This window comes from Molossus molossus, unplaced genomic scaffold, assembly GCF_014108415.1.
Source record: "Molossus molossus isolate mMolMol1 unplaced genomic scaffold, mMolMol1.p scaffold_m16_p_13, whole genome shotgun sequence".
Lineage (NCBI taxonomy): Eukaryota > Metazoa > Chordata > Mammalia > Chiroptera > Molossidae > Molossus > Molossus molossus.
In genome coordinates, this window is record NW_023425348.1 from 86,443,668 (window position 1) to 86,515,756 (window position 72,089).

The 72,089-nt window shown below is 39.3% G+C and overlaps 2 protein-coding genes across 2 annotated transcripts; both read right to left on the minus strand.

Annotated features, from left to right (window-relative positions):
* Nucleotides 1–1,054: 1,054 nt before the first annotated feature.
* On the minus strand, nucleotides 1,055–12,056 carry LOC118628379 (glycine N-phenylacetyltransferase-like). The gene is made up of 5 exons (XM_036259289.1): nucleotides 11,979–12,056; nucleotides 9,286–9,393; nucleotides 4,438–4,564; nucleotides 3,384–3,555; nucleotides 1,055–1,457 (listed from the first exon to the last, which is right to left on the minus strand). Exons 1-5 carry the CDS (start codon nucleotides 12,054–12,056, stop codon nucleotides 1,055–1,057), a joined length of 888 nt encoding a protein of 295 aa, XP_036115182.1.
* Nucleotides 12,057–28,848: 16,792 nt separating this feature from the next.
* On the minus strand, nucleotides 28,849–47,324 carry LOC118628415 (glycine N-phenylacetyltransferase-like). Its single transcript, XM_036259381.1, has 5 exons — nucleotides 47,247–47,324; nucleotides 45,216–45,323; nucleotides 38,832–38,958; nucleotides 37,824–37,995; nucleotides 28,849–29,251 (listed from the first exon to the last, which is right to left on the minus strand). Exons 1-5 carry the CDS (start codon nucleotides 47,322–47,324, stop codon nucleotides 28,849–28,851), a joined length of 888 nt encoding a protein of 295 aa, XP_036115274.1.
* Between the last annotated feature and the right edge of the window lie 24,765 nt (nucleotides 47,325–72,089).

Sequence of the window (72,089 nt, forward strand, 5' to 3'; positions counted from 1 at the left end):
CACCGGCTGGGCGGTACTTACATTCTTTTGTTCTGTATTCCAAGGACACACTCTAAATAAAGCTAAAAATGCAACTAGAAAGAAAAATAAATGGCACTACTTGAGTAGTGGGTCGCAGGTATTCTTTATTGATTATGAATATTTTTCTTACTAACCATATGCAGTAAAAGATATTGGTAAACCAGTGAAATAAACCACACAGAAAACTCGAATGCTACATGGTATCACTTATAAGTGGAATCTAAAAAGAAAAAAAAACTCAAACTCAAGGAAACAAGAGTAGAATGGTGGTTGCCAGGGTGGGATATGGAGCAAATAGAGGGAGGTTTGGGGGTTTGGGGACAGGGAACACACTTTCTGTTCTAAGATGAATATGTTCTGAGGATCTGATGGAGAGATCATGGTGCTATCGTCGATAACACTGTATTGTATCCTTGAAATTTGCTAAGAGAGTAGTTCATAAGCATTCTTACAAAAAATATAGGTAAGTATGTTAGGTGATGGATGTATTAATAAACTTAATTGTGGGAATTCTTTCACAACGTACTCATACGTCAAGTATCTCATTGCTCACTTCAAACATGTTACAACTTTGTATTTAAATGTCAGTAAAACTGGGGTGAGAAAAAGAAAAAGTAATGAAAAGAGAGGGGTGGAATTATACTATCCATAATACCACGTCTTGGCAAAACTGGCAAACTATGCCCTTGGCAACAATCCAGTGTGAGATAGGAGTCCAGCAGAGGCGTTAGGGCAGCATGCAGCTGAGTAAAGAGTATCACTGAGATCCAGACGTGCAGGAAAGAGGACAAGTCGGGGTTCAGCACAGGAGGGGCTGCGCATGCCAGCACTGCTGGACACAAAGGGAGATCCAGGAGTGATCTGGGAGCAGGGACTGTCTGTCCTGTTCACCATTCACACTGCTTCCCCAGAGCCCAAATAACATGAATTGCTTCTCTGCTGGTCATCATTTATTTTTCTCTCTCCATCCATTCACAAGTTCCTCCCGCTCTATGACAAACCTACCCAAAACTGTCTCGTATTCAGGACTGCTTCACAGAGGGACACATTGCCACTGGTTCCAGTCACAGGGCATGGGAATGAAATGCAGATTGTGACTGATTTTCTGCATGATATTGTTGGTTTGATTTATACTGATATATGTAGGAAAGCCAAGTTTCTCCAGAGCCTGTGTAGTGACTAACAAGAGATGGGGTGCGAGACCCTGGCCCCGGTACTCAGGCAGGGTGCACCCCATGCGCAACTCTCCTGTCTGTTCCAGCAGATTCCAGCACACAGGGGTCCCTTCTGGTCCCAGCAGACAGAAGGAGTGGAAGCTTTGGATACAGCGCTCAATGTACCTCTGGCTTCGCTCATTGCCACCAAAATGCCAGAATTTATTCACCAAGGCAGCGTGGGTAACATCAAGGGAGGAGAGTTTAAACAGCTCTTGGTTCCTGTTAGAAACAAGAGAGAACAACACATATATCACACCCACTGCGGAATAACAAATTTGTTTATCCCTAAATTATCTTTAGACAATGCAAATAAGAGCAGGGGAAGAGGTATAGACACTGTAGCCAAAAGGCCTGGTGCATAATCTCACGAGCTGTGTGACCTTGAGCAGGCAACATGCTGTCTCTCTGCCTTCATTTTCTTCCTTCATAAAATAGGGATAATAAGAGCATCCTTGCCAAGATACATATTATGAATATTATATGAGTTATTGCATAAGAATAAACCTTGTACCACACAAACAATAAGAATTACATAAAAATTAGTTTAATTAATAATTAAATTACCCACTGAAGATGGGATCATTGCTATTTCCCATGTTTTACGGATATGAAAAGCAGAGAAACGGAAAATAAACAAGTGCCCCGAAGCACATGCTCGTTAGCTGTATGTAGAACCAGAGCTGAGAGTCATGGACTCTTAGAATACGGGCGGCAGAGGGCCCCTGGCCACCGTGGGAAAGCTCAGGTTCAGAGAGGGGCAGTGATTGGAGTGTGGGCGGCCGGCGCCCGAGGAACAGAGCGCAGAAGTCTGAAGGCTTCAGCTGCGGGGTGAGGGGCTTGAGCAGGTGTCCTGGGACAGGCCCACATGTAGAACTAGAAGATGGAGACTCCAGCCCCAGTTATGCCTTGACCTTCACGTGACCTTAACAAGCTCTTTCTTCATCTGAGCCTATTTTCTGGCAGGAAAAGGGGAATATCTCCTATCTTGTCTATTTCATGAGATGGACAAAAATATCAAGTGAGATGATGGGTTTGAGAGTATCTTTCAGGTGGACTGTGTGATGCAATGTGAATGGAACTTTCCCCTGCACATGAACACACACAGGGCCAGGGGGTTGGGCGTCTCTATCAAGTCTCCAGCATCACGGCTCAGTTACATTCAGTGTTAGACGGGAAATCAATGGTGGGGTCAGAAAATAATAATTTGTGTAAATTCTTATTACTGGAAATATTTGCTATGTGAATTCATTACATGAGTATTTATCAAGCATCTAGTACATGTTCTGTTTGGGCTGTTGAGGCTGTATCAGTGAACAACCTTGAGAGGCCTCCAGCTCTTAGGAATTTAGAAATATCATAGGAGAAGATCAAACAACAAACAGGTATATAAATACACAAATAAGGTGATTTCAGATCATGAGGAGTGCCATAAAAAAATTAAAATTGGGTTTTGTGATGAAGAATTATATGAGAGTGTAGTTTTAGACACTATGCTCTGAAAAGGCTTTCTAAGGAGATGACATTTGAGAGTATGAATATCAAGAAACAGACAAATATGTGAAGATCAGAGGGACTGGCAGCTAGGTAGACAAAGAACAAATGCAATGGCTCAAATACATGTGAGAATATACGAGATCAAGTTGCAGAAAGTTGATCTGAGCCACCGATGGCAGTAAGCAAGACAGACAGGATGATGTCCAAGAGGTGATGAATGCTAGGTCTTACAAGGCTTTGAAGGTCCATAAAGGGCTTTAGCTTTTGTTCAAGGTGAGCTGAGAAACACGAATTGCTTTAAATGGGTGAACTCACATGATCCATGTTACAAACAAAAGAATCACCCTGGCCTGGCCGGTGTGGCTCAGTGGATGAGCATTGACCCAGGCACCTTCAATTCCCGGTCAGCGCGCATGCTCAGGTGTTTGGCCTGATTGGCAGTGGGGGGCACACAGGAGGTGGCCAATCAATGTTCTCTCTCATCGATGTTCCTATCTCTCACTCTCCCTCTCTCTCTAAAATCAATAAACAGATGTTTTAAAAAAGAAAGAAAGAATCATGCTGGAAATGGATTGTAGGGAGGCAAGAGTGAATGTAGGAAGGCAAGGAGTGAAAGATGTGAGAAGTGAGAGCATCTTTTTTCAAACTCACATGGCTTTGGGTCTGCCGATTTCAAGAGGTATATTGTTTGCCTCTGGCAGTGAAGGGAGCAGTCTTCTTGCTGTCTTAGGCATCATATAGAGGAAGCATTGTGTTTGCTTGACCTTGACCTGTTTAATGGCTGCAAGATTTTGTATTACCTCGTCCAGGCTGAATTGTGAACCTAGAAAGGAGTAAAGTAAAAAGAAAAGTGAGAAGCTACAACAAGCTTCCCAAAGGAATTTTGCAGGATTAAAAGTCAGGCTATGTTGCTTCTGGTGTTGCCAATGACCATGTGACCTTGGCCATGTCACTGCCTGAGCATGTTTTCTCTTATGCAAAACAGAGGTTTTACTAGAAATCCTGAATCTATTACTGTGAAATCAAAGGAAAAGTGATATTTAAAAACAGTAGTCAACCTTGCATGGGCACAAACACCATGCCCAGGTATTGGTCTAATATCACATGTGATCCTACATTGACCCTATGTTTTACATACTTTTATTATCCCCATTTTTTATAGGCAAGGAAACTGAATAGTGGATAAGTTACATCACTTGCTCAAGATCACAAAGCAAGTAACCTGAAGAGGAAGGATGCCACTAGGGAGTCTCACTCTGGAGGGCATGCTCATAACCAGGGCAGTTGTCCTTGTGCCCTGGAGGTGCGTTAGGGCACAAGGAACTCTCATCCTTATTTTAGAAATGGGAGGCCATGGGGATTGGGGGGGGGGGGAGCTCTACTCTTACACCTAATCATCCTGAAGAAGTCTGAAGGGGACTGCAAAACATATCCTCAGCCAACAAGAAATTGCCTTACTCGCAGTTCCTTGTTCTCACTCCATGATTTGCAATGTTTGAATTCTACTCCTCTGAAGAAAGAGGTAGTGGCAGCATATCACACACATGTGATATGCTATACAAGGAATGAACATCAAGTTGAGTGTCTGGGGTTTGGTAGAAGGAAGAAAAAGCAGTAGGGGAATGTGTTCTGATGAAAAGGGACCAGGCAGATATAGACATCAGCTGTCCCAGCAACCAACACACATCCCAGATTTGTTACTTACTTTGGATCAGTAAATGCTGTTTCCAATTGATGACGTGTGATGTGCCAAGGAATTCTCGACAGTTCTTGGGGTCCTTGGAATAGATTTGGTAGGTGTTGGCGTAGTAATCAAAGTCATCTGTCATCTCCTGTTTGGTTGAGTAATGTGGGATAAATCAAATTGATTATACCAAATGACTGGAGTATGTGACTTTAAAAATTTCACTATACTTTACTATTTTAAAACTTAAATATTTAGATATTTCTTAACATACTATCATTATCTCTGACCCATTTACATCATGAGACCATGTCATGGTTTTACTCAACTACTCAATTGGTGATGAAGAAAAGCTTGCTAAACCAATTATTTATATTTTGTTTTACACTTTCAAATCAACCAAAAATGCACCTGTTTAGAAAGCATTCTTCTGTAATTCTGGAATCCTCAGGAGAAAGAAAGAAGGTATTCTTGCCTGGACAGTGTGGCTCAGTGGTTGAGCATTGACCCATGCACCAAGAGGTCACCAGTTCGATTGCGGTAAGGGCACATACCCAGTTTGTGGGCCAAATCCCCAGTGGGGCATGCAGGAGGCGGCCGATCAATGTTCTCTCTCATCGATATTTCTATCTCTCTCTTCCTCTCTCTCTAAAATCAATAAAGAAAAAATTTTTTTTTAAAGAAAAAGAAAGAAGGTATTCTTATCAAAGGCAAGCTCCCATTGCGAGAATAAATCTATTTCAAAGTCTCATAACAAATGGATTATGAGCATGACAATATTGAAATTGACACAGGTATCCTTATATTCGAATTTTCACACAAATACGATATACTATACAAAATGAAGACACTTAATACCTTTGAAATGTAAACCACAATGCACTGTTATTTTAGAATAATTTGCAATTCAACAAAATTGAAATACAAAATTTATTCAAGAATATCTTCTCAAAGTTAATATAAAAGATGGGATTATTGGAAAACGAAGGAAGGAGTTAGAGAACAACCCAACAAGGGTAGAATTCAGAAAAGTATTGCACAGAACTAAACTAAACTCAGTTTTAATATCACTGACAATCTTTTAAGATCAATTCAAAGAGCAAAAATTTTTGACCAGCTGGTGTTGCTCAGTGGTTGAGTGTCAGCCTATGCACCAAGAGGTTGCAGGTTCGATTCTTGGTCAGGGCACATGCCCAGGTTGTAGGCCAGATCCCCAGTAGGGGGCATGCATGAGGTGGCCGATTTATGTTCTTTCTCATCGATGTTTCTATCTCTTTCCCTCTCCCTCTAAAATCAATAAAGAAAAATTTTTTTTAAAAAAAGCAAGAATGTTTTTATTTTTAAATTTCAATAATTAAGTTAAATATCCTTATTTTGTATTCTGTTTGGTTTCGTTATTTTCTAAAAAGCACTACAGCTCTGGCTGGTTTGGCTCAGCAGTTAGAGCATTGACTTGCGGTCGGGGAGATCGGGGTTTGGTTCCCACTAAGGGCACGTACCTCAGCTGCAGTTTGTCCCCGGCCCTGGCTGGGTTGTGCGGGAGGCAGCCACCTGATATATCCTTTCATGTAGATGTTTCTCTCTCTCTCTCTCTCTCTCTCTCTCTCTCTCTCTCTCTTTATCTCTCTCCCTCCCACTCAATCTGAACAAAAAATGGAAAAATGTCCTCGGGTGAGGATAAAAATAAAATAAATAAATAAATAAATAAATGAAAAATAAAAAGCACTATACATTAAAATTTTATTTTTAAATATTTTATATTAAAATGATATCATAGCCCTGGCTGGTTTGGCTCAGCAGTTAGAGTGTCGACCTGGGACCAATGAGTCACAGGTTCGATTCCAGTCAAGGGCATGTGCCTTGGTTGGGGTTTGTCCCCTGCCCTGGTCAGAGTCTTGTGGGAGGCAACCAATCAATGTGTCTCTTTTATGTCGATTTTTCTCTCTCTCTCCCTTTCTCTCCTTCCCACTCTATCTGAAGATAAACAGAAAAATATCCTTGAGTGAGAATTTTTAAAATGATGTTATATGTCTACATATTATTACATGCATAACTTTTTGCTTTATATTGTCCAATATGCTTATATGCTTATAACATACTTGTATTTGAAAAGTATGAACCACTTAGCTTGGGTAATTTTACTTTTTTTAATCTTATTTTTTATTGACAGTTTACATTCAATGTTACTTTGTATCAATTTCAGGTGTACAACATAGTGGTTAGACAGTCATATACTTTACAGTGGTCCTCTGATAATTTCAGTACCCACCTGGCAACAGACATAGTTACTACAATATTATTGACTATATTCTCTATGCTGTACTTTAGATCCTGGTGAATATTTTGCGAGTACTAATCTGTACTTTTCAATTCCTTCATCTTTTCACCCAGTCCCTACTCGTCCCTCACCTTTGGCAATCATCAGTCTGTTCTCTGTATCTAAGAGTCTGTTTCTATATTGTCTATTTATCTGTTTTTCTCTTTAGATTCCACATGTAAGTGAAATCATTGGTATTTGTCTTTCTCTGAGTGACTTATTTTACTTAGCATAGTACCCTCTAGGTCCACCCATGCTGTCACAGATAGTAAGAGTTCATTCTTTTTTTTTCATTTTAAACTTTTTTTTTTTTTTGTCTTTTTTGTTGTTGTTGCAATTTTTATTAATTAATATTTGTTACAGATGTTTTTCTCCCCCCGCCCTTAAAGGTAAGATTTCATTCTTTCTTATGGCTGAGAAATATTCTATTGTATATATGTACCACCACTTTTATATCCACTCATCTGTTGATGGGCACTTAGATTGATTCCATAGCTTGGCTATTGTAAATAACACTGCAATAAATATAGGGGTGCATATATATTGTGTCAAATTAGTATTTTGAGTTTCTTAGGATATATGCCCAGAAATGGAATTGCTGAGCTATGAGGCAGTTCCATTTTTAATTATTTGAAGAAATTCCGTACGGTTTTCCATAATGGCTGCACCAATTTGCATTCCCACCAAAGGGTTATCTTTACTCCACATACTCACCAACACTTGTTATTTGTTGATTTATTGATAATATATATTCTGACAGGTGTGAGGTGATATGTTACTGTAGTTATAACTTGCATTTCTCTGATGATTAGTCACGTTGAGCAGTTTTTTATATGCCTATTGATAATCTGTATGTTCTCTTTGGAGAAGTGTCTATTCAGGTCCTCAGCCCATTTTTCAATTGGATTGTTCTTTGTGTGTGTGTGTGTATGGAGTTTTTAAAGTTCGTTATAAATTTTGGACATTAGCCCAGCCGGTGTGGTTCAGTGGTTGAGTGTTGACTCATGCACCAAGAGGTCGCCAGTTCAATTCTGGGTCAGGGCACATGCCCAGGTTGTGGGCCCAATCTCCAGTGGGGGGCATGCAGGAGGCAGCTGATCGATGTTCTCTCTCATCTATGTTTCTATTTCTTTCTCCTTCTCCCTTCTTCTTTCTCTCAAATCAATAAAGAAAAAAAATTTAGGACATCAACCCTTTATCAGATGTATCATTAGCAAATATGTTCTTCCATTAAGTAACTTGTCTTCTAGTTTAGTTGGTGGTTTTCTTTGCTGTGCAGGAAGTTTTTGTTTGATTTAGTCCCATTTGTATATTTTTTCTTTTGTTTTACTTGCCCAAGGAGGTATATTAAAGAAGTATTGTTAAGAGAAATGTCAGAGACTTTGCTGCCTATGTTTTCTTCTAGGAGTTTCATCATTTTGAGTCTTAGATTTGTCTTTAATACATTTTGAGTTAATTCACATATATGGTATAAGAAGATGGTCTAATTTTATTTTTATTTATTTTTTGCATGTATCTGTCTAATTTTCCCAATACCATTTACTGAATAGACTGTCTTTATTCCATTGTATGCTCTTGGCTCCTTTGTCACATATGAATTGACCACAGAGGCATGGGTTTATTTCTGGCCTCTGTTCTGTTCCATTGATCCATGCCAGCACCATGCTGTTTTTGTTTTCATTGTATTTATTATTTATTTTTAATCCTCATCCAAGGATATTTTTAAAAATTTTTAGAGAGAGAGAGAGAGAGAGAGTTCTAGTAGGGTATTTTTGTTGTTGTTGTTGTTGCTGTTTTTTTCTGTGAAATCTTTAGTTTTTTCTATATAAAGTATAACATTATCTGCAAATAATGACAATTTTACTTCTTTTCCAATTTGGATGCCATTTATTTCTCCTTTTTGCCTGATTGCTGTGGCTAGGAGTTCCAATGCTCTGTTGACTAAGAGTGGTGAAAGTGGACATTTCTGTCCTGTTTCTGATCTTAAGGGAAAGGCTTTCGGCTTCTCCCTGTTTAGTATGATATCAGCTGTGGGTTGGTCATAGATGAGTTTGAGCGATTTTTAAAAGTCTGGTACTTAAAATACACTCCCAAATGCAAGCATTGGAATCTGTTCTTTATATTTTTCAAACATTGTTCATATCTAACTTTCCATATTTTTAGGTGTTATTTTCTGTGCTTAAAATGCACCCTCTGCTCTTGTCAGAGTGTCAAAAACCTATTTACCTTCAAAATTCAGTGTGGCTGAAATGTTAACCAGGAAAGCCCTCTGATCCTCTCCCTGCACACCGTGACATCTGTAGCTTTAATCATATCCTGGCCAGTGCTACTTCTGTTGCTTGTAGGTTCTTGAATGTTTTCATGCATTTTCATACCGTGTTGTAATTTACTTGCTCATCTACCTTTTCCTCCAGGCTGTGAGCTCCTTGAGGACAAGGACTTGTTCACCATCACTGAGATTTACTTCTGTGTCCCCTGGGTCTACACTGCCAGATACAAGGTAGGCACATATAGCAAATAGAAAGGTATGCATTCCACACCTGGCACCTTACCTGCTCCTGGGGACGGACAACCACTGTGTTAAAATCAGGCCACTTATCCACCAGGGCCTTTAGCTTGAACGGGTTTCCCTGGTTCATGTGGAAGACGGTCCCATACACCTGTAGCATCCCGAGAAAGTGAGAAGGTCAACTTATTAGGAAGGGATGTCCAAGTGCCCTGTTTGATCAGGATAAAATTATTTCTATGAAATCAGGGTGACTGGTAGGGCACGTATTTCAAAGAGTCTTTCATTCCTACTTTATTACTTCAGTGGAAATAGATTTTGGGGTTAAACCATGCGAATATTATATAAATATAGTCAAATATCCAGGTCTATAAAATAAATAAATAAAAATCATTTACTATCACATTGTAGAGTTTAGTAACATATCTTTCCATTTCACTCCACTTATTTACATAGTCACACAATTTTTAAATGATAAATTATCTAATATATATTTGTTCAACATCTTTCCCCCTCCACACACACATACACACATATACACACAATACAAAGGTCATATTTTATTTTATTTTTTAATCCTCACTCAAGGATATGTTATTTTTTTAATTTTAGAGGGACAGAAAGGGAGAGAGAGAGGGAGAGAGAGAAATATTGATAGGCTGCCTCCCATATGCACCCAACTGGAGATCGAACCCAAAACCTGGGTATATGCCCTGGTGGGGTATTGACCCAAAACTTTTGGTGTATGAGACAATGCTCCAGTCAACTGAGCCACCCAGCCAGGGTATAGTGGTCATATTTTTGTAGTGTAGTGATTCTTCCTCAAGGGTACCCATTCTTCCCTTCATTCAAGTGCTCTGGGCCTGTAATCCCTGTAATCTGGCTCAAGTATGGGAATTAACTGAGAGGCAGTGATTCTCTGTTTGTATGAGTCAAGTAAGACCTTCAAGTCTGTGTCAAGTATTGGTGTAATTGCTGATACTTAGTAACTGTACAAGAAGTATTTGATATTGCCCTGGTCGGTTTGGCTCAGCAGTTGGAGTATCAGCCAGTGGGCTAGAGAGTCCCGGGTTCAGTTCCTGCTAAGGGCTGAACAAGTACCTCAGTTGCAGTTTGTCCCCGGCCCTGGTTGAGGTTGTGTGGGTGGCAGCCAGTCATTGTGTTGCTTTCACATCGATGTTTCTCTCTTTCTTCCTCCCTCTCTCCCTCCTGCTGTATCTGAAGATAAATGCAAAAATATCCTCAGGTGAGGATAAAAAAAAACAAAAGTGTTTGATATTAATCTTATCACATCATTTTATTTGCTAACGAAGATAAATGCAAAAATATCCTCAGGTGATGATAAAAAAACAAAACAAAAGTGTTTGATATTAATCTTATCACATCATTTTATTTGCTAACCCTGATAAAGGTTGAGAAACGTCTTTCCCCACACTACTTTTGCTCTGTTTAAGGTGAAAACTTAAAGCATGGATTTGAGACCATTGTTCTTTTATAGTATAAGCACTTAATAATATATATTTCCCACTTATCATTGCTTTAGTTCATCCCAAAGCTTTTCATATGTTGTACTTCCATTTTCATTCAACTAAAATGTTTTCTAATTTGTGTGTCATTTTCAAGCATGGTCTATTTGGAAGAGTGTTGTATACTTTCTAAATATGTGGGTATTTTCCAGATACTTCTCAAGTTTTTTAAAATTTGAAGTTTAATTCCATATTGTCTAAGGACATATTTGATATTATTTCAATTTTTAAAAAAATTAAAATTATGATCTATCTTGGTAAATCGATCAATGTGCATTTAAAAATAATACGTAATCTGCTGTTGTTGAGGAAAGTATTATATATTATCCATTGGTTCAAGTTGGCTCATAGTATTGCTCAGCTCTTCTATGTCCTTACAGGTTTATGCCTATTCTTTAAATTATTGAAAGAGGAGTGTTGAAGTCTTTAATTATATCTGTAGTTTATCTATTTCTTCTTTCATTTTCATCAGTTTTTACTTCATGTATTTTGTGTATACATTTTAGTTTTTTTTTTTTTTTTGGTCTTTTTGGTGAATTGATATCTTGATCATAATGCAATGCCATATTTTATCCCTGGTAATATTGTACTCTCTTTGCAACATATGTTATTGCAAAACAAACAAACAAAACAAAATTGAAAAACAAACAAACAAAAACTCTATGGTACAAGATCATTGATCCATTTCTGAAACTAAATTTCTGTCTCATCCCAAATTAAATACAATTTATTGGGGTTTGACAGAATAGAAATTGAACTGTTAGTAATTTCAAAGTAGAATCATAATGGTTAACCTTTCATCAGTCACTTGATTGTTTAGAAAGAATAATTTAAATATTAATGTGTTAGTTTCAGTCAGCTTTGCAATTCTGAGAAACTTCCATTGTTGTCTGACATAATTCTTAGAAGGGCACAACGGACCAGTTTTGGGTCATCACACAGCAACGATGACAATGGGTTCAAATCATAGCATTGCCACTCACTACTGGAGTGATCACTGGAAGATCAGACAACTGAGCTTCCAGTTCCTCTTTGGTTACCTGGATACAATACTCCTGCCTTGCAGTGAGATGATACTAACTAAATGAGATGCAAGATGAGTGAGTGCCTGGCACAGAACAGGTGTTCAGGAGAGAGAATGCTAATTCTCTCTCCCACCTTTTTCACAGGCACTTGCTAGTCCTTTTTTCCCCTAAGAAGGTTACAATCTCACCTTTATGGACTCAGGGAGGAACTTCCTCAAAGATTTCTCTAGCATCTGCAGCATTTGTGGACCTTGTAATTGGAACATCTTGGAAGGTACCTGAGCCTAAAGAGGGAATCAAGAAGCATCAAGAAATGAGAAGTTCTGGAAGACATACAGTGACACAAAACAGACTCAGTAGGGAGTTGTGGCTAATGTGGCCTTTGTCCCAACCCCAGTCACGAAACTCCTTACTAACTCCAAGGAAGGATGAGTCTGGCAGAAAGCACAGGTGTCTCTTTCTGAAGTTATTTTTAATATTTTATAAACTTTAAAAAATATTTCTCAAATTTTCAATTTGATTTTTACATCATCCAGAGTTCCAATAACTAGGGTTTTATAGGGATTAACAAATGTATTCTTTAAGCATGAATGAGCATTCTTTGAGATTAAGTTTCCATTTGTGACAAACCTGGCTTTGACAGTTAGAAGCTACATGACATTGGAAAAGTTACTGAACTCCTCCGTGCCCTGGTTTTCTCCTCTATAAATGACAATGACCATGGTACCTGTCCCATAGCGTAGTTGAACAATTAAATAAACCAATGCATGTAAGGTTCATAGAAGAGTGTCTGGAACACAGTAAGTGCTCGATAAATGATTATAATCATTATTAACCTTTTTATTATTATCATTAGTAGAAGCAACAGTTAACCACACTGTCATCCAAAAAGTCCATTGGGTGATTCTTCTTATGCACAAGAATTTGTGGTGAGGATTAAATGGGGGAGAATCCATGGAATCTGGCACATAGTAAATGAATAATTGTATGTCTTTACAGAGTGCCTGGTGTGGAGTAATACTCAGTACATTCCAGCCATTGGTATTATTGTTATCCCTTTAACTTAAGTAAAGGACATCTTTTCTTGCTTCTAGCCAAAAATAGCCCTGGCCATTGAAGCTCAGTGGTTAGAGAGTTGCCATGCACAGAAGAGACTTGGGTTCCATAACTGGTCAAGGACAGGTACCAGGATTGCAGGTTCAATCCCCAGCCCCAGTCAGGGGTGTGTACAGGAGGCAAAATATGTCTGTCTCAGATCTACATTTCTCTCTCACTTTCTCTCTCTCCCCCTCCCCTTCTTTCCCCCTCTCTCCCCTTCACCGCGTTCCTTCAACTCTCTTTAAAAAAGTCAATGAAATAATATCCTCAAGTTAGAATTAATAGAAAAGAAAAGAAAAGAAAAGGAAAAATGTCTTTTTCTATGAGCCCTTGTGTAGGATACAAATAAGTGATGTAGTGAAACATTTTCCACACTTGACACTGTGTTAGACCTGCTGAAATATATTTGAGGTTATTTAATTTTCCTTCTGGTATGTATTTTTAAAAAGCTCTCTAGACTTTTTTTTATTATTATTGTTCAGCTAAATTAACTTATAATTTACATACAATTTATTAACATTAAGTGGACTTTTGATGAGTTATGAAAAATAACGTATTTCTCTAACTAGCACCATTATGATATAATGGAAGATTTAAATACCCCCCCCCCCCAAATAAATGGAACGATTTAGGGCATATCTTTTTTGAGACTATAGTTCTTTTGAAAGCAAAACGCCTTTGAGACTAGTTCAAATTGTTGCATATATCAACACTTGAATTCTTTTTATTGCTGAATAATATTCCATTGCAAGGGTCTACCAGAGTTTGCTTACCTAGTCACCTGTTGAAATACATTTGGGTTGTTTCTAGTGTTTGATGATTATGACTACAGCTGCTGTGAACATTTATGTACAAATATTTGAACACTTGGGGGCCAGGGAACTCGGAGGTGGGAAGTTGCTGCTAAAGCCTCCGCTGCGACCCCGCCGGAGTCCTGCGAACTCTGCTGCCTGCTAAGCCCTCGGATGGTGCTGCACGGGCTGGCACAGACTGGCTCCAACCAGGGGACTCAACTGGACACTGCTACCCAGGCTGACTCCTGTGAACTCTGTGTGCTAAGCCCTCGGCTGGTGCCGCACAGACTCGCGGGGACCAGGGGACTCTGCTGGAAACTGCTGCCACCCCGGCAGTGTCCCGCTACCGCGGCTCAGTCCTGGGGCTTCTGCTGAGTGCAAAACCCTCTGCTGGTACCACAGCTGTGGCCGCCCTTGGCAGGAAGCAGCGCTCTCGGGTTAAAAGTCCCAGGCAGCTCCACGACGCAGAGTCTAGACAGAGGCTAAATTGGCAGCAGCCACTCACCTTGAGCTTCAGCAGAGGGAAGGCAGACTGGACTGGAACTGTGTGGGGACACTCGGGGCTTGGAGGGTGCTAAGAGCTTTAGCTGAGCGCAGCCATGGAGGACTGTGGTCATTTTACTCCTTCTCAGGGCCCTGGGGAGAGGCGAGGCGGAGGCCCCTCCCTCAGAGATTCAATCCCACCTGGTGGCCATTGAAATGCTAATTGAGGCCCATTAACAACCAGCACCTGCCCCAACCTCTTACACTGAGCACCTGAGCACCTGAGGGAGTTTTTCAGGCAACTCAGAAACCAAGGGTCTTCAGGTAACCTCTACTAATAGCCTCCAGGCAAAAAAAAAAAAAAAAAGCTAGAGGATAACTACCATTCCCTGGGCCAGCAACACTAACCAGAAAAACTAAGACTTGAAGGTGGTGTTTAAAGAGGGTCCTCCCTGGCTCATCCAAACCCAGGAGAGGGAACCACAAACAGCAGAACACCAACACCCACAGGGAAAATTTGGCAGACTCCAAAGCCCACTGTGATAGCCAAAATGGTGAAAAACAGAAACAAAAGCCAAGTGAAAGAACATGAGACCTCTACAGAAGATGAGATAAATGAGGTGCAGTTAAGCAAGTTAACAGAACTAGAATTCAGAGCCATGAGGTTGCGGAAGCTCAACAGCATGTGTAAGGATATGAGCACCATGAGTAAAGACATAGAAATGTTGAAAATCAACCAGATGAAAATTAAAAACCAACAGGAGGAAATGAAGAATGACATATCAGAAATGAAAAACACATTGGAAGGTCTAAAAAGCAAAGTAGGGGAAGCTGAGGACCAGATCAGTGAATTAGAAGACAGGCTAGAAAAAATCAACCAATCAGAAAACCAAAAGGAAAAATGATTAAAAAACAGGAAGACAGCTTAAGAGAACTGTGGGACAACTGGAAACGGAATAATATTCGAATCATAGGAGTCCCTGAAGAAGAAGAAAATAAGCAAGGGTTAGAGAATATATTCAAAGAAATAGTGACAGAAAACTTCCCTAATTTGGTGAAGGAAGGAGGCATTCAAGTTCAAGAAGCACAGAGAGCCCCAAGTAAGAAGAACCCAAACAGGCCCACACCAAGACACATAGTAATCAAACTGCCAAAAATTAAAGACAAAGAGAGAATCCTAAAAGCAGCAAGAGATAAGCAACAGGTTACCTACAAAGGAAACTCCATAAGGCTCTCAGCTGACTTCTCACAAGAAACACTACAGGCAAGAAGGGAATGGCATGAAGTAATCAAAGTCATGAAAAACAAAGATCTGAATCCAAGACTACTCTACCCAGCAAGGCTATCATTCAAAATAGAAGGTCAAATAAAGAGCTTCCCAGACAAAAAAAGGCTAAGGGAATACACTAGCACCAAACCAGCACTGCAAGAAATGTTAAAAGGACTGCTGTAACTAGCAGTAGAAATGGGAAGAAAAATAGAACCACACTAAACAAAAATGGCAATAAATAAGTACATATCAATAATCACCTTAAATGTAAATGGACTGAATGCTCCCATAAAAAGACACAGAGTAGCTGATTGGATAAGAAAGCATGACTCATCTATATGTTGTTTACAAGAGACCCACCTCACAACAAAAGACTCACATAGATTGAAAGTGAAGGGATGGGAAAAAATCTTCCAAGCAAACGGAAAAAAAAAAGCTGGGGTAGCAATACTCATATCTGATAAAATAGATTTCAGAATGAAGGCCATAATTAGAGACAAAGAAGGGCACTACATAATATTGAAAGGATCTATCCAACAGGAAGATATAACCTTGATTAACATATATGCATCCAATATAGGAGCACCAAAATATATTAAAAAACTTCTGGAGGACTTCAAAGGAGAAATCGATAGCAATACAATCATAGCAGGGGACTTCAACACCCCACTGACATCACTGGATAGACCCTCTAGACAAAAAATTAGCAAGGAAACACAGACTCTAAATGAAGCACTAGACCAAATGGATTTAATAGATATCTACAGAGAACTACACCCAAAAACTACAGAATACACATTCTTCTCAAGTGCAAATGGGACATTCTCAAAGATAGACCACATGTTAAGGCACAAACTAAGTCTCTACAAGTTCAAGAAGATTAAAATTATATCAAGCATCTTCTCAGATCACAATGGCATGAAACTAGAAATCAATTGCAAGAAGAACATACAAAAACATTTGAACACATGGAAGCTAAATAGCATGTTATTGAACAATGAATGGGTCACCGAGGAGATCAAGGAAGAAATCAAAAACTTCCTGGAAACCAATGAAAATAAAGACACAACAACACAAAATCTATGGGATGCAGCAAAAGCAGTTCTGAGAGGGAAGTTCATAGCACTACAGGCCTACCTCAAAAAAGAAGAAAAATCTCTAATAGACTATCTAACCTCACAACTTAAAGAACTAGAGAGCAAACAAAAAGAAAACACCAGAGCAAGTAGAAGGAAGGAATTAGTAAAGATCAGAGCAGAAATAAATGACATAGAGACCAAAAAAAAAAAAAAAAAAATTTCAAAGGATCATTAAAACAAAGAGCTGGTTTTTTGAAAAGATAAACCAGATTGATGGACCCTTAGCTAGACTCACCAAGAAACAAAGAGAGAGAACCCAAATACACAGAATCAGAAATGAACACTTGCTTTTATTCCTCATAGATAAATGTGTAGAAGTGCACTTGCGTGGCCACATAGTAAGTGTATATTGAGATTCATGAGAAACAGCCAAAGTTTTTACCCAAAGTGGCTGCACTAGTTTCTGTCCCATCGCAGTGGAGGAGCGTTCCATGTGCTCCACATCCTCCCAGCCTTCTCCAGGACATTCTCTCCTGCAGCCATGTTCAGAATCATTGTACAGTAGTCAAAATCCTCAAAAATACCCTTCAAATCAGTAAAGCAAGACAACTGGTAGAGCTGATTCTCAAAGCAGGTCAAAAGGCTGAGGTCAACGTGTATTTCACTAGATGCCATTCTCTGGTGGAAGGACAATGTTGGATTTTACCCAAGTCCTGTCATCCTGGAAAACGTGCATGGTTATAGAAATTCTTCCACCGACTTTGCAACCCTGAAATGACTCACTGTAGAGAACCAACCTGCCCCCATCTGTCTTAAGCCACACGGTGTCCTTGTTTACCTCTGAAAAAGCCAACTGCTGACACTTGGAATTCCTACACTTCATCTAATGATCAACTAAACTGTGAATCCCCACTGACATTTCAAAACAAACTGCTTGTTACCCAACCTTGACTGAACTTTCTTTCCTTCCCCTGGATTGAGTCAGTTTATTCCTCCTTCTTAGTCCCTGCAAGAAGAGCCTGAACTCAGGGTAAAACATTCTCTGAGCTGTGTCCTTCCTGCCTCTCTATCAATGCACTTCTCTCTTCCCACCACGGGACTCTCTAGCCCTGTTTACTCTTCCTTCATAAATGGTTAGCTTGAATGTTAACACCACTGACCCACCAGATCCAAGTTCTGATGTGTTAACAAACTGTTAGTGCTGCTCTCCTCTACACAAGATTGAACTTGACCTACACTCAGCATGGACCAACATTGGCAGAGGAAGACTAACCTGGGCAGTAAGATACTGCATGTACTTTGCTTACTCCCCTTTAAAAAAGAATAATCATCTCTTCCTGGACTTTCAGATGGTTGAAATAGTCCCCCTCTCCCTATTATAAAAGTCTCCTTCCCCCTCCCCCAGCAAAAATCTTTTCAAATAAAGTCTCTCCTTCCCTAAGCCTGGACTATTTTCTATTCAGCATTACTTCATTATAAGTAAATGGACTTTGACACTAACCTGGAACTCTAAGTATCAATCTATTTGTTTATTCATTCACTTAATAAATATTGATTGAAAACTTTTTTTTAAATCCTCACCTGAGGACATTTTTGCATTTATCTTCAGATAGAGCAGGAGAAAGAAAGGAAAGAAGAGACAAGAGAAACATCAATGTGAGAGAGACACATCAACTGGTTGCCACCCACACGACTCCAACCAGGGACGGGGACAAACTGCAACTGAGGTACGTGCCCTTAGCGGGAACTGAACCTGGGATTCTTTGGTCTACAGGTCGATGCTCTAACCACTAAGCAAAAACGGCCAAGACTGACTGAAAACTTTTAATTGAATTTATTTGGTTTACATTAGTCAATAAAGTTATATAGGTTTCAAGTGTACATTTCTTTTTTTTTTTTTTATCCTCACCAGAGGATATTTTTCCATTTTTTGTACAGATAGAGTGGGAGGGAGAGAGAGGAAGGGAGAGAGAGAGAGAAACATTGACGTGAAAGGACACATCAAGTGGCTGCCACCCGCACAACCAACCAGGGCCGGGGACAAACTGCAACCGAGGTACGTGCCCTTAGCGGGAACCGAACCCGGGTCTCTCTGGACTGCAGGCCGACGCTCTAACCGCTGAGCCAAACTGGCCAGGGCTCAAGTGTACATTTCTGAAGGACATCATCTGCACATTGCATTGTGCTCTCACCATCCAAAGTCCAGCCTCCTTCTGTCACCGTGTATTCCCTGTTCACCCTCCTCCACCAGCCCTCTGGTAATCACCACACTGTTGATTGAGAACCTAACTGTTGTGGCTTTCTAAGGTGTCAGCTCAGGTCGAATGTACTACCTTCCTGGAGTTCCTTCCCTACATATCTCCTGTTAGGGTGCCCTGTGGGGTTCTAAGGGAGATCTGGAGGGCAGGGTGGAGCAGCAGGCTTTGTGACATGAGGCAGTGGCTGGGCTGGCAAGGGTTGCACTGCCAAGGGTTTAGGGGTTTGCCTTCAGTTTCACTGCCATCTGGGCCGGGGTGTTTAGCTCCTAATGAAGGAACCTGGCTTCTGCAGGGCACCCATTCTCCCAAGGTCAAAGTCAGCAAGAATCGACAAGGTTTCTGTTGCTGGGAGGGCCACCTTCTGCTGTGGGTTTCAGCGTGTCCTGGCTCTCTCCCACTTCAAATTCATTTCCTTTCCCAGCTGCCTCTCCAGGGAGCTCTATCTTCAGTGTCAGATTTATACACAGTGCTCACCTGGCACACAGAAGGGCAGAAGGCTGAATCCTGTGACACACCTACCTCTGCTTCTCATTCGGACCCTGACTACACACTCAACCCCTATCAATCATCTGAGCAACTGTGAGCTTAGAAGAAACTAGAATAGAGACATTTCCTGTTAAGAACATATAATCTAATAAAGGAAATTAAACATGTCCAAAACTGAAGATAATCTCCCATAGAAAGAACTAAGTCACTTCATGTGTTTACTGTGGATTTTACAATTTGAAGCTTCTGCTTTTATGGGGGACATTTTAATGGTCTAAATCAGAAATCATTTTTCTGTTCATTATTATTGTTAAGTAATATTGAAAACAGATTCACTTGCTGTATCCCCAATCCTCGCCTCGTCTTGAGCAGTATCCCATCCTTAAACCTAAGGGCCTGGTGTGTACAGAGTATATTACCACACAGTGTACAGAGCATTTCTACATTTTCACTGACTGCATCGAACGGAGATTCTCGAAATGATTGGACCATAGCACGCTGACTAAACCTGGTGGACAAGGGAAAGGAAGAGTTCTGCCCGAACTCTGTGAGATTTCACAAGAGGGAGGTACTGCTTCTAAGTGGAAGCTGATATGGTTCTCACAGGAGGCTGCACTGGAACTGGCTGCGGCGGGGAGGATGGTGTGAGTTGCCATAGCCCTAGGAAGCACTGGTTAACTCCTTCTGGTAGGAACTATGAGACTCGGACTGTGTTAAACTTGGATTTGCAAACCCCTGAGAATATGAGGAGAAAGTCACTGCTGCCTGACTTCATTTACCGACCTACCTTCCTGCCCGCTCTTTACAGGTTCACCCTTGGTCTACTTCCGGTGTCCATGAACTTTTGTGATGCAATATTAATAGATGGGAAGTACTGGACACAATCTGTTTCTCTTTATGAAGATAATTTACATAAGTAATAACCTATCATTACTACTCTAAGACGCATTCACATGGAAGTCATGATCTCTATGGGGCCATATGGGAGAGCCTTAAAATAAACATGAAAAGGGTAGGGGAAAAAACACAGTTCAGCTGAGAGTATTGAATCACAATTCTTTTCTGGAGTTTGAAGTTAATAATTAATCTCATCTGTATTGTAGTTCTTGTAATAGACTCTACCTTGTCCTTTTGAAGAGTTAAGCAGGGAACTTAGTTTTCCTAATCATTTTTTATGAAAGGAAAAAAAATCTGACTACCTTTAAAGGTTACTAAGGATTAAATGAGATAATGTTTGCATAGTGTCTACAAACTGTGCTATATAAATGTCACCTGAGCCAGCAATTTTCTCCCATGGGCCGTTACATATTTTGTTACCTATCTATGGATGGCAAGCTGCCAATTCCTGTCACATTAGTTTATCAGTTCAAAGCAAAAGCCTGCGTTTAGTCAGTCAGGAGTTTCTCCCAGACGAGGGTACTCTGCTGTACACTGTGGGTTCCTGATGCATGTTTCTCAAATGGAAGAGCTTCCTTTTCCCCGGGAAAGATTCTCATTACCAATGAGCTGAGAAATTTAATCCATCCAACAGTAGCATTCTGATTCTTTCTTTCTTTTTCCTTATCCTCACCCGAGGACAATTATTTTTGATATTTTGTTTAGATAGAGTTGGAGAAAGAGAGAGAAACATCGACGTGAAAGGGACACATCAAGTGGTTGCCCCCTGCACGACCCAACCAGAGCTGGGGACAAACCGCAACCGAGGTACGCCCTTAGCAGGAACTGAACCCGGGACTCTTCGGACTGCAGGCTGATGCTCTCACCGCTGAGCCAAACCGACCAGGGCACATTCTGACTCTTTCTACTACAGTGAGGAAGGAAGAGGAGATGAGGGGTCCAGAGCAGTGATTCTCCGTTGTTCTCACCTGCAAAGCTGTTCACTCGGTCTCTGTAGAGATCCTCAGGTAAAGGCAAGAAGCAGCAGATGATTCCAGAAGGTGAAATCTACCATCTGAGTAGCGTGATCTTGAAGAGTGTACTTTGATCTGTTTTCTCTCCTAATCGGTGAGCGAAGGTTCTTTTTTATTTTTATTTGGTGTTACGTGCCGGGAACCGAACCCGGGACTCTCTGGACCGCAGGCCGACGCTCTAACCACTGAGCCAAACTGGCCAGGGCGAGCTGAGGTTCTTAATAGAACCGGTGGGGCATGCTGTGGAAACCTCCTACAGTGGAGTGTGAGATGGAGAACCTCCCCCGGGTCACATGTTCAAGGACGTGGCTCTGTCACCAGGTTGTGCCACCACTTAATTGACCTTTAAACTTTTACACAAAATGTTTATAATATAACCGGAAGGATTAAATACGGTCATGTTTGCAGTGTCCCCCACATTAAGTGCTCTATTCACCCTCCTGCTTCCAGAAACTGTCCAAATCTCTCCTCATTCATTTATCAGTTCAGACTAGAATCCTGCAAGAAATTTTTCATAGTGCCTAGTCCGTCGCCCTTTACAGAGTAGGTGCTGGATGTGTGTTTCTGAAGTTGAAATTACTACTGTTCACTCAGTACATAGTCTTGCTGGACATAACACATTATGAGCATATTCATTTGTGTCACTTAAGTGGAGAGGAAGTCACAAAGCAATGATTATCTTTTCAAGAGGAGGAGAGGAGCATGAGTCCTTACCTGGGGGGGAGACTCCACACCAGTCTTCACAGGTGTCCCCAAGAACAAATTCATTTAAATATGTCTCCTTCAGAAATTGCTGAGCTGAGGCTTGTAAGGTGGACCTTGCACAGAGCAAAAACTTCAGGTTTTAGCTCTTACGAAATCCAGCCCTTCCTCTCTGGGTTCGCGGTGAAGGAGCTGTCTCTGCATGGTTCAGAGGTTGACAGTGTGCCATCTGAGCTTCCCCCCTCAAATTCCATGCTGCTCTTTACCCCCACAGGCTCTGCTATTACTCTTCAGTTTGTGTGATACTGGATACAGGCCAGACACTGGAAGGAAAGTCAGGTTGTGTGGACAATCCCTTTTTTTAATCCCTCCCAAGTCTCAGGTACCTGCAATCAGAGCAAGGTGGTGTGAAAGGGATGGATGAGATCTGATTTGCAGAATGTGATCTCTTTCCTTACACCTGTGAGGAACAGAGTATCACTTGTATGGCATAACTATAGCTGTTAGAATCCTCCTTTTTAGTATAACCTGTGCCCTCCCTGCTGCCCATTCTGAGGCTGCAGCTAAGCATCCCAAATGACTCAGTGTGGGCCCTTCTCAGTCTCATTTTTATGGAGCAGGAGACCGAGGCTCAGTGTGGCTGTCAGATAGGATTCACGCCCAGCGCTGCTTCATCCTGTGTGCTCACTGCCCTGTGTTAACATGCTCCATCATACTCAGAAAAGAATGTGGGCTCACAGGAGGGTGTTCTGAATATCAACACCACCATGTGGAACAACCAAGGAGGGAAGTCTGACGTCATCTGCAGCTTGTCCTCGTCACCTTTCCCTTGTGGACCCCGCAGTGGATGGTTTCATTGTGGAGGGGAGAGAAGTGCACAACTCAGAACAGAGGGGACAGGGTGGCTGGTGTCTGGAGAGAAAATAGAAAGAGCTTGTGTGTCCTTCAGTCCATGGACCAGCACAGCACAGGTCTGCACATATTTTTCTCTGCCTTTTAGGAGTTTTGTCCCTCCTAGAGTATTAATTTCAGTCTCATCTGCTGGGGTTAAAGTCATTGCAATCATTCATTACTCTTTCTCCAAGGTCAAAGGGCAATGAAACTATTCTGCCACTATCAACAGAGTGCACCCCTTGGCATCAGGAGGTTTTATGCCTCACAAAAGTTGATTACAATGAAAGATTGGGATCCTCCTGTGCCCAGTGCCAGAAATCAGAGCCCTGTTCCTCTGTCTCCTTCAGCCAACACCCTCACTCAGTCACTCAAGATTCCAGGGCCTCTACCCCCATCCCTTGTATCTTATGTTAGTTTCTTAACCTGTCTGGGTTGTTTCCCAATGGTCAAGGATGCTTTTGTACCAGGTTACCGAGCATTTCTCTGCTCTGTCCTGACTCTGTGGTAATTCTCCTGGCTGTGTCCATGAGGTCGTGGTCATGCCTTTCCTCACACACTCTGGCACCAGACACGAGCACAGGGGTTCAGGGCTCCGGCGTCAGCCCTCACCACGTGCTTTTCCCTGAGTGATGACTGAGGTGCTGGCAGTGAGGATGGGGGCGGCCGAGCTTCGTGGCTCAGAGGGAGGAAGACGGGACTAAACAACAGGGTTGCGACCTGACTGCACCACTTACCTACTGTGTGTCCTTGGACAGACTATTTCATCCTTCATCCTCTGTTTCTGTTTTTAGAATGAGCAGTAAATAATAGTACTTACTTGGTAGGGATTTGTGTTCTTCCTGTGCTCAGTATTTTGGGGGACAAAAAATAACAGGTGTTGGCTAGGATGTGGAGAAAGTGAAGCTTTTGTGCACAGGAGATTAGAATATAAAGCACACAAAAACACACCTACCATATGACACAGCAATGCCACTTCTGGGAACATGTCCTCAGGAATTGAAATCGGGGTCTTGAATAGCTTTCTGCACTCCCGTGTTCATTGCATCCAAAGTGTGGAAACAAACAAAGTGTCTATCAACAGATGAACTGATCAAGGAAATGTGGTCTATACAGATGATGGAATATTATTCCTTCATTAAAAAATAGAAAAATTGGCCCTCGCTGGTTTGGCTCAGCAGTTGCAGCGTCGGCCTGCAGTCCAGAGAGATCCGGGTTTGGTTTCCGCTAAGGGCGTGTACCTCGGTTGCAGTTTGTACCGGCCCTGGTGGTCATGCAGGTGGCAGCCACTCGATGTGTCCCTTTCATGTCGATGTTCTTCTCTCTCTCTCTCCCTCCCACTCTATCTGAGCCAAACTGGCCAGGGCTTTAAATGAATTATTGGGTTTACATTGGTTAATAAAATTCTATAGGTTTCTGGTGTACAATTCTATAATATATCATTTGTGTGTTCACCACCTCAAGTTATATACCCTTTGTCTCTCCATCATCATTTATTCCCCCTTTATCCTTTCCAGCCTCCCTCGAATCCCATATCCTTCTGGTAATGATACTGTTGTCCGTCTATGAGGATATTTTTTTTGCCTAATTCTTTACCTTTTTTTACCCAGTTTCCCTACCCCCTCTCCTCTGACAGCTATGAGTCTGTTTCTATTTTGTTTGTTAGTATATTTTGTTCATTAAATTCCACATATAAGTGAAATCTTATGGTATTTGTTTATCTCTGGTTGACTTATTTCACTTAGAATAATATTCTCCAGGTCCATCCAAGCTGTCACAAAAGGGAAGATTTCCTTCTTTTTTATGGCTGAGTAGTATTCCATTGTGTATATGTACCATAGCTTTATTTATTTATTTTTTTATTCCTCACCCAAGGATATTTTTCTACTTATTATCAGATAGAGTGGGAGGGAAGGAGAGAGTGAGATAGAGAGAAACATTGATGTGATAGAGCCACATCGACTGGTTATCTCCTGCACGACCCGACCAGAGCTGGGGACGAACCACAACTGAGGTACATGCCCAGACTGGAATTGAACCCCTGACTCATTGGTCCTCAGGCTGATGCTCTAATCACTGAGCTAAACTGGCCAGGTCTTTACCATAGCCTTTTTATACACTCAACTACTGATGAGCACTCAGGTTGCTTCCAAATCTCGGCTATTGAAAATAACACTGAAATTAACATAAAGGTGCATATAGTTTTTCGAATCAGTGTGTTGGGTTTCTTCTGATAAATTCACAAAAGTAGAATCTTGGGTCATAAGGCAGTTCCATTTTTAATTTTTGAGGTAACTCCATACTGTGTATTTCCACCAACAGTGCATGAGGGTTCCCTTTTCTCCACATACTTACCAAAATTTGTTGTTTGTTGATTTATTGATGACAGCCATTCTGATAAGAGTGAGGTAATATCTCATTGTGGTTTTAATTTGAATTTCTCTAATAACTACTGACCTTTCATAGGTCTATTGACTATATGTCTGTCCTCTGGAGAAGTATCTATTTGGTTCCTTTGCCCTTTTGTTTTTTTTCCATTATCATTTATCCCATGTCCTCTTCCACCTAGGCTAGTGGTTTTTTAAAAACTTTTTTTTCTTTAATGATTTTAGAGAGAGAGAAAGTGAAAGGAGAGAGAGATAGAAACATTGATGAAAGAGAACATTGATTGGCCGACTCCTGCATGCCCTACAGTGGGGATCAGTTCCACAGCCTGGGCGTGAGCCCTGACCGGGAATTGAACCAGTGACCTCTTGGCGCATACATGGGTCGAGCTCAACTACTGAGCCACACTGGCCTGGCTGGGCTAGTGGTTTTTATTTTTATTTATCTATTTTATCTTTCTCCATTTTTAAATTGGATTGTTTGATTTTTGGTGTTCAGTTTTATAAGTTCTTTATAAATTTTGGATATTAACCCCTTATCAGATATATCAAAGAATACGTTATCTTGTTCAGTGGGTTTTTTCATTTTGTTGATGTTTTTCTTTGCTGTGCAAAAATTTCTAAGTATAATATAGTCTCATTTGTTTATTTTTCTTTTGTTTCCCTTGACCGAGGAGATATATCAGGAAATGTATTGCTATAAAAAATGTCTGAGATATTACTCCCTATTTTCTCTAGGATTTTTGTGGTTTCGATTCTTACATTTAAGTCTTTAATCCATTTTTAGTTATTCTTATGTATGGTGTAAGAATGTAGTCTAGTTTCATTTTTGTTGTATGTATCGGTCCCATTTCCCCAACACAATTTATTGAATAGACTATATTTACCCCATCGTACCCCATTGTATGTTTTTGCTTCCTTTGTCAAATATTAATTTACCATAAAGATATGGGTTTATTTTTTTTGCTCTCTATTCTGTTCCACAGAAGATTTTCATTATGTTTTTAAATCACAATAGTCTGGCCGGTGTGGCTCTGTGGTTGAGCGTCAACCCATGCACCAAGAGGTCGCTGGTACGATTCCTGGTCAGGGCACATGCCCAGGTTGTGGGCCTGATCCCCAGGGTGGGGCATGCAGGAGGCAGCCAATCCGATGTTTCTATCTCTCTCTCCCTCTCCCTTTCTCTCTCTGTAAAGTCAATAAAGGAAAAAAAAATTTTTTTTAATCACAATAAATAAATATTAATTAATTAAATATTAAAAAACAGTGAGAAACAAAAGGAATACATTTTGTATGGGGACCACTGATAAAAATTATGGTTGCCCTGGCCGGTTTGGCTCAGCTTGGTGCTTCAGCCTGCAGATCAAAGAGTCACGAGTTCAATTCTGGTCAAGGGCATGTACCTTGGTTGCAGTTTGGTCCCTGGCCCTGGTCGGGGTAATGCGGGAAGCCGCCAATCGATGTGTCTCTCTCACCTCTCTCTCTCTCTCTCCCTCTCTCTCTCTCTCTCTCTCTCTCTCTTCCCCTTCTTCACCTTCCACTCTGTCTGAAGATAAATGGGGGAAAAAATCCTAGGGTGAGGATTAAAAAGAAAAAGAAATTATGGTTGACCTGTTATCACTGCAAGTTAGGGTACACTGGAACATTGTGAAAAGTGTGTAAAGGAAAACCATTCCTAAAATTTTATATCCAGTGAACATATTCTTCAAAAGTTTAGGTAAAATAAAAAAACATTTTCAGATAAAGATAAATCACTAATATAACATCACTAGAAGCTGGAGTGTTTTATGTCTTCAGTGTTCAGAAAATTCCAGTGTTGTTATGATGAGCACAGATGTCACACAAAAGTGCTTAGATCAGCACCGAGCCTCTTGCTTTTAATGTGATGCATCAGCTTGGATAATTCTGTGTTTTCCTACTATTGGTGCATCCCCAGGGTCTACCTTCCCTGATAATTAATATCTGTGTTACACCAGTTCATGAATGATGTGAAAATTTTGTTGTTTAGCTTTATTATGATGTTAATAAATTAACACACTATTCTATTCTCAATTTTCTGTTCGAGGAAGACCAAAAGTTCATTACCTTAGCTATACATTGGATAGCAATGCAAAATCCTTTCCTCTCACTTTCTGAATGCTTAGGACAGTGCAGTGTATTACAAGAGAAAACTGCGTGTGAAGTCATCCTCCTGAACATTTCTGAAGTTCTAATTTTCTGGAACTGCACAAAACATTAGTACATACCATCCATTGTCAGTGGGAGGGTGATTTTCAATATGTTATATCCTTCATTAAATTGCATAAAATGTCCTATAATTTGGTATAAGGAAAATACCTGCTATTAACAATAACATCCTCCTCACACACTATAGAAAATTATCCAGAGTAGTCTTGTCTAAGTTGTGTTCTTACTACAACCTGAAAGAAGTCAATGGCATGATTTTGTCCATTTAGAAAAAAGTTATTTTCAATATGTATAACTTTAATCTAGTTTACAGAACGTAAATGTTATGTGTGATAAAATTTCATAAATTATATAAATTTTGCAGATTTTTCCCTGATTGACCTAAGGTTAAACTGTTTTTGCCATATAGACTAATAACTATTTTTTTTCTGATTATCATGGTGTTAAATTCTCTTACTATTGTAATATGACAAGGTACTTATTAAATTCTCTTGCTCTGTATTCAATGGACACAGTTTAAATAAGGATGAATATATGACTAGAAAAAAATAAATGGCACGACTTGAATAGTGGGTAGCAGGTATTCTTTATTTTTATGAATATTTCCTCACTAACCATATACAGTAAAATATATTGATGAGCCAATGAAATAAGCTACACAAAGAAACTCAAGTGCTACCTGGTATCCCTTACATGTGGAATAAAAAAAATAAAAAAAGGTCAAACTCAAGGAAACAAGAGTAGAATGGTGGTTGCCAGGGTGGGATGTGGAGCAAACAGAGGGAAGTTTGGGGGTTTGGGGACAGGGAACAAACTTTCCGTTCTAAGATGAATATGTTCTGAGGATCTAATGGAGATCATGGTGACTATTGTCGATAACACTGTATTGTATCCTTGAAATTTGCTAAGAGAGTAGTTCATAAGCATTCTAACAAAAAATATAGGTAAGTATGTTAGGTGAAGGATATGTTGATTAACTTGATTGTGGGAATTCTTTCACAATGTACTCATATAATCAAGTATCGCATTGCACACTTGATATATGTTACAACTTTGTAAATTAAAATTTGGTAAACCTGGAGTGACAAAAGGAAGGGTAATAAAAAAAGAGGAAAAAAAATTATAGTGCCCATAATACCACGTGTTGGCAAAACTGGCAAACTATGCCCTTGGCAACAATCCAGTGTGAGATAGGAGTCCAGCAGAGGCGTCAGGGCAGCATGCAGCTGAGTAAAGAGTATCACTGAGATCCAGACGTGCAGGAAAGAGGACAAGTCGGGGTTCAGCACAGGAGGGGCTGCGCATGCCAGCACTGCTGGACACAAAGGGAGATCCAGGAGTGATCTGGGAGCAGGGACTGTCTGTCCTGTTCACCATTCACACTGCTTCCCCAGAGCCCAAATAACATGAATTGCTTCTCTGCTGGTCATCATTTATTTTTCTCTCTCCATCCATTCACAAGTTCCTCCCGCTCTATGACAAACCTACCCAAAACTGTCTCGTATTCAGGACTGCTTCACAGAGGGACACATTGCCACTGGTTCCAGTCACAGGGCATGGGAATGAAATGCAGATTGTGACTGGTTTTCTGTATGATGTTGTTGGCTTTGTCTGTATGGTTATATAAGGGAAAGTTGAATTTCTCCAGAGCCTGAGTAGAGGCAAACAAGATAATAGATATGAAACCGTGGCCCCTGTATTTAGGTAAAGTGGCCCCCATTCGCATCTCTCCTGTCTGGTCCAGCAGGCCCCAACTCACAGGGGTCCCCTCGGGCCCCAGGATGCAGAAGGAGTAGAAGTTTTGGATACAGCGCTCAATGTACCTCTGGCTTCTCTCATTGCCACCAAAATGCCAGAACTTATTCACCAGGGCAGCATGGGTAACATCGAGAGAGGAGAGTTTAAACAGCTCTTGGTTCCTGTTAGAAGCAAGAAAGAACAACACATAATACCACACACACTGTGGAGTATCATATTTGTTCACCCTTAAATTATCTTTAGACAATGCTTATAAGAGCAGGGATAGCGGTACAGACACTGCAGCCAGAACACCTGGGTGCATAATCTGACTATGTTGTGAGACCTTGAACAGGTAATGTACTGTCTCTCTTTCTCCATTTTTTCTTAAGAGCACACTTGGACAGATGAAGATGGTGGTGGAGTGAATGGAAGCTACCCAGACTGTCTCCCAGGACCAAACTGGAATTGCAACTGAAATGAAGACAAATCATCAGGAAAAAACAGCTGAAGAGCAGCTGGAGATAGCCGGTACAACCAGGGACAGAGAGAGGACACCAAAATCAAGCCTGGTAGTAACTGCAGAGGCACGTGGGGGCAGCCTGGGAGCCCACGGACAGCAGCAGACAGCTGTATTAGCAGTGTGTGCTTTCCTCTGAGAATGCGGGGTTTTTAAAAAGCACCAAATCAGCTACAGCCATTCACCTTGGGCTCCAGCAAAGGGTGGGCAGACTGGACTGGAACTGTGTGGAGAGAATCTGGGGCTCCTGACTCAGGAGAGAGGTGCAGGGTTGGACACGTTGAGTACTGTACTGAATCAGTCCTTACAGGACTGAAGCCATATTATTCAAAGAGCCCCTTCCCAGAGCCACAGGGAGAAGCAATGTCCCCTCCCACAGAAATTCAACACCACCAGGCCAGGCCAGAGAAATGAAAATTGAGGCTTATTAACATCTAGAGTCTGATAGCAAGCAAGTACCCCACCCGCTGGAAATCCTTACAGCTGAGAAATTTATTATTCATTTGAGGGCTACAATTGAGGCTCATCAAATAACTGAGACTAACAGCCTCCAGGAAAAAAACTAGAGGATAACTGAACCTTTCCTGGGCTTGCAAATCTACCCAGGAAAGTAAGACTTGACAGTGGTGTTTAACGTGGGTCCTGCCACACTCATCCAAGTCCAGTAGAGGGAGCCACAACCAATGGAACACCAACACCCACAGAGAAAAATTTTGCAGGCTCCAAAAGCCATTGAGACAGGCAAAATGGTGAAACAAAGTAAAAATTCCCAAATAAAAGAACAAGATAATTTGACAGAAGAAATAAATGAAATGAAATTGAGTAAGATATCAGAGGGAGAGTTCAGAGTAATAATCATGAGGAAGCTAAACAACATGAGTAAAGTCATAGAAACATTGAAAACTAAACAATTAGAAATGAATGACATAGCAAAAATAAAGAACACATTGGAAAAATAACCAGCAGAGTAGAGGAAGCCAAGGACCAGATTAGTGAATTAGAAGACAGGGTAGAAAAAAATCACGCAATCAGAGAACCAGGAATAAAAAACAGGAAGACAGCCTAAGAAAACTGTGGGACAACATGTATAACAACATCCACATAATAAAAGTGCCAGAAAAAAAAAAAAATGAACAGGGGTTAGACAATATATATGAAGACATACTGACAGCCCGGCTGGTGTGGCTCATTGGTTGAGTGTCGACCCATGCACCAAGAGGTCACTGGTTCGATTCCAGGTCAGGGGATATGCCCAGGTTGTAAGCCAAGTCCCCAGTGGGGGGCATGCAGGAGGCGGCCAATCAATGTTCTCTCTCACTGATGTTTCTATCTCTTTCTCCCTCTCCCTTCCTCTCTCTCTAAAAATCAATGAAGAAAAAAAATTTAAAAAAAAATAGTGACAGAAAACTTTCCTAGCTGGTGCAGAAAAAAGGCATACAAGTTCAAGAAGCACTGAAAGCCCCAAGTAAGAAGAACCCAAACAGGTCCACACCCAGCCACATAATTAAAATGTCAAAAAATAAAGACAAAGAGAGAATCCTAAAGGCAGCAGAGATAAGCAACAGGCTACCTACAAAGGAACCCACATAAAGCTATCAGCTGACTTTTAAACAGAAACACTACAGGCCAGAAGAAGATGGCATGAAATAGTCAAGTAAATGAAAAACAAAGATTTGAATCCATTACTACTCTATCCAGCAAGGCTATCATTCAAAATAGAAGGTGAAATAAAGAGCTTCCCAGACAAAAAAAAAGGCTAAGGGACTATATTAGCACCAAACCAGCCCTCCAAGAAATGTTCAAAGGACTGCTGTAATAAGCAGAAGAAATATAGAAAGAAACATACCATAATAAATAAAAATGGCAATAAATAGGTACATATCAATAATAACCTTAAGTGTAAATGGATTAAATGTTCCAATCAAAAGATACAGAGTAGCTGAATGAATAAGAAAGCATGACTCATATATATGTTGTTTACAAGAGACTCACCTCAAAACAAAAGACTCACATAGGTTAAAAGTGAAGGGATGGGAAAAAATTTTTTCCAAGCAAACGGAAATGAAAAGAAAGCTGAGGTAGCAATACTCATATCTGATGAACTAGACGTCAAAATGAAGGCCATAAAAAGAGACAAAAAAGGCCACTACATAATATTGAAAGGATCTATCCAACAGGAAGATATGACCTTGGTAAACATATATGCACCTAACATAGGAGCACCAAAATACATTTTAAAACTTCTGGAGGACTTCAATGAAGAAATTGACAACAATACAATCATAGCAGGGGACTTTGACACCCCGCTGACATCACTGGATAGATCCTCTAGACAAAAAATTAACAAGGAAACAGAGACTCCAAATGACATACCAGATCAAATGGATTTAATAGATATCTACAGAAAATTACACCCCAAAACTGCAGGATTCACATTCTTCTCAACTGCACATGGGACATTCTCAAAGATAGACTACAAACTTAGTTTTTAGGACACAAATTAAGTCTCTACAAGTTGAAGAAGATTGAAATCATATCAAGCATCTTCTCAGAGTGCAATGGCATGAAACTAGAAATCAATTACAATAAAACACTCAAAAACAGTCAAACATATGGAGACTGAATAGCATGTTATTAAACAACAAATGGGTTACCAAGCATCTTCTCAGATTGCAATGGCATGAAACTAGAAATCATTTACAATGAAACACTCAAAAACAGTCAAACATATGGAGACTGAATAGCATGTTATTAAACAACAAATGGGTTACCAAGGAGATCAAGGAAGAAATTAAAAACTTTTTGGAAACCAATGAAAATGAACACACAACAACATAAAATCTATGGGATGCAGTAAAAGCAGTCCTGAGAGGAAAGTTCATAGCACTACAGGCCTACCTCAAGAAATAGGAAAAATTTCAAATTGACTTTCTAAGCTCACAATTTGAAGAACTAGAAAGTAAACAAAAAGAAAAACCCAGAGCAAGTAGAAGGAAAGAAATAGTAAAGGTCAGAGCAAAAATAAATGACATAGAAACTAAAAAAAAAAAAAAAAAAAAATTCAAAAGATCAATGAAACAAAGATCTGGTTCTTTAAAAAGATAAACAAGATCAATGGACCCTTAGACAGACTCACCAAGAAACAAAAAGAGAGGACCCAAATAAAATCAGAAACGTAAAAGGAGAAGTAACAACTGACACCACAGAAATACAAAGGATCATTAAAAAATACTGTGAAAAATTATTCACCAACAAACTGAACAATCTAGGACAAATGGGCAAATTTCTAGAAACACACAGTCTCCCAAAACTGAACCAGAAAGAGATAGAAAACTTCAATAGACCAGTAACAACTAAGGAAATTGAATATGTAATCAAGAAACTCCCAGCAAACAAAAGCCCAGGCCCAGATGGCTTCAAGGGGGAGTTTTACTGAACATTCAAAAATATTCAAAGATGATCTAACACGCATTCTCCTCAAATTATTCCAAAAAATTCAAGAAGAAGAAAGACTTCCAAACTTATTTTATGAGGCCAGCATAATTATAATTCCAAAACCAGATAAAGACACTACAAAGAAAGAAAACGACACGCCAATATCCCTGATGAATGCAGATACCAAAATCCTTAACAAAACATTAGCAAATCAGATCCAGCAATACATCAAAAAAATTATTCACCATGACCAAGTGGGATTCATCCCAGGGATGCAAGCCTGGTACAATATTCACAAATCAATCAATATGATACACCACATAAACAAAATGTAAGACAAAAACCATATGATCATAACAATAGACACTGAAAATGCATTAGACAAAATCCAGCACCCATTTCTCACTTAAAAAAACGTTCAGCAATGTGGGAAGAGAGGGATTATATCTCAACATACATAATAAAGGCTATATATGAAAAACCTACAGTCAATATCATGGGCAAAAACTGAAAACATATCCCTTATGAACAGGAAAAAGACAGGAATGTCCACTTTCACCACTCTTATTTATCATAGTACTGGAAGTCTTAGCCACAGCAATCAGACAAGAAGTAAAATAAGGGGATCCAAATTGGAAAGGAGGAAGTGAAACTGTCATTATTCGCAGATGACATGATACTGTACATAGAAAACCCTAAAGACTCCATCAAAAAATCTACTAGAACTAATAAAAGAATTTAGCAAAGTTGCAGAATACAAAATTAACATCAAGAAATCGACGGCATTGTTGTACACCAATAATAAACTCACAGAAAAAGAAAATTTTTAAAAAATTTCATTTACCAATGCAGCAAAAAATCTAAGATACCTAGGAATAAACTTAACCAAAGAAGTAAAGGACCTGTTCTGAGAAAACTATAGGACATTGAAAAAGAAATAGAGAAAGAAATAAAAAAGTGGAAGCATATAGCTTCTTCATGGATCAGAAGAATTAACATCATTAAAATGTCCATACTACCCAAAGCAATCTATAGATTCAATGCAATTCCCATTAAAATACCAAGGACATATTTCATGGAAGTAAACTAAACACTCCAAAAGTTTTTATGGAACCAAAATAGACCCTGAATGACCACAGCAATCTTGAAAAAGAAGAACAAAGTAGGAGACATCACAATCCTGGATATCAGGTTATACTACAAAGCCACTGTATTCAAAACAGCCTTGTACTGGCACAAGAACAGGCATAGTGATCAGTGGAACAGAACAGAGAACCCAGAAATTGACCCAAGATATTATGCTCAATTAATATTCAAAAAGGAGGCAAGAACATACAATGGAGTAAAGATAGCCTCTTTAATAAATGGTATTGGACCCTAGACGGTTTTGCTCAGTGGTTAGAGCATCAGCTTGAGATCCAGAGAGACCTGGGTTTGGTTCCCACTAAGGAAACATACCTTGGTTGCAGTTTGTCCCCGGCCCTAGTTGGGTCTTGTGGGTGGCAACCATTCAATGTGTCCCTTTCACGTCGATGTTTCTCTCTCTCTCCCTCCCACTCTATCTGAACAAAATATGGAAAAATGTCCTTAGGTGAAGATTAAAAAAGAAATAGTGTTGGGAAAGTTGGGCAGCTAAATGCCAAAAAATGAAGCTAGACCACCAACTTACACCATACACAAGAATAAACTCAAAATGGATAAGAGACTTAAATGTGATTCATGAGCCCTGGCCAGTTTGGCTCAGCGGTTAGAGCATCAGCCTGCGGTCCAGGGAGACCCGGGTTCGGTTCCCGCTAAGGGCATGTACCTGGTTGCAGTTTGTCCCCGGCCCTGGTTGGTCGTGCGGGTGGCAGCCACTCGATGTGTCCCTTTCACATAGATGTCTCTCTCTCTCTCTCTCTCTCTCTCTCTCTCTCTCTCTCTCTTCCCCTCTCTCCCTCCCACTCTATCTGAACAAAAAAATGAAAAAATGTCCTTGGATGAGGATTAAAAAAAAAAAATGTGATTCATGAATCCATAAAAATCCTAGAAGAAAATGTAGGCCACAAAATTTCAGACATCATACACAGCAGAATTTTCACTGATACAAGGCCTAAGGCAAGAGAAACAAAGAAAAAAATGAACACGTAGGACTACATCAAACTCAAAAGCTTCTGCACAGCAAAAGAAACAACCATCAAAATGGAAAGGGAACCCACTATATGGGAGAACATAATTGCCAATGATACATCAGATAAGGGGTTAATTTCCAAATTATATAGAGTACTCATATAACTCAACAAAACGAAGACAACGCAATTTAAAAATGGGCAGAAGAGCTGACACCTCTCCAAACAGGATATACAAATGGCTAAGAAACATATGAAGAAATGCTCAACATCATGAATCATCAGAGAGATGCAAATTAAAACAACAATGAGGTATCACCTCACACCTGTCAGAATGGCCACCATCAACAAATTATCAAACATCAAGTGCTGGCGAGGTTGTGGAGAAAAGGGGATTCTAGTACACTGCTGGTGGGAATGCAGACAGGTGCAATAACTATGGAAAACACTATGGTATTACCTCAAAAAATTAAAAATTTAATTGCCTCTTGACCCAGTGATTCCACTTCTAGGAATATACCCTAAGAAGCCTGAAACACAAACCAGAAAGAATATATGTACCCCCATGTTTGTAGCAGCACTATTTACAATAGCTAAGATCTGGAAACAGCCCAAGTGTCCATCAGTAGACAAATGCATAAAAAAGCTGTGGTACACATACACAATAGAATACTATGCAGCTATAAGAAAGAAAGATCTCTTATCCTTTGAGATGACATGGAGGGATCTGGAAAGTATTATCCTAAGCAGAAAAAGACAAATATCACATGATCTAACTTATTTGTGGAATATAATGAACAAAACAAACTGATGAACAAAATAGACCCGGAGACATGGAAGTAGGGTACAGACTGACATACCTCAAAAGAGGGGGGCAGGGGAGAAGGAAGAGATAAACCACAGATCTTATATGCATGTACACATAACCAGTGGACATAGACAACAACGCTGGAGTAAGGTGAGTGGGCAGGATCGGGAGGATTGTGTCAATGGGGGAAAATGGAAAAACATCTGTAACAAAAATAAATAAATTAATAAAAACAAAGGAAAATACTTGTCAAGAGGCAAATTATGAATTTTATATGAGCTATTGCATAAGAATAAACTATATGCAACACGAACAATAAGATTATACAAAAATTAAGTATTGCCCTAGCCAGTTTGGCTCAGTGGTTAGAGCATCGGCCTGCGGTCTGGAGAGACCCAGGTTCGGTTCCCGCTAAGGGCATGTACTTCGGTTGCAGTTTGTCCCCAGCCCTGGTTGGTTGTGCGGGTGGCAGCCACTAGATGTGTCTCTTCACATCGATGTTTCTCTCTCTCTCTCCCTTCCACTCTATCTGTACAAAAAATGGAAAAATATCCTCGGGTGAGGATAAAAAAAAAAAAAAAAAAAAAAAATTAAGTATTGTTCTTCTCAAAAGTGCTTTGACTTTCCACTTAAGATGGAATAATTTTTATTACCCAAATTTTACACATAAGAAAAGCAGAGAAACAGAAAATAAACAAGTGCCCCAAAGCACATGTTCACTAGCTGTATGTAGAACCAGAGCTAAGAATCATAGCGCCAGAGATACTGAATATGAAGTCTGAAGGCTTCTGCTGCAGTGTGAGGGGCTTGAGCAGTTGTCCTGGAACAAGCCTACAATGTAGATCTAGAAGATGGAGACTCAAGTCCCAGTTATGCCTTGACCTTCCACATGACCTGAACAAGATATTTCTTCATCTGAGCCTATTGTCTGTCAAGTAAAGGGGGATAATATCCCCTACCTTATCTCTCTCCTGGCATGAACAAGAAAATCAGATGAGATTATCGATTTGAAGGTATCGTTCAGGTGTAATGTGTGATAAAATGTGAATAAAGCTTTCCCACGTACATTAACACAAAAAGGGCCATGGGACTGAGCATCTCTATCAAATCTCCACCATCACTGCTCAGTTATGGTCAGTATTAGACTGGAAATCAATGGGAGGGTCCAGAAATGCATAATTTGTTTAAATTCTCATTATTGGAAATCTTTTGCTTTGTGAATTCATTATGTGAGTATTTATCAAGCATCTAGTATGAATTCTGTTTCGGCTGTTAAGGATGTATCAATTAACAACATACAGAGGACTCAAGCTCTGGGGAAATTTGAAATATCACAGTAGAGGATTAAACAATAAATAGGTAGGCAAATTCACAATATGCTGGTTTCAATCATAATAAGTGCAATAAAGAAAATAAAAATTGGGTTATTTTATGTGAGAGGGTCGTTTTAGATACTGCTCTGAAAATACTTTCTAAGGAACTGACATTTGAGAATATGAATATCAAGAAAGAGACAAATATGTGAAAATCAGAGGGACTGGCAGCTAGGTAGACAAAAAAGCTAATGTAATGGTTCAAATACAAGTATGAATGTACAAGATCAAGTTTAGAAAGAAGGTCAGAGTCACTGATGGAAATAAGTAAGACAGACAGGATGATGTTAAAGAAGTGATGAATGCTGGGTCTTAAAAGACCTTGAAGGTCCATAAAGAGCTTTAGCTTTTATTCAAGGTGTGCTGAGAAACACCAATGGCTTTAACTGATGTGATCCATGTTACATACAAAAGAATCATTCTGGAAATGGATTGTAGGGAAGCAAGAGTGAATGTAGGAAGGCAAGGAGTGAAAGATGGGAGAAGTGAGAGCATCATTTTCAAACTCACATGGCTTTGGGTCTGCCGATTTCAAGAGGTAAATCCTTTACCACTGGCAGTGAAGGGAGCAGTCTTCTTGCTGTGTTTGGCGCCATATAGAGGAAGCATTGTGTTTGCTTGACCTTGACCTGTTTAATGGCTGCAAGATTTTGTATCACCTCATCCAGGCTAGATTGTGAACCTAGAGAGGAGTAAAGTTAGGAGAGAAGTGAGAAGCTACAACAAGCTTCCCAAAGGAATTTTGCAGGATTAAAAGCCAGGCAATGTTGCTTCTGGTGTTGCCAATGATCATGTGACCTTGGCCATAACACTGTCTGAACATGTTTTCTCTTATGCCGAACAGAGGCAATATTATAAATCCTGACTTTTTCACTGTGAAATCAAATGAAAATTGATATTTAAAAATAGTAGCCAACCTTGTATGGGCACAAACAACATGCCCAGGTATTGGTCTAATGCCACATTTGATCCTATATTGACCCTATGTTTTACATACATTTATTATCCTCATTTTTTATATGCAAGGAAGCTGAATAGTGGATAAGTTACATCACTTGCTCAAGATCACAAAGCAAGTAACCTGAAGAGGAAGGATGCCACTAGGGAGTCTGACTCTGGAGGGCGTGCTCATAACCATGGCAGTTGTCCTTGTGCCCTGGAGGTGCACAGGAGCACAAGAAGCTGTCATCCTTATTTTAGAAATAGGAGGCCCAGGGAGGGATCAGCTCCTATACCTAATCACCCTAAAGGACCCTGAAGGGGACCGCAAAACATACCCTCAGCCAACAAGAAATTGCCTTACTCGCAGTTCCTTGTTCTCACTCCATGATTTGCAATGTTTGAATTCTACTCCACTGAAGAAAGAGATGGTAGCAGCTGATATAAGGAATGAACATCAAGTTGAGTGTTTGGGGTTTGGTAGAGGGAAGTAAAAGTAATAGGAGAATGGGCCCTGATGAAAAGTAACCCAGCATTAGCTGGCCCAGCAGCCAACACACATCCCAGATTTTTACTTACTTTGGATCTGTAAATGTTGTTTCCAATTGATGACGTGTGATGTGCCAAGGAATTCTTGACAGTTCTTGGGGTCCTTGGAATAGATTTGGTAGGTGTTGGTGTAGTGATCAAAGTCATCTGTCATCTCCTGTTTGGTTGAGTAATGTGGGATAAATCAAATTGATTATAGCAAGTGATTGGAATATTTAGGTTTAGGAATTTCATTGTACTGTAATATTTCACAAACTTAAAAGTTGATTTTTTTCTTAACATAGTATCATTATCCCTGGCTCGTTTACATCATGAGACTGTGTCATGAATTTACTCAACTATTCAATTCATGATTAAGAAAAGCTAGCTGAACCAAATATTTATATGTTGCATTAAATTTCGAATCAACCAAACATGCACCTGTTTAGAAAACGTTCTTCTGTGATTTTGGAATCCTCAGGAGAAAGAAAGAAGATATTCAAAGGCAAACTTCCATTGCAATAATAAATCATACTCTATTTTAAAGAGTCTCAAAACAAATGAATTAAGAACATAACATTGAAATTGACACGGGTAACCTTGTATTAGAATTTTCACACTCATATGATAATGCTATACAAAATGAAGACACCTAAAGTCTCTGAAATGTAAACCACAATGAAATATTATTTTAGAAATAGTTTGCATTTCAAAAAAAAATTGAAATACAAAATGTATTAAAGAAGATCTTCTGGAAGTTAATGTATAAGAGATGGGATTACTGGAAAATTAAAAAAGGAGTTAGAGAACAACAACTCAATGAGGGTAGAATTTAGAAAAGTATTACATGGAAATGCACTAAATTCAGCATTAATACCACTGACAATCTGTGCTTTTAAGATCAATTCAAAAAGTAAAGCTTTTTTCCATTTAAAAATTTTAATAATTAAGTTAAATACCTTCCTTTTTTATTGTGTTTAATTTGATATTTTCTAAAAAGCACTATGCATTTAAATTTTATTTGTAGATATTTTATATTAAAATGATATTATATGCTTACATTTTTTATTGTTGACACTATTACAGATGTCCCCCATTTCTGCCCCTTTGTCCACCTCTGCCCAGTCCCTCCCCCACCTCCCAACTTCACCACACTATTCTCTGTATGCATGTGCTATGCATACATGTTCTTTGGCTAATCGCTTCACCTTCTTTTATCCAGTCCTCCTCACACTCCTCTCTTCTAAGATCTGTTAGTCTATTCCATGTATCCATGCCTCTGAATTAATTTTGTTCTTCAGTTTATTTTGTTCATCAGATTCCACAAATAAGTGAGATCATATGGTATTCATCTTTATCTGACTGGCTTATTTCACTGAGCATAATAATCTCCAGGTTCATCCATGCAATTGCTAAAGGTAAGAGTTCCTTCTTTTTTATACTCCGAACTGTTTTCCACAGTGTCTGCACCGGTCTGTATTCCACCAACAGTGCACTAGTGTTCCCTTTTCTCCACATCCTCACCAGCACTGGTTGTTTGTTGATTTATTGATGGTCACCATTCTGCAGGTGTGAGGAGATACCTCATTGTAGTTTTAATTTGCATCTCTCTGATGAATAGTGATGTTGAGCATTTTTTCTATATCTATTGGCCATCTGTGTGTCCTCTTTGAAGTGTGTCTATTCAGGTCCTTTGCCAATTTTTTTTTTATCCTCACCTGAGGACATTTTTGATATTTTGTTCAGATAGAGTGGGAGGGAGAGAGAGAAACATCGACATGAAAGGGACACATCGAGTGGTCGCCACCCACACGACCCAAACAGGGCCGGGGACAAACTGCAACCAAGGTACATGCCCTTAGCGGGATCTGAACTCGGGTCTCTCCAGACCGCAGGCCAATGCTCTAACCCCTGAGCCAAACCAGCCAGGGCTTTTTGCCCATTTTTAATTGAAATTTCTATCTCCCTGTTGTTGAGTTGTATGATTACTTTATATATTTTGGAGATTAACCCTTTATTAGATGTATCATTGTTGAATATGATCTCCCATACAGTGGTTCACTTTTCATTTTGTAGATGGTTTCTTTTGATGTGCAGAAGCTTTGTAGTTTGATGCAGTCCCATTTATTTATTTTTTTCCTGTTTCCCTTGCCGTAGGAGACTTATCAGCAAAAATATTGCTTTGTGAGATGTCCTAGAAAACATACTGCTTATGTTTTCTTTTATGATTTTGCAATTTACATTTAAGTATTTTATCCATTTTGAGTTTATTCTTGTAAATAAACTTAAATTGGTATAAGTTGGTGGTCTAGTTGTATTCTTTTGCATGTACCTGTTCAATTTTTCCAACACCATTTATTGAAGAGACTGTCTTTACTCCATTGTATGCTCTTGCCTCCTTTATTAAATATTAATTGACTGTAAAGGTGTGGATTGATTTCTGGGCTCTCTGTTCTGTTCCATTGATCTCTATGTCTGTTCTTGTGCCACTAGTAGGCTGTTTTGATTATGATGGCTTTGTTGTATGGTTTGATAACCAATATTGTGATCCCTCCAGCTTTATTCTTCTCTCTCAAGATTGCTCTGGCTATTCAAGGTCTTTTTTGGCGCCATATAAATTTTTGGAGTATTTGGTCTAGTTTCATGAAATATGTCATTGGTATTTTAATGGGGATTGTACTGAATCTATAGAATGCTTTAGGTAGTATGGACATTTTAATGATGTTCATTCTTCCGATCCATGACCACAATATATGCTTCCACTTGTTTGTATCTTTCTCCATTTCTTTCTTCAATGTCCCATAATATTCTGAGTACAGATCTTTTGCCTCTTTGGTTAAATTTATTCCTAGGTATCTTATTATAATTATTTTTGCAATAGTAAATTAGATTGTTTTCTTAGTTTCTCTTCCTGATAGTTCATTTTTGATGTGTAAAAATGCCACTGATTTCTGGATATTATTTTGTATTGTGCTACTTTCCTGAATTTATTTATTAGGTCTAAATAGTTTTTTGGTGGAGTCTTCATGGTTTTCTATGTACAGTAACATGCTATCGGCAAATAATAACAGTTTTACTTCCTCCTTTCAAATTTGATGTATTTTTTTTTTTATCTTTATTGTTGAATGCATTACAGATGTTCCTAATTTTTCCCCCACTGACCCCCTCCTCCGCACTCGCACCCTCCTCCCGCCTTTTCCCACACTGTTGTCTGTGTCATTTGGTTATACATATAAGTTCTTTTGTTTATTTCTTCCCACCCCCCCAACCTCCTTCTCTTTGAGGTTTGTCAGTCTAGCAATTTATTCTTCTTAATCCCTTCACCTTTTTCACCCATTCCCCCAACCCCCCTCCCATCTGGCAACCAACAAAATGTTCTCTGTATCTATGAGAATGTTTCTGTTCTGCCTGTTTATTTTGTAGATTCCATTGCCAATAGATATGCATTCATTGCCATTTTGATTGTTCATTTATTTTATCTTTTTCTTCAAGAAGACCCTTCAACATTTCATATAATAACGGTTTGGTGGTGATGAACTCCTTTAACTTTTTCCTGTCTGGGAAACTCTTTATATGGCCATCAATTCTAAATGACAGCTTTGCAGGATAGAGTAATCTTGGTTGTAGGTTCTTGCTTTTCATCACTCTAAATATTTCTTGCCACTCTCTTCTGGCCTGCAAAGTTTCTTTTGAGAAATCAACTGACAGTCTTATGGGAACTCCCTTGTAAGTGACTAACTGCTTTTCTCTTGCTGCTTTTAACATTCTCTCTTTGTCTTGAACCTTTTGTATTTTGATGATGATGTGTCTTGGTGTGGGCCTCTTGGGGTTCATCTTGTTTGGAACTCTTTGTGCTTCCTGGACTTGTATGTCTGTTTCCTTCACCAAGTTAGGGAAGTTTCCTGCCATTATTGTTTCAAATAGGTTTTTGATGTTTTTTTCTCTCTCTTTTCTTTCTGGTACCCGTAAGATGCAAATGTTGGCATGCTTGCAGTTGTCCCAGAGGCTCCTTACACTATCCTAATTTTTTTGGATTCTTTTTTCTTTTTGCTGTTCTGATTGGGTGTTTTTTGCTTCCTTGTGTTCCAAATCAATGGTTTGCTTCTTGGCTTTACCTACTCTACTATTGAATATGTGTAAATTATTCTTTATTTCAGCTAGTGCCTCCTTCATTTCTGACTATGCCTCCTTCATTTCTGACTGGTCTTTTCTAATGCTCTTGAGGCCCTCACTAAGTTCATTGAGCATCCTTATAAAAAGTATTTTGAACTCAGCATCTGTTAGGTTGCTTATCTCCATTTTGCTTAGTTCTTTTCCTGGAGTTTTGTTCTGTTCTTTCATTTTGGACCTCTTTCTTTGTCTCCTCATTTTGGCTGCCTCTCTGTGTTTGTTTCTGTGTATTACTTAACGAGAGATATGGGGCTATCTGAGACCAGATGCTGCTTGTTTGAAAGAATTTAGGAAATCCTGAAGCAGGATCCAAGACAGGCCAATTCTATGGTTAAACATCTGGCAACAGCTTGGGTGGGCCTGAAAGTTGGGTGGGGCAGGGCCTCAGGGAATCATCAGGGCAGGGCAACCAGTGTGAGCCAGCTTGCTGGAGTCCACAATATGGTGACTGTCTGCCACCCCAGGGAAGGGCTCACCAAAGGAACAAAGGCCTCCAACAGCATATCTGTCCTGGAGAAGGCCGCCTCCCCAGCCCTTGCTCCAATGCCAAACAGCTCAGTTCTTCCCTGTATGTCTCCAGTGCCCCTCGAGCTGCCTACCTTCCAAGCCTAGAGGGAGCAAGTCCGAGTAAGTCTGTGTGCGGGCACTTTAAGAGGAGCTGCCTGGGGCTCCAGCCACCTCAGCCTTCCTAAGCCTCAGTTCCCGTTGGTGTTTCCAGCCAGAAGTGATGAGGACTTCTCTTCCTGGCACTGGAACCCTGAGCGGAATGCCTGGTGTGAGACGGGGACCCCTCAGTCCCCAGAGAGGACCCTCCCAGTCGAGGTGTCCCTCCTGATTTTTATCTGCCACACGTGGGTGTGGGACCAGCCTGCAGCCTCCGCCCCTCCTACCAGTCTTGATGCAGCTGTTTCTTTAATTCTGTAGTTGTAGGACTTCCATTCAGCTGGATTTCAGGCAGTTTTGAATGATGGTTGTTCTGTAGTTTAGATGTAACTTTGATGTGGTTGTGGGAGGACGCGATACCACATTTACCTATGCCGCCATCTTGACCGGAAGTCTCTGATGTTTTTTATTTCTTCTTATCTGATCATTGTGGCTAAGACTTGCAGTACTGTGTTGAATAAGTGTGGCAAAAGCACACATCCCTGTTTTGTTCCTGATCTTAAGGGAAACACTTAGTTTTTGCCCATTGAGTATGATGTTGGCTGTAGGTTTTTCATATATGCCTTTATTATGTTAAGGCATGATCTCTCTATTCCCACTTTGCTGAGTTTTTATCATAAAGAGTTCTGGAATTTATTGAATGCCTTTTCTGCATTTATTGATATGATAGTGTGATTTTTAATCTTTAACTTTGTTTATAAGATGTATCACATTTACTGATTTGCAAATATTGTACCAACCTTACATGCCACTTGGTCATGGTGTATGATCTTTTCCAATGTATTGATGAATCCAATTTGCTAGTATTTTGTTGAGGATTTTACCATCTAGGTTCATCAGGGATGTTGGCCTACAGTTTTCCTTCTTTATAATGTCTTTACTTGGTTTTGGAATTAGGATAATGCTGGCCTTGTAAAAAGAGCTTAGAAGTCTTCCCTCCTGTTGAGTTTTGAGTAATAGTTTGAGGAAGATAGGTGTTAGTTCTTCTTTGAATGTTTGGTAAAATTTGCCTGTGAAACCATCTGGTCCAAAACTTTTGTTTGCTGGGAGGTTTTTTGTGTTTGTTTTTTGTTTTTGTTTTTTAGTATGATGTTAGCTGTAAAATTGTCATATATGAGTTCGAGTGATTTTTAACAGTATAGTTTTGAAAATATGCTCCCAAATGCAGGCATTGCAATTTGTTTTTTATATTTCCCTAATATTCTTCATATTTTACTTTACATATTTTTAGGTTATTCTCTCTACTTTGAAAGCAACCTCTATTCTTGTCAACCCGTCAAAATCTATTTACCTTCAAAATTCAGTTTGGCTGAAATGTTAACCAGGAAAGCACTCTGATCCTTTCCCTGCACACCTTGACATCTATAGCCTTAATCATTTTTTGGTAAGTGCTACTTCTGTCACTTGTATGTTCTTGAATGTTGTCATGCATTTTCACACCATGTTGTAATTTACTTGCTTATCTACCTTTTCCTCCAGGCTGTGTGTTCTTGTTCACCATCACTGAGATTCACTTCTGTATCTTCGATATCTACACTGCCAGGTGCATGGTAGACACATAGAGCAAATAGAAGAACATGCATTCCACATCTGGCATCTTACCTGCTCCTGGGGGCGAACAACCACTGTGTTAAAATCAGGCCACTTGTCCACCAGGGCCTTTAGCTTGAACGGGTTTCCCTGGTTCATGTGGAAGATGGTCCCATACACCTGTAGCATCCCGAGAAAATGAGACGGTCAACTTGTTAGGAAGAGATGGCCAAGTGCCCTGTTTGATCAGGATAAAATTATTTCTATGAAATTCAGGTAAGTAACTGATTTTCTTATTAGTTCAAACAGTCTTCAGGTCTTACTTTATTACTGCAATCAAAAGAGATTTTTGGGTCAAACCATGAGACTATTATATGAATATAGTTAAATATCCAGATAAATAAAATAAAATAAAAACTAAAAATTATTCACTATCACATTGTAGAATTTGCTGACATATCTTTCTATTTTTTCCCACTTATTTACCTAGTCACACACATTTTTAAATAACAAAATAATCTAATATATATTTGTTTAACATCTATCCCCCTGCACACATACATGCACACACTATACAATGATCATATTTTCGTGTCAATAAACACAAATCTACCTAATCACTTTTAATGACTGCATAATATCCATTATATGGAAGAATTCTAATTTAAGTGTGTTTTAATTTTTAGTTTAATGATTTATTCTTCAAGGAACATTTATTTTGAAAAAAGAAAATCTTTGCAAATATGCTTGTTATGACAATTTTTTAAAAATCCTCACCCAATGATATATTTTTGTTGAGTTTTAGAGAGAGAAGAGAGAAACATCCATTGAGAGAGAAACATCGGTTGGTTGTCTCCATTACATGCCATGACCTGGGGTCTAACCCACAGCATAGGTAAGTGCCCTGATCAGGAGTTAAACCCACAAACTTTTGGTGTATGGGATGCTAATTCAACCTACTGACCCACCTGGCAAAGGCTGTTATAAATTTTGAAGAGGAATTTCTGGGTCAAAGTTCTCTTGTTCGAAACTGCACAATATAAATATTAAATGTAGTTTTAGAAAAAATAAGCCGGTTAAATATTTTTAACATTGGAGTTAGAGACCCATGACATTCGTATACACTCAGTTTAAAACAACTAAAATCACTCTTATCTCTGCACATGGTAGTATCACAAAACCAGGTTCTATTGTATGAATGTCAGCTAGTTCAAGTTGGCTCATAGTATTATTCAGCTCTTCTATATCCTTACAGGTTTTTGTTTATTCTAAAAATTATTCTGAAAGTAATGTTGAAGTCTTTCATTATACCTATGGTTTACCTATTTCTTCTTTCAGTTTCATCAGTTTTTACTTCATGTACATTGAGCCTCTATTGTTAGGTGTATATATTTTAGCTTTTTTTTTTTTTTTTTGTCTTTTTGGCAAATTGATACCTTAATCATAATGCAATGGCACATTTTATTTATCTCTGGTAATATCCTACTCCCTTTGCAACATATATTGTTGCAAAATAATAAAACACAAATAAAAAAAACAAACAAACCAAAAACCTCTCTATGGTAAATGGATCATTGATCCGTTTCTAACTACATTTCTGTCTCACCCCAAATTAAACATAATTCATTGGGATTTGACAAAATAGAAATTGACCTGTTATTAATTTCCAAGTGGAATCATAATGGTTAACCTTTCATCAATCACTTGATTATTTAGGAAGAATAATTTAAACATTAATGTGTTAGTTACAGTCAACTTTGTAATTATGGAAAAACTTTCATTGCTATCTGACATAATTCTTAAAAGGGCACAAGGGAATGATTGAGGGTCATCACACAGCAAAGATCATAGTGGGTTCAAATCATAGCATTGCCACTCACTACTGGTGTGATCTTGGTCAACCAGACAACTGAGCCTCCAGTTCCTCTTTGGTTACATGGATACAATATCCCTGCTTTACATCAAGTTGATACTAAGTAAATGAGATGGAAGATGAATGAGTGCCTGGTACAGAACAGGTGTTCAGTGAATGGTAATTCTTGTTCCCACCGTTTTCATAGGCAGTTGCTATGCCTATTTTTGCTGAAAAGGTTCCACTCTCACCTTTAAGGACTCAGGGAGAAACTTTCTCAAGGATTTCTCCAGTATCTGCAGCATTTGTGGGCCTTGTAATTGGAACATCTTGGCAGGTACCTGAGCCTAAAGAGAGGATCAAGAAGCATCAAGGAATGAGAAGTGCTGGAAGACATACAGTGACACAAAACAGACACGGTAGGGAGTTGTAGCTAATGGTCTAGCCTTTATCGCAGCCATTTTATTGGGACCCCTTTCATGAAACTCCTCACTAACTTCAAGGAAGAATAAGTCTGGCAGAAAGCACAGGTGCCTCTTTCTAAAATTATTTTTTAATGTTTTTCAAACTTTTAAAAATATTTCTCAAATTTTCATTTTGATTTTTACATCATCCAGAATTCTAATAACTAGGGTTTTACAGAAATTAACAAATGTATTCTCTAAGCATGAATGAGCATCCTTTGAGATTAAGTTTCCATTTGTGACAAGCTCATTTTGACAATTAGAAACTACATGACATTGGAAAAGTTACTGAACTCCTCTATGCCCTGGTTTTCTCCTCTATAGATGACAACGACTATGGTACCTGTCCCGTAGAGTAGTTGAACAATTAAATAAACCAATGCATGTAAGGTTCTTAGAACAGTATCTGGAACACAGTAAACACTCAATTAATTATTATGATTATTATTATCCTTTTTATTATTAGTAGTAAAAGCAACAATTAACCACACTGTCATCCAAAAAGTTTTTTGAGCCCAGCCAGTGTGGCTCAGTGGTTGAGTGTTGACCCAAGCACCAAGAGGTCACTAGTTCAATTCCCAGTCAGAGCATATGCCCAGGGCTTGATCCCCAGTGGGGGGCATGCAGGAAGCGGCCAATTGATGTTCTCCCTCATCAAGGTTTCTAGCTCTCTCTCTCTCTTTCTTTCTCTCTAACATCAATAAAGAAAAACAATTTTTTTTTAATCCTTTGAATGACTCTTATGCTGCCCAAGAATTTGTGGTGAGAATTGTAAATATAAATGGGGGAGAATCCATGGAATGTGACACACGGTAAATGAGACAATTTTAAGTCTTTACAGAGTACCTGACGTGGAGTGGTGCTCAGTGTGTGCCAGATATTGTTATTATCTTATCCCTTTAGCTTAAGTAAAGCATATATTTTCTTGCTTCAAAAGTCAAAAAATAAAAGAAATGGAAAAAAATATTTTTCTAAGAGTCTTTATATAGGAGACAAATAAGTGATGTAATGAAACATTTTCCAAATTTGACCCTGCGTTATAGAGCCTGAAAAATTTATAAGGTTATTTAATCCTGCTCCTGGTATTTTCTTATGTAGAAGGTCTTGAGGGAATTCGAGCTCTAGATTTATATTTTTTTTCCAAATTTATTAATTTATTTTTATTACAGATGTTTTTCCTTTCCCCCACTTAGACACCCTCATCCCCATCCTCCCGCCTCACCCAACTAGCGTTGTTGTTTATGTCCATTGGTTATGCATACATGCATTTAAGTTCTTTGGTTCATCTCATCCATCCTCCCAATCCCCTCTACTTTGAGGTTTGTCAGTCTGAACCATACTCCTTTCTATGTCTCTGGATCTATTTCATTCATTGGCCCACCTTGTTCATTATATTCCACCAATAGGTGAAATCATGTGATATTTGTCTTTCTCTGACTGGCTTATTTCGCTTAGCATAATACTCTTGAGGTCCCTCTTTGTTGTCTCAAAGGATAAGAGATCTTTCTTTCTTACAGCTGCATAGTATTCCATTGTGTCTATGTACCACAGCTTTTTAATCCACTCATCTATTGATAGATACTCAGGCTGTTTCCAGATCTTAGCGATTGAAAATAGTGCTGCTATGAACCTAGGAATACATATATTCTTTCTGATTGGTATTTTAGGCTTCTTAGGATATATTCCTAGAAGTGGGATCACTGGGTCAAATGGAAGTTCAGTTTTTAATTTTTTGAGAAAGCACCATATTGTTTTCCATAGTGGCTGCACCAGTCTGCATTCCCAACAGCAGTGTACTAGAGTCCCCTTTTCTCCACACCCTCACCAAAACTTGTTTTATGATTTGCTGATGGCAGCCATCTGGCAGGTGCGAGATGATATCTCATAGTTGTTTTAATTTGCATCTCTCTGATGATTAGTGACATTGAGCATTTCTTCATATGTCTGTCTCTTGGCCATTTGTATGTTCTTTTTGGAGAGGTGTTTATTTAGATCCTCTGCTCATTTTTAAATTGGGTTCTTTGTCTTCCTTTTGTTGAGTTGTATGAGCACTCTATGTATTTAGAAATTAACCCCTTATCTGATGTATCATTGGCAATTATGCTCTCCCATATAGTGGGTTCCCTTTCCATTTTGATGGTTATTTCTTTTGCTGTGCAGAAGCTTTTTAGTTAGATGTATATGCCTGTTCTTAGGCCAGCACCAGACTGTTTTGATTACAGTAGCTTTGTAGTATAACCTGATATCTGGTACTGTGATCCCATCTATTTTGTCCTTCTATTTCAAGATTGCTGTGGTTATTCAGGGTCCTTTTTGGTTCCATATGAACTTTTGAAGTATTTGTTCTAGTTCTGTGAAATATGTTGTTGGTATTTTGATGGGGATTGCATTGAATCTATAGATTGCTTTGGGTAGTATGGGCATTTTAATGATGTTATTTTTTCCAATCCATGAACAAAGTATGTGCTTCCACTTTTTTATATCTTCCTCTATTTCTTTTTTTAATGTCCTGTAGTTTTCTGCAAATAGGTCCTTTACTTCTTTGGTTAAGTTTATTCCTAGGTACAGTTGGCCCTCATTTATTGCAGTTAATCAGTTCCAGACACTACTGCAATAAATGAATTCCACATAGTAGGATTATTTATTTATATACAGTTGTCCCTCTCCACTTCGTGATAGAGTGAAGCTACAAAAGTCGAAGCACGAAGTGGCAAGGAGAAACTGTTATCTTAATTTTTTTGCTGCGGTGGTAAATAGGATGGATTGTTCTTTTAGCTTCTCTTTCTTTGAGTTCATCATTGGTGTATAAGAATGCTGTCAATTTCTTGTTGGTAATTTTGTATCTGCTACTTTGCCAAATTCATTTATTAAGTCCAAGTGTCCATCAGTAGACGAATGGATAAAAAAGCTGTGGTACATATACACAATGGAGTACTATGCAGCGGTAAGAAAGAAAGATCTCTTATCCTTTGAGACGACATGGAGGGACCTGGAAAGTATTATCCTAAGTGGAAGAAGCCAAGCAGAAAAAGACAAATACCACATGATCTCACTTATATATGGAATATAATGAACATAACAGTCTGAGGAATACAGTAGACCCAGAAACATGGAAGTAGGGCACAGACTGACATCCCTCAGAAGAGGGGGTGGGGGGGTGGGAGGGTGGGAAGAGATAAACCACAGAACTTATATGCATGTATGTATGACCAATGGACATGGATAACTAAGCCAGGGCGGGGCGGAGGTGGGGTGAGGTGGGGGGTGCCAATGGGGTAAAAAAGGTAAAATATCTGTAACAAAAAAATAAATAAAAAATTTATAAAAAATAAAATAAATAAAGAAATATAAATAATAAAAAAAATATAAATAAATAAATAAAAAAGTGCCTTTGGGGCTAGTTCAAATTGTTGCACATATCAAAATTTCAATTCTTTTTATTGTTGAATAGCATTCCATGGTAAGGTTCTCCCAGAGTTTATTTACCTACTCACCTCTTGGAATACATTTGGGTTGTTTCTAGTGTTTGATGATTATGAGTAAAGCTGCTGTAAACATTTATGTAAAGGCATAGAAGTGCACTTGCATGGCCACATAGTAAGTATATGTTGAGATTCATGAGAAACAACCCATGTTTTCCCAAAGTGGCTGCACTAGTTTATGTCCCATAGCAGTGGAGGAGTGTTCCATGTGCATCACATCCTCCCCAACACTTCTCCAGAAGATTCTTTCCTGCAGCCATGTTCAGAATCATTGTACAGTAGTTAAAATCCTCAAAAATACCCTTCAAATCAGTAAAGCAAGACAACTTGTAGAACTAGTTCTCAAAGCAAGCCAAAAGGCTGAGGTCAAAGTGTATTTGACTAGATGCCATTCTCTGGTGGAAGGACAGGACAATGTTGAATTTTACTCAAGTCCTGTCATCCTGGAAAATGTGAATCATTAAAGAAATTCTTCCACTGACTTTATGATCCTGAAATGGCTCACTGTAGACAACTAGACTTCCCCATCTGACTTAAGACACATGAATGTCCTTCTTGTTAACCTCTGAAAAAAAACAACTGCTGACACTCCAAATTCCCAAACTTCATCTCATGGAATGATTAACTAAACTGTGCATCTCCACTGACATTTCAGAACAAATTGCTTGTTAACCAAACTTGAGTTAAGTTTCTCTCCTTCCCCTGGGTTGAGTCAGCATATACCTCCTTCTTCATCCCTGCAAGAAGAGGCGGAACTCAGGGTAAAACATTCTCTGAGCTGTACCCATCCCTCCTCTCTTTCATGTCTCCCCATCCCCTTTCAGGACTCTCTCTACCCATGTTTACTCTTCCCTCATAAATTGTTAACTTGAGTGCTTACCACCACTGATCCACCAGAACAACATTTTGATATGTTAAAGTGTTAGTGGACTTGACCAAACTTTAAGCTTCTCTCCTCTGCACAGGACTGAGCTTTGATCTACACTCAGCCTGGGCCCACATTGGCAGGGGAAAGCCATCATTGGCAGAAAGGTAGTCTTCCTTTCTTGCTTACTCCTCTTTATAAAAGAATAGTCATTTCTTCATAGTCTTTCAGATAGTCTGAGACTCTCCCTAAATATCATTCTATTCATTTATTCATTCATCAATAAATGTTGATTGAGAACTTTTTTATTGAATTTATTGGGTTTACATTGGTCAATATAATTATATAGGTTTCAAGTGTACATTTCTGCAATACATCATCTGCATGTTGCATTATATGTTCACCACCCAAAGTCTACTCTCCTTCCATCACCATTTATCTATAACCTTTTACCCTCTTCCACTTGCCCACAGGCCCCTTCTCTCTAGTAATTACCATACTGTTGATTGAGAACTTCACTTTGGTGCCTCGGTTCTGCTGAATGACATTTCCTGGAATTCCCTTTCCTGCATATCTCCTGTTAGAGTGGTCCTATGCGGTTCTATGGGAGATTTGGAGGGCAGGATGGAGCACAAGGATTTTGGTAGCTGACTTGGTGACATAAGGCAGTGGCTGGGCTGATCAGGGTTTCGCTGTCCTCAGGGTTTGCCTTCAGCTTTGCTGTCATCTGGGCCAGGGTGTTTAGCTCCTAATGAAGGAACCTGGCTTCTGCAGGGCACCAGGTCAAAGTCAGCAAGAACTGACAAGGTTTCTGTTCCTGGGAGGGCCACCTTCTGCTGTGGGTTTCAGCGTGTCCTGGCTCTCTCCCACTTCAAATTCACTTCCTTTCCCAGCTGCCTCTCCAGGGAGCTCTATCTTCAGCGTCAGAGGGGAAGAAACAGATTTATGGACAGTGCTCACCTGGCACACAGAAGGGCAGAAGGCCGAATCCTGTGACACACCTACCTCTGCTTCTCTCTTCGGACCCTGACTACACACTCAACTCCGATCAATCATCTGAGCAACTGCAAGCTTAGAAGAAACTAGAATAGAGAGATTTCCTGATAATAACTCATAATCTAATACAGGAAATTAAACATGTACAAAACTAAAGATAATCTCCCATAGAAAAAACCAAGTCACTTCATATGTTTACTATGAATTTTATGACATTTTGAAGCTTCCGTTTTTATGGGGGACATTTTGATGGTCTAAATCAGAAATCATTTTTCTGTTCATTATTATTATTATTAAATGATATTGAAAACTGATTCACTTACCATATCCCCAAGCTTCACCTCTTCTTGAGCCTCATCTCATCCTTAAATCTAAGGGTCTGGTGTATATAGTATATATTACTGCATAATATAAAGAATATTTCTACATTTTGACTCACTATATCAGATTGGGAATCTCAAAATGATTGGACCATAGCACGCTGACTAGACCTGGTGGACAAGGGAAAGGAAGACTTCTGCCCGAACTCTGTGATATTTCACAAGAGGGAGATACTGCTTCTAAGTGGAAGCTGATACGGTTCTCACAGGAGGCTGCACTAGAACTGGCCGTGGCGGGGAGGATGGTGTGAGTTGCCATAGCCCTAGGAAGCACTGGTTAACTCCTTCTGGTAGGAACTATGAGACTCGGACTGTATTAAACTTGGATTTGCAAACCCCTGAGAATATGAGGAGAAAGTCACTGCTGCCTGACTTCATTTACCGACCTACCTTCCTGCCCGCTCTTTACAGGTTCACCCTTGGTCTACTTTCAGTGTCCATGAACTTTTGTGATGTAATATTAATAGATGGGAAGTACTGGACACAATCTGTTTCTCTTTATAAAGATAATTTACATAAGTAATGACCTATCATTATTTTACTACTCTAAGACGCATTCACATGAAAGTTATAATATATACAGGGCCATAAAGAAGAGCCTTAAAATGAACATGAAAAGGGTAGAGAAAAAAAAAAAATTCAGCTGAGATTATTAAAACTACATTTCTCTTCTAGGATTTTAAGTTGCCAATTAATCTCATCTGTATTGTAGTTCTTGTAATAGAATGTACCTTGTCCTTATGAAGCTTAAACAGAGAACTTAGTTTTCCTAGTCATTTTTTATCCAAGGGCAAACCTGACTACTTTAGAATGTTACTATGGATTAAATAAGATAATGTTTGCATTGCACGTCTACAGACTGTGCTATATAAATGTCACCTGAGCCAGCATATTTCTTCCCAGGGGTTGTTACATATTTTGTTACCTATCTACTAATGTCAAGCTCTCAATTCATTTCACATTTATTTACCAATTCAGAGCAATAGCTGGACTTCATTCAGTCAGAAGTTTCTCCCAGAACTAGGGTACTCGCCTATGCACTGTAGGTTCCTGATGCATGTTTCTCAAATGGAAGAGCTTCCTTTTTCCCGGGAAAAATTCTCATTACCAATGAGCTGAGAACATCCAACAGAAGCATTCCGATTCTTTCTACCACAGTGAGGAAGCAAGAGGACAAGGCGGGGTCCCAGAGCAGTGATTCTCCGTTGTTCTCACCTGCTAAGCTGTTCTCCCGTGCAGTGTCTGCAGGATCTTCAGGTAAAGACAAAAAGCAGCAGATTATTCCAGAAGATAAAATATGTCATCTGGGTACAGTGATTTTGAAGGGTGTACTTTGATCTGTTTTTCCCCAAACTGGTCAGCTGATGATTCGTAACAGAATCTATGTAGCCCGCTGTGGAAACTTCCTACAGCAAAGTGTGAGGCGGAGAAACTCTGCCTGTGTCCCATGTTCAAGGACGTGGCTCTCACCAGATCTTGCCAATACTTCATTGACCTTTAAACTTCCATTAACTTTCCGTATTCTCAGCATATTCCGTGACACAAACAGAGGGAACTCATCACGAGAAGACAGAAATTACAAGGAGGCTAACTAGGCTTGCCACCAGGAACCAGATGAGAAACCCCAGAACTACAACTGAGAAACCAGTCTGAGCAGGAAAGATCCAAGACAGCCTCTAAAACCCCTTTCCGAGTGACCTTTTGATAAACTTGACCTCATTTGCACACTAAAAAAGGTAGCCCCGCCCTGGCCAGTTTTGCTCAGTGGTTAAAGTGTTGGCCCATGGACCAGAGAGACCCGGGTTCAGTTTCCGCTAAGGGCATGTACCTCGGTTGCAGTTTGTCCCCGGCCCCTGTTGGGGTCGTGTGGGTGGCAACCACTCGATGTGTCTCTCTCAAGTCCATGTTTCTCTCTCTCTTTCTCCTGTTCTATCTGAAGATAAGTGCAAAAAAAAAAAAAAAAAAAATGGATGAGGATTAAAAAAAAAAAAAGGTAGCCCTGGGCTCAGGCACTGGACAAGCCTAAGGCTTCAGGTGTCCACTGTTGAAAAGGCCCACGGAAGCCATGGACACACAAGTCAGATGCTTTAACAATGTCCAGGAGCCACTGGTTCTTTGTACACAGCCACCAAAGGCCAGTGCTTCTGAATGCTCCCAAGAATGCTGCCTCAAAATTTCCTGCACCCCAAGGAAGAGAAGAGTAAAATGTTGGGAACTACAAAGATCAGCAAGTCCCTTATTTTTCTTTCTCTCTAAGAAGGATGCAGTAAGGAGAAAGACTGATTCCCAAATGCTCTCTATGCTCATCCAAAAATGACAAGTGAAGCAAGTCCTCCGTTGTCTGGTTGACTCAGTTGGTTGGAGTGTCACCACGTACAACAAAGCGTTGCAAGTTTGATTCCCAATCAGGGCACATATCTGGGTTGCAGGTTTGATCCCTGGTTGGGGCACATACTGGATGCAACCAATTTTTTTTTCTTTTTCATTTTCTATTTAATTATTTATTTTTATTTTTTTATTTTGTTACAGGTGTTTCTCCTTTTTTACCCCGTTGACACCCTTCTCACCATTCCCCCGCCCCATTCCCTGCTTTGTTGTCCATGTCCATTGGTCATGCATACATGCATATAAGTTCTGTGGTTTATCTCTTCCCACCCCCCACCACCCCCTCTTCTGAGGGTTGGCAGTCTGTACCCTACTTCTGTGTTTCTGGGTCTACCCTATTCCTCACAATGTTATATTCATTATATTCCATATATAAGTGAGATCATGTGGCATTTGCCTTTTTCTGCTTGGCTTGTTTCACTTAGGATAATACTTTCCAGATCCCTCCATGTCATCTCAAAGTATAAGAGATCTTTCTTTCTTACAGCTGCATAGTACTCCGCTGTGTATATGGACCACAGCTTTTTTATCCATTTGTCTACTGGTGAACACTTGGGCTGTTTCCAGATCTTAGCTATTGTAAATAGTGCTGCTATGAACTTGGGGGTACATATATTCTTTCTGATTGGTGTTTCAGGCTTCTTAGGGTATATTCCTAGAAGTGGGATCACTGGGTCAAATGGATGTTCAAGTTTTGATTTTTTGAGGTAACACCATAGTGTTTTCCATAGACTGCACCAGTCTGCATTCCCACCAGCAGTGTACCACAGTCCCCTTTTCTCCACACCCTTGCCAACACTTGTTGTTTGATGATTTATTGATGTCGGCCATTCTGACAGGTGTGAGGTGATACCTCATTGTTGTTTTAATTTGCATCTCTCTGATGATTCATGATGTTGAGCATTTCTTCATATGTCTCTTGGCCATTTGTATGTCCTGTTTGGAGAGGTGTCTATTCAGCTCCTCTGCCCATTTTTTAATTGGGTTCTTTGTCTTCCTTTTGTGGAGTTGTATGACTACTCTATATATTTTGGAAATTAACCCCTTATCCGATGTATCATTAGCAATGATGTTCTCCCATACAGTGGGTTGCCTTTCCATTTTGATGGTTGTTTCTTTTGCTGTGCAGAAGCTTTTGAGTAGTCCCATGTGTTCATTTTTTCCTTTGTTTCTGTTGCTTTAGGTGATGTATCAGTGAAGATTCTGCCGTGTATGATGTCCCAAATTTTGTTGTCTACATTTTCTTCTAGGATTTTTATGGATTCACGGCTCACATTTAAGTCTTTTATGCATTTTGAGTTTATTTTTGTGTGTGGTGTAAATTGATGGCCTAGTTTCATTTTTTTGCATGTAGCTGTCCAATTTCCCAACACCATTTATTAAAGAGGCTGTCTTTACTCCACTGTATGCTCTTGCCACCTTTGTCAAATATTAATTGAGCATATTGCCTTGGGCCCATTTATGGGATCTCTGTTCTGTTCCACTGGTCTATATGCCTGTTCTTGTGCCAGTACCAGGCTGTTTTGATTACAGTAACTTTGTATAACCTGATATCTGGTATTGTGATCCCACGTACTTTGTCTTTCTTTTTCAAAATTGCTGTGGCTATTCGGGGTCTTTATTGGTTCCATATGAACTTTTGAAGAATTTGTTCTAGTTCTGTGAAATATACCGTTGGTATTTTGATGGGGATTGCATTGAATCTATAGATTGCTTTGGGTAATATGGACATTTTAATGTTAATTCTTCCAATCCATAAACAAGGTATGTGCTTCTACTTTTTTATATCTTCCTCTATTTCTTTTTTCAATGACCTGTAGTTTTCTGCAAATAGGTCCTTTACTTCTTTGGTTAAGTTATTCCTAGGCATCTTAATTTTTTTTGCTGCGATGGTAAATGGGATTGTTTTTTCAGTTTCTCTTTCTGTGAGTTCATCATTGGTGTACAAGAATGCCGTTGATTTCTTGATGTTAGTTTTGTATCCTGCTACTTTGCCAAATTCATTTATTAAGTCTAGTAGATTTTTTATGAAGTCTTTAGGGTTTTCTATGTATAATATCATGTCATCTGCAAATAATGACAGTTTCACTTCCTCCTTTCCAATTTGGATCCCTTTTATTTTTCTTCATGTCTGATTGCTGTGGCTAAGACTTCCAATACAATGTTAAATAAGCGTGGCGAAAGTGGACATCCCTGTCTTCTTCCTGTGTTTCACGGAAATGTTTTTAGTTTTTGCCCATTGAGTATGATGTTGGCTGTAGGTCTTTCACATATGGCCTTTATTATGTTGAGATATGATCCCTCTATTCCCACATTGCTGAGCGTTTTTATCAGAAATAGATGCTGGATTTTGTCAAATGCTTTTTCAGCATCTATTGATATGATCATGTGGTTTTTATTCTTCATTTTGTTTATGTGGTGTATCACGTTTATTGATTTGCGAATATTGTACCAGCCTTGCATCCCTGGGATGAATCCCACTTTGTCATAGTGAATAATTTTTTAAATGTATTGCTGGATACAACTTGCTAGTTTTTGTTCAGGATTTAGGCGTCTATGTTCATCAGGGACATTGCCTGTAGTTTTCTTTCTTTGTTGTGTCTTTTTCTGGTTTTGGAATTAGAATTATGCTGGCCTCATAAAATGAGTTTGGAAATCTTCCTTCTTCTTGAATTTTTTGAAATAGTTTGAGGAGAATGGTTGTTAGTTCTTTTTTAAATGTTCGGTAAAACTCCCCCATGAAGCCATCTGGGCCTGGGCTTTTGTTTGCTGGGAGAGTCTTGATTACTTCTTCAATTTCCTTAGTTGTTATTGGTCTGTTTGAGTTTTCTATCTCTTCCCAGTTCAGTTTTGGGAGACTGTGTGTTTCTAGAAATTTGTCCATTTTGCTTAGATTATCGAATTTGTTGCCATTTAATTGTTCATAGTAGCTGTTAATTATCGTTTGTATTTCTGTGGTTTCAGTTGTTACTTCTCTTTCTTCATATCTGATTTTGTGCATTTGAGTTTTCTCTCTTTGTTTCTTGATGAGTCTAGCTAAGGGTCCATCAATCTTGTTTATCTTTTCAAAAAACCAGCTCTTTGTTTCATTGATCCTTTGAATTGTTTTTTTGGTCTCTATGTCATTTATTTCTGCTCTGATCTGTACTATTTCATTCCTTCTACTTGCTCTGGGTTTTTTTTTTTTTTTTTCTTTGTTTGTTTGCTTTCTAATTCTTTAAGTTGTGCAGTTAGACAGTCAATTAGCAATTTTTCTTGTTTCTTGAGGTAGGCCTGTAGTGCTATGAACTTCCCTCTCAGAACTGCTTTCGCTGAATCTCATAGATTTTGTGTTGTGTGTTCATTTTCATTGGTTTCCAGGAAGTTTTTAATTTCTTCCTTGATCTCCTCAGTAACCCATTCATTGTTTAATAACATGCTATTTAGCCTCCATTTGTTCAAATGTCTTTGCATGTTTTTGTTGCAATTTATTTCTAGTTTCATGCCATTGTGATCTGAGAAGATGCTTGATATGATTTCAATCTTCTTGAACTTGTAAAGATTTACTTTGTGTCCTATTATGTGGTCTATCTTTGAGAATGTCCCATGTGCACTTGAGAAGAATGTGAATTCTGTAGTTTTTGGGGTGTAATTCTCTGTAGATATCTATTAAATCCATTTGGTCTAGTGCTTCATTTAGAGTTTCTGTTTCCTTGCTAATTTTTTGTCTAGAGGATCTATCCAGTGGTGTCAATGGGGTGTCGAAGTCCCCTGCTATAATTGTACTGCTGTCGATTTCTCCTTTTAAGTCCTCCAGAAGATTTTTAATATATTTTGGTGCTCCTATATTGGGTGCATATATGTTTATCAAGGTTTTATCTTCCTGTTGGATAGATTCATTCAATATTATGAAGTGGCCTTCTTTGCCTCTAGTTATGGCCTTCATTTTGAAATCTATTTTATCAGATATGAGTATTGCTACACCACCTTTTTTTTTGCTTTCCATTTGCTTGGAAAATTTCTTTTTCATCCCTTCACTTTCAACCTATGTGAGTCTTTTGTTGTGAGGTGGGTCTCTTTTAAACAACATATAGATGAGTCATGCTTTTTTATCCAATCAGCTACTCTGTGTCTTTTTATGGGAGCTTTCAGTCCATTTACATTTAAGGTGATTATTGATACGTACTTATTTATTGCCATTTTTGTTTAGTTTGGTTATGTTTTTCTTCCTATTTCTTCTAGTAATTACAGCAGTCCTTTTAACATTTCTTGCAGTGCTGGTTTGGTGTTAATGTATTCCCTTAGCTGTTTTTTGTCTGGGAAGCTTTTTATTTGACCTTCTATTTTGAATGATAGCCTTGCTGGGTAGAGTAGTCTTGGATTCAGATCCTTGTTTTTCATGACCTTGGTTACTTCATGCCATTCCCTTCTGGCCTGTAGTGTTTCTGTCGAGAAGTCAGCTGATGGCCTCATGTGGATTCCTTTGTAGGTAAGCCATTGCTTATCTCTTCCTGCCTTTAGGATTCTCTCTTTGTCTTTAATTTTTGGCATTTTAATTATTATGTGTCTAGGTGTGGGCCTGTTGTGGGCCTGTTGGGTTCTTCTTACTCTGGGCTCTCTGTGCTTTTTGAACGTGTATGTCTTCTTCCTTCACCAAGTTAGGGAAGTTTTCTGTCACAATTTCTTCAAATATATTCTCTAACTCTTGCTCCTTTTCTTTTTCTTCTGGAACTCCTATGATGCAAATGTTGTTACATTTCAATTTGTCCCACAGTTCTCTTAAGCTGTTGTCCTGTTTTTCAGTTGTTTTTTCCTTTTGGTTTTCTAATTGGTTGATTTTTTTCTACCCTGTCTTCTAGTTCACTGATCCGGTCCTCAGCTCCCTCTACTCTGCTTGTTATTCCTTCCAATGTGTTCTTTATTTTTGCTATGCCATTTTTCATTTCTTCTTGGTTGTTTTTTATTTCCAATTGGTTAATTTTTCATGATTCTATATCGTTATTCATGGTGTTGAGCTTCCTCAAGATCATGCCTCTGAATTCTAGCTCTGTTAACTTGCCGAACTGCTCAACATTGATATAATCTTCGATGGAGGTCTCTTGTTCTTTCATTTGGCTTTTGTTTCTGTGTTTCACCATTTTGGCTATCACAGTGGGCTTTGGAGCCTGCCAAGTTTTCCCTGTGGGTATTGGTGTTCTGCTGTTTGTGGCTCCCTCTTCTGGATTTAGATGAGTGAGGGAGGACCCACATTAAACACCACTGTCAAGTCTTACTTTCCTGGTTAGAGTTGCTAGCCCAGGAACAGTACTGTTATCCTCTAGCTTTTTTGCCTGGAGGCTAGCAGTCCAGGTCACTTGAAGAGTTTTGGGTTGTTAGTTGATTGAAAAACTCTCTCAGGTGCTCAGTGTAAGGGGATTTCCTGAGGGTGTGGGCAGATGCTGGTTGTTAGTAAGCCTCAATTAGCATTTCAATGGCCCACAGGGTGGGGTTGAATCTCTGAGGGAGGGGCTGCTGCCTCTCCCCAAAGCCCTGGGAAAGACCAATATGGCCACCATCTTGTGTGGCTGCAACTCAGCAAGAGCTCTGAGTGCCCTCCAAATCCTGAGCATCTCCACACAGTTCCAGTCCATTCCGCCCTCCCTCTGCTGGAGCCAAGGTGAGTCGCTGTGGCTATTTTAGCCTCTGTCACAGCTCTGCACTGTGGAGCCGCTTGGGACTTTGACCCAAGGGCACTGCTCACAGCTAAGTCCGCTGCCGAGCTGCCGACCATGGGCTCCCAGCCCCCGTCTCGTGCTTTCACAATCCTACCAGGATTAAGTCAATGTCCCTGGTTATATAGTCCTCTCAAGCTGCTTTTCTGTTGCTTTTTCCATTTGATTTGTCTGTGTTTTAGTTGTAATTCCAGTTTGGTCCTGGGAGATGGTCTGTGTAGCTTCCATTCACTCCGCCGCCATTTTGGAATACTTTTGGAGGCAACCAATTGATGTTTCTCTCTCACATCAATGTTTCTCTCTCTCTCTCAAAAAAAATCAATAAACATATCTTCAGGTGAAGATTAAAAAAAAAAGTGAAGCAAGTTCAGTTGAACACATGCTTTCTGCAGGGGAGAAATTCAGCATGGTTTTTCGTTTATTATAGTGTTTCCATTATTACATTCAGAGCTTTTACTCCTATTGAAAAGAGAATAAACAAAAGAGAAATTTTATTTGCTTTTATTATTTATTTCCAGATAAAAATAATTTCCTCTTCTTGGCTAACTTCTTTCTCTCTCCCATACCTGTTACACCACGGGGTATGATCTGGTACCATATAATAACTATAAGACTTGTCATAACTGACTGGGCCAGCAGTGGGCACATGCCTGGTCCATTCAAAAATTACACTAAAGAATTTGGAGTAGTGACCAAGAAATTTAAGTCTCCACCAGAGGTGGTCTCTTGAATGACAAAAATGTAAACATTTGGAGTTATAATTCAAAAGCTTACCTGTATAAATGGCCAAGAAGCACACACACACACAAAAAATGCTCAACATCATTAGTCATTAGGAAAATGAAAATCAAAACCACAATGAAAAACCATCTCATACCTACAAGGATGGCTATAGTTGTTTTTAAAGGAAAAATAACAATTATTGACAAGTTAGAGGTGAAATTGGCACCCTCATGCTTTTCTGGTAGGTACAGCCACTGTGGACAATAGTTTGGCAGTTTCTCAAAAAGTTGAAAGTAGAGTGATGTCACCAAGATAGAGACATATGTCCTTCCTGACTTTGCTCTCCCTCCCATGAAGAACAACTAAGCATGGTTCATGGATAAGACATCACTGAAAAAATCCTAAAACATGAGGGTAAGCCTGAAGCACCCCTACTGCACACAGAGACAGAGACAGGCTGTGATGAAAAGGTGGCGGAAAGGTTACACTGACTGCCTTGCCTCCCCAAGCCCAGATCAGCACCACCCCCAGAGGTCTCCCCTGGGCCTACGGTTCCTCCAATGGGAAAAGAAGGCCAGGGATGATTTCAGTGCTCCCAACATCATGGAGCCCCTTTCCAATCTTACCTCACAGGGACTGCGTGGGAATTTGTGGTCTTGACCACCAAGAATCTAATTGTGATTCTGTAGGGGAGGGGTTGAAGATTCAGATCTCCACAGACAGTTCCTTCCCTCAATGCTCAAGTAGTAGCATTTTGCCCATGCACAGAGCCAAGATGTTGGAGCATTCTCAAGGGGAGCTCAGAGGGGCACAGATTGGCTTGATTTGAGTCATCAAACAAAGTGAATTATAGCCCTAGAGGCTGGTCGACCCAGCCCTACTCCCACCCCTGCCCAGTCAAGGGAGAGAAAACACTTCATCAAAGAGGGTATCTGTACCATAGCAGTGCTATTTACAATAGCCAACACTGGAAGCAACCTAAGTGTCTATCAGTGGGTGAATGACCAAAGAAGTAGAGGGAGATACATATATGCAAAAGTAGGTATACAGTTGTTAGTACATGAAACAGAGTTTATTTTTATATTATTATTTATTAATTATTGTATTATGTATTTAAGTCACAGTGATAAACCTACTTTTGCACTCCCTTGCCTTCCCTTAGTGGAATGCAGAGGGTCTTATGGGGCAGTTAACCTCATTAGTGCTGACTAAGAAACTCCAGACTGACTGGTTTAAAGTTCCACTCCCAGGAGAGCCTGAAACTACAGTTTAGCTATTAAGTCTTGAGTGACTTCTTTCAGGACCTGTTGTTTCTTTTTAACACATATAAATAAAACATTTGGTTTTGTTCGTTATACTCAAGTTGATTATTGTTCCTTGAACCTAAATAGTATTAATCAAACAATTTGGTACATTTTTAGCCTCAGTTAGTGTTTTGGAGTCTGGTTATCTTCCTTTAATAATTATTAGCTAGGGTCAAGAGGTCAAAGGTAAAGAAAGCAATTTCCAAGCTTCTTTTATTGTGTTTCCTAACGGAATAAGGCTTGAGTGATCTTCTAGGTTTCTGTATTACATGGGATTAAGGACACTAGAAGGAATTCCAAAGAAATCTGTAAAACTCCATATATCTGGTTCAACATCTTGTGTTGAAACTCCTCTAAGTGAAACTATTCAGCCAACCCAAGTCTAGCAGGCAGCCTAGGGCATTGGAGTAAGTACTTGAGACTTTTTAAATTCTATGTTCAGATTAGTCAATTTGCAAAAGGAGTATAAACTAAGCCTTCTGACTATCTGGGAAGACTGCTGAAGTGGAAAGGATCCAGGGACAGAATTACATGATGGTTTATAGTCAATGAGAGAATGCTGTTTTCTAGAGGCTAATATTGCTCTAAGTTAATTATTCTAGACACAAAAAAAGAAGGTTTAAGAAACAATTTTAATATTCCAATCTATACAGTGACATGCACTTCATTTAGGTTATTTCCTTTAATATTCACACAATCCCACACTTCAGGTAATTTATTAAACTTTTCCAATCAGTCACAGGTTATATCTCAGAGGTTAAGAGTACTAGGTTGGGAACCATACAAATGAATTCAGTTCCTGAATTGCCACTTATTACTTGGGCGGCCTTAGACAAGAGATGTAACACTATCTAGTGTAGTTTTTTCTTCTGTGACAACTATTGAGCACTAATGAGTTAAAATGTGTGAGGCACTTATAATACTGCCTGGAACCTATTAAGTTCTATCTAGATATAAGCTATTATTATCATTGGTCATTTCTCCTTCTTTTCCTTGTGTCTCTGTGATTCCTTTGACACTGTCTTGAATCAGAGTTTCTACTTTTGTTATACAGCCAAGATGTGCCATCGCTGCTAGAAGGGTCAATCACAAGAAAGGACCAAGTCCTGGAATGTAAATTAGGGAAAGAAAAGTAGTGTCCAGAGAAGAGCCGAGTTCCTAAATTGCTACCTCAATGTATAGGAAGGGTGGCCATAACCCCATTGCTACTCAGAGAATGATCGTGGCATCACAGGGCTGTTGAGGCAGTGGTCTATTGTTATAGGTTGGCTATGTCAGCCTTAACGGCCTAGGGGGCACTTATTTTCAAGCACCAAGGACATTTTAAAAATAATGATGTGAATTCTATTTTACTAGATTTAAGTAAACATTACCTATGGTAACTTCTCCCCCATATCCCTTATATAAACGAGACCTGAACGCCAAAGTCGCATATGACCTTGGCCCATAAATCATAGTAGATAAAATTTTAGATAGACACAGGGCTCAACCTAGAGTAAGTTCTCTCTCTCTCATGAATCTGGACCTAGAATATAGAAATGCTACTCAAAAGTGGTCATAGGCATGGCTGCATGAGCAATCTCCTTGGCCTCTTCCCTTGAAGTTTCAACAATTTAAACAGCTGTAACTCAACAAAAAACCTCCTGCTCAGTGCATAAATATGCCTGAGAGATCCAAGCACTGAAACATCTAAAGGTGGGTAAGTGGGAGCAAAAGGGAGAGGCAAAAAAGAAGAGCTGAGATGAGCCACAGATGTGGCCCAGCAGCCAGGTGCTCACAATGGGGTTCATCCCAGAGAGAAAAAGAATTTGACTGTGACTGGTAATCCCTTCAGCTGGGGGAGCAAAGAGATTTGGTGGGCATTTCTGTAAGAGTGAGCAGTTGAGCTGCAGCTGAGCCCAGGCACTTAGGCAAAGACAAAGACAAAGCGGGCGATTGGCATTCTAGACGGTGAAATAAAGCCACAAAGTCCTGCCATCCAGTAACCTCCCAGAGCTCTTGGTATTGAGTTGTGGAGCAGATTATCTGCAAACCCAAGAACTGGTACCACAGAATCGTTCTTTTCCTAGAGCAAAGGTTGCACTCTGTGACAAGTCCAGGGTCAGGGCACAGGGGAGACCCCTTGGAGGTCCAAGGTGTCCATTACTGGGAGGTTAAAACCACAAAGAAGATGGCCAGTTCTCCTGGCCAACCCCATCCCCATAGATTGCAGCCATGCTGATGGTAGCATCTAGCTGCGATGCATAGAACTGGGGTTTCACAAAGCTAAAAAAACAAAAAAAAACTTGTGATTCAGCTGCACATACTAAAAAATTATAGAAAATATCTCTTCATATTAATCTTCTAAAGAAATGCCACCCATACTTAGATGCCTAGAAAGAGAAGGAGACAACTCAGTAAGAAAATGGCAAGTCTCCAGAAAACAAACTTAGAGACATGGAAATACCTGATATAAGTGACAGAGAATTCAAGATTGCAGTTCTAAAAAAAAACTCAATAAAATGCAAGAAAATACAGACAGGCAATTTAATACACTCAGAAAACGAATCCATGAACAAAATAAGTACTTAACCACAGAGATTGAAACTTTAAAAAAAGAACCAAGCAATCTGTAATACTTTCAACAATAAAGGTAAATTAAAAGTAAATAAAAATTTAAAAGAATCAAACAGAAATTCTGTAGATGAGGAACTCAATAAAAGAGAGCAAGAATGAACTAGTGAGCACAGGACACAGAGCAATGAGATGGAGAAAAGGATTAGCGATACCAAAGATAGAAATTTAGAAATAATGCAGAGAGACGAAGAGAGAGACTTGAGCATATAAAAAAATGAAAGAAGCCTGGCCAGTGTGGCTCAGTGGATTCAGCATCATCCCATGGACTGAGAGGTCCGATGTGATTCCTGGTCAGGGCACATGCCCTGGTTGCAGGCTCAGTCTCCAGTAGGGGGTATGCAGGAGGCAGCCGATCAGTGTTTCTCTCATTGAGGTTTCTAGCTCTCTCTCTCTTCCTCTCTCTCTAAAAAAGTCAATAAAAATATATATATTTTAAATGAAAGAACTCTACAAGAACTATTTGACTTCATCAGAAAAAGCAATATAAAAATGATAGGCTTGCCAAAAGAAGAAACGAGGGAGAAAGAAATGGAGAACCTATTCAAACAAATAGTTGATGACAATTTTCCAAAGTTATGAAAAGACCCAGATCTTCAAATCCAAGAAGCAAATACAACACCTAATTTTCTCAACTCATAAAGGTGTTCTTTAAGGCACGTTGTATTAAAACAATAAAAAATTAATGACAAAGAGAATTCTAAGGAAACCAGGGAAAAGAAGAAAGTAACCTATGAAGGAAGTCTCGTTAGGTTATCATCAGACCTTTCAGTGGAAACTTTATAAGCCAGTAGAGAGGGGAACCAATTATTCAAACTACTGAAAGAGAAAATTTACCAGCCGACAATAATATATCCAGCAAAGTTATTCTTTAAATATGAAGTAAAAATAAAAACTTTTGCAGACTACAGAAGCTGAGGGAGTTTATTACCAGAAGACCTCCATTTCAGGAAATACGCAAGGGAGTTATTCTACCTGAAATAAAGGACAAAAGGTCACAAAACTGTAAGTAAATCACCAACAAATTTACAGCAGAAACAGGGATAATTTGTGACAACAAAAACATAAAAGGAGGGGGGGGGGACAGTTTGAATTTGCAAAGGAGGATGGCGATCAGACCCATTGAAAAGAAAAAGGACTATTGCATATATGAAACTAAACTCTTTTCATAAACTTAATAGTAACCACACCAAACAAAAAATAAAACAAAACAAAACAAAAATAAACAGAGACACACAGCTCAAAAACAGAGGAAACAGAGGATAGAAGTATGAAATACCATCAAACAAAAACAACAAACACAATTGAAAAGAACCAATGGAAACAGATCTACCAGAAAATAAACAATAAAATGGTTATAGAAAATCCTTATACATTAGTAATTATCCTGGAGACTTCTGGTCAAGACATCCTCATACATTAGTAATTATCCTGGAGACTTCCGGTCAAGACAGCAGTGTAGGAAAATGCAGTATAGCCTCCTCCCACAACCACATCAAAATTACAACTATTCCACAACACAACCATCATTCAGAACTGCCTGAAATCAAGCTGAATGGAAGTCTTACAATTACAAAATTAAAGAAGAGGCCACATTGAGACTGATAGGAGGGGCGGAGGCACGGATGGACTAGTCCCACACTCATGTGTGGCAGATAGGAATTAGAAAAATACCTTGGCTGTGAAGGTCCTCCCTGAGGAGTGAGGGGGTTCCTCTCATACACCAGGCACCCAGCTCAGATTTCCAGTACCAGGAAAAGAAGTCCCCATAACTTCTGGCTGTAAAAACCAGTGGGAACTGAGGCTGAGGGAGGCTGAGGCTGCTGAAGCCTCAGGCAGCTCCTCTTAAAGGGCCCGCTCACAGACTTACTCAGATTTGCTCCCTCTGAGCTCCAGCATAGGGAAGGTAGCTTGAAAGGCATCAGAGACATAAGAGGAAAGACTGAGTTGTTTGGCACTGGGGTAAGGGATGAAGAGGCAGCTTTTTCTCCTGGATAGATGTGCTGTTGGAGGTCTTTGTTCCTTTGGTGAGCTCTTCCTCCACAAGACCAGCAGACAGCAGCCATATCTGGGACTCCAGCAACCTGGCTCACACTGTTTGTCCTGCCCTGGTGATTCCCTGAGGCCCTGCCCCACCCAGCTGTCAGGCCCACCCAAGCTGTTCCATGTTGCTTTACCATAGGAATGGCCTGTCTTGGATCCTGCTTCAAATATTGCTAAATACTCTCAAACAAGCAGCACCTGATCTCAGTGAGCTCCATACCTCTCATTAAGTGACCACAGGCCTGGTACTAGAAGCTACCAGCCTTGGTTCACAACTTGGCTTTGCCTGGGCAACTCCAAGCCCAACACAAGAAGCAGCCATCTGCAGACTGCTTTGTAGTTTATGCCAGGTGGCCCCAGGTAGAACACAGGCAGTGGTTGACCTGGCCCCAGAGACAGCACACCCAATGAACAGCTTCAGACCACATCAAAACACCACCACCCAACCATCTCCACAAGTGACACACTCAAGGAATGGACTCAGTGGGTACCAGAACACTGCTGAAGTAAGTTTTTACCTGTGTGGTGGGCCCCTGCACAGTTGATCATCCAAGGTAGTCAGAGGTCAGTGGATAGTGGGCACAACCAGTCTTTGCAGCTGATCAGCTTGAGTAAAATCCTCTCATTGATGTGCCAACAGCAAGTAAGATTCAATTACAACAGAAGGATGTAAAGTCCACACAAAGGGTGCTCCTTGAGGGCCAAGCTGGGAGACCAGGGAGGCTGTGCCACTGGACCCTATAGGATACCTACTACAATAGGCCACCCTAGGAAGCCAAGGAAACATAACAACTCTACCTAATACATAGAAACAAACACAGAAAGACAGCCAAAATAAGGAGACTAAGAAACATATCCCAAAAGAAAGAACAGAGCAAAACTCCAGGAAAAGAACTAAACAAAATGAAGACAAACAATCTAACAGATGCAAAGTTTAAAACACTGCTTATAAGGATGCTCAATAAATTTAGTGAGAACTTCAATGAACTTAGTGAGGTCCCCAAGAGTATAAAAAAGGACCAGTCAGAAATGAAGGAGGCACTAACTGAAATAAAGAATAATTTACACAGATTCAATAGTAGAATAGGTAAAGCCAAGAAGCAAACCACTGATTTGGAATATAAAGGAGCAAAAAACACCCAATCAGAACAGAAAAAAAAAAAAAAGAATCCAAAAAAATGAAGATAGTGTAAGGAGCCTCTGAGACAACTCCAAGCATACCAACATATGCATCATGGGGGTGCCAGAAGGAGAAGAGAGAGAACAAGGAATTGAAAACCTATTTGAAACAATAATGACAGAAAACTTTCCTAACTTGGAGAAGAAAACAGACATACAAGTCCAGGAAGCACAGAGAGTCCCAAACAAGATGAACCCCAAGAGGCCCACACCAAGACACATCATCATCAAAATGCAAAAGGTTCAAGACAAAGAGAGAATCTTAAAAGCAGAAAAAGAGAAGCAGTTAGTTACATACAAGGGAGCTCCCATAAGACTGTCAGCTGATTTCTCAAAAGAAACTTTGCAGGCCAGAAGGGAGTGGCAAGAAATATTCAGAGTGATGAAAAGCAAGAACCTACTACCAAGATTACTCTATCCTGCAAAGCTGTCATTTAGAATAGGTAGCCATATAGTTTCTCAGACAAAAAAAGCTAAAGGAGTTTATCACCACCAAACCATTATTATACGAAATGTTGAAGGGTCATCTTGAAGAAAATGTAGATGAAAAATATAAACAAACAAAATGGCAATGAATACATATCTATCGACAATTGAATCTACAAACAAAATGAACAAGCCGAACAGAAACATTCTCATAGATACAGAGAACATCTTGTTTGTTGCCAGATGGGAGGGAGGTTGGGGGAATGGGTGAAAAAGGTGAAGGGATTAACAAGTACAAATTGGCTGTTAGACTGACAAACCTCAAAGGGAAGGTAGCTTGGTGGGTAGGATGAAATAAATCAAAAAACTTATATGCATATATGCATAACCAATGGACACAGACAACAGTGTGGGAAAAGGCAAGAAGGGGGCAGAAGCGGGGAGGGGGGGGTCAATGGGGTAAAAAGAAGAAACACCTGTAATACATTTAACAATAAAGTTGTTTTTTGTTTGTTTGTTTGTTTGTTTTGTGGTACATGCCCCTAGCGGGAACTAAACCTGGGACTCTCTGGTCCATAGGCTGATGCTCAACTGCTGAGCCAAACTGGCCAGGGCAATAAAAAGAAGTTTAAAAAAATAAAAATAAATAAAATTTTTAAAAAGTATTATTCTAAATGTAAATGGACTGAGTTAATCAATAAAGACTTTCGGAGTAGTGAATTAGATATAAACAAATAAATAAAAGAAACCAACTATATGCTGCCTTCAGGAAACACATTTAAGCTGCAAAGACAAAGATAGATTCGAAGTGAAAAGGTGGAAAATGATTTTCCAAGCAAATAACATCCATGGAAAACCAGGTGTAGCCATACTTATATCTGACAAAACAGATTTTAAGATAACAACATACAAAAATGGACATTTTATAACGCTAAAGGGGATACTACATCAAGAGACACAACACTTCTCAATATATGTGTACTCAGTCAGGGAGCACCAAAATATATAAAGCAATTACTAACAGAACTAAAGGGAGAAACTGACAAAAACACAATCATAGTTGGTGATCTTAATATCTCATTGACAGCTCTAGATAGATCATCCAAACCGAAAATCAATAAAGAAATACTGGCCTTAAATGACACATTAGGCCACATGGACATTATTGACATTTACAGAGCCTTTCATCCCAGAATGAATTATACATTCTTCTCCAGTGCACATGAAATATTCTCATGGATAGACCATATGTTAGATCACAAAACTAGCCTCAACAGATTCAAAATAATTAAAATTATTCCAAGCATATTCTCTGACCACAGTGCTTTGACATTAGAAATCAACTGCATAAAGAAAATAAAGAAACCCACAAATATGTAAAGATTAAATGACCTACTACTAAAAATGACTGGGTCAAAAAAGAAATAAAAGGTGAGATAAAAGAATATATATAAAAATGAGAATGACATATCAAAACTTCTGAGATGCAGCGAAAGCAGTAATGAGGGAAGTTAATATCTTTACATGCTTATCTCGAAAAAGAAACAACAGAAATCTTAAGTAAGCAACCTAACATTATCTCTTAAAGAACTAGAAAAAAAAAAGAGAAAAAAGCAACTCAAAGTCAAAACAAAAAAGGAAATAATAAAAATTAAAGCAGAATAGAATAAAATAGAGAATAAAATGTCTATGCAAAATATATTAATACAACAAAAAACTGGTTCTTTAAAAAGAGTAATAAAATTGACAAACCCCTGGCTAGATTCACTAAGAAAAAAAGAGAAAACACTCATATAAACAAAATCTGAAATGAAAGAGGAGAAGTTACCATAAACATAACAGAAATACGAAGGATCATACTAGAATACCATGAAAGACTACATGCAACCAAATTCAATAACCTAGAAGAAATGGATATGTTTCTAGAAATATATAACCTTCTTACACCAAATTAGGAAAAATCTAAACAGATAGATTTATTCAAAAACCTCCTCCAAAAAATAAAAGTCCAGGACCAAATGGATTCACAAGTGAATTCTACCAAGCATTCAAAGAAGATTTGATGCCTATTCTTCTCAAATGTTTCCAAAAAATTGAAGAAGAGGCACTACTTCATATGACACTTTATGAAGCCAACATAACTCTGACACCAAAACCTGGCAAGGATAACACAAAAAAAGAAAATTAGAGACCAATATATCTCATGAATATAGATGCAAAATCCTAAACAAAATACTAGCAAATCGAATACAAACATACATTAAAAAGATAACACAACACAATCAAACAGGATTCATTCTCGGGGCACAAGGATAGTTTAATATACCTAAATTAATCAGTGTGATCTACCACATTAACAAAACAAGGAATAAAAATTATATGAGCTTATCAATAAATACAGAAAAAGCATTTGATAAGATAAAAATCCATTTATGATTAAAACACTCAATAAAATTAGTATAGAAGGAAAGTAGCTTAGCATAATAAAGGCAATGTATAACAAACCCTCAGCCAATATCATAGTCAATGGTTAAAAACCAAAAG

What these genes read in the sequence shown, in the direction of transcription:
- LOC118628379 (XM_036259289.1), bottom strand. Translation starts at nt 12,056, where the DNA reads ATGTTCCAATTACAAGGTCCACAAATGCTGCAGATGCTAGAGAAATCT. An exon ending in TTGTCCGTCCCCAGGAGCAG is followed by an intron (nt 4,565 to 9,285) that starts GTAAGGTGCCAG and finishes TCAACCAAACAG; the next exon opens with GAGATGACAGATGACTTTGA. An exon ending in ATCGGCAGACCCAAAGCCAT is followed by an intron (nt 1,458 to 3,383) that starts GTGAGTTTGAAA and finishes TGTTTCTAACAG; the next exon opens with GAACCAAGAGCTGTTTAAAC.
- LOC118628415 (XM_036259381.1), bottom strand. Translation starts at nt 47,324, where the DNA reads ATGTTCCAATTACAAGGCCCACAAATGCTGCAGATACTGGAGAAATCC. An exon ending in ACAACATTTACAGATCCAAA is followed by an intron (nt 37,996 to 38,831) that starts GTAAGTAAAAAT and finishes ACTCCTCTCTAG; the next exon opens with GTTCACAATCTAGCCTGGAT. An exon ending in ATCGGCAGACCCAAAGCCAT is followed by an intron (nt 29,252 to 37,823) that starts GTGAGTTTGAAA and finishes TGCTTCTAACAG; the next exon opens with GAACCAAGAGCTGTTTAAAC.